Source organism: Sander vitreus, chromosome 8 (assembly GCF_031162955.1).
Source record: "Sander vitreus isolate 19-12246 chromosome 8, sanVit1, whole genome shotgun sequence".
NCBI lineage: Eukaryota > Metazoa > Chordata > Actinopteri > Perciformes > Percidae > Sander > Sander vitreus.
This window is the reverse complement of record NC_135862.1, coordinates 21,625,293-21,686,240: the sequence shown is the minus strand read 5'-3', so window position 1 is coordinate 21,686,240 and position 60,948 is coordinate 21,625,293. Positions and strand designations below refer to the sequence as shown.

Below are 60,948 nucleotides of genomic sequence, written 5' to 3'. Positions count from 1 at the left end.
CACACATATATATGCTGTATGGTATACTGTATATGAGGTAAAGTCTTTGTCTAGTCTTCTACTGCATACAGTATGGTACAAAAAAAACAACCCTCTCAGCAGTGAAGTACAAGCACAGGAATGACAGACCGGGGCTTTGAAGTGCAAATCTCATCAGCAAAGACGAAAAAGAAGTTAAGGAAAGTATTCAGACTATCTACAAGCAAAACAAGCGAACAGAAGGTAAACAGTCATCTGAAATGAATAACGATCCCATTGTTGGCATAGTGACCGACATGGGACTCTTGGACTCGGACATACGATAGCTTAAAGAGCCGCAGCTTGGGTCTCCTCGTGAGCTGAGATGAAGAGACCACACATTCTCTTTGCTGCATTCGAGTCTGTCGAATGAATTATAATTTGACTGACAATTACAAAAACAAATCGCTGTGATGCATCTTCTTCATTGCATACATAAAAATTTGAAACCCATACACCAAATAAAGCTTTGTAAATTGCACTCTGATGTGGCAAATGTCCCAGCCCCCCCACCCCCGTTCCCGTCATTTGGGATATTTACATTCAGTAGTTCAGTTCAGGATGGAGCAAAGATAGAAAAAGACACAAGTTCTTACAAAGCAGAACTTAATGAGATTTCATTTTCGATTACAGAGACAAACAGACGCCGGGTTGTATCTGATGAGCGATTCTGGCAGTCTCTTGTTTTTGAAACAGCTGCAAGTTCACCCGGGTTTGGCTGCTCTGGGAGACATCCAGAGTAACAGCTATCTCCTGCCCCCTGCTGTGCAGTCGCTCCGGTTACAGTGGAACATTTCCTATCCGAGCTGTAGTGTTTGTGGTTCTGCTTGACAAAACAGAGTACCAGACCCCCCCACCCCCCCGCTGTCGCCAGGCGTGGGCCTGGTTCTTGGTCCAAGTTCAGTTTTTATTGCGTCTTTTTAGTCTGGACGGCTCTTAGCGCAGTTTGAGCTTGAAGGCGGAGACCTCCATGGGATCCAGGCTGATGGAGGAGTCGTTGGCGAGGGGGGCGCTGGAGTGCATCAAGGTCAGGGACATGGGCTGGAGTAGCTGCAGGTCCAGGTTCTTGAACAGTCCTGACACGCTCAGCTGCAGAGAGAGAGAGGAGGCCAGAGAGGCCCAGGGCGTTAGAAACTAAACAAGCTGGTGCAAGTGGGATAAGGAAACTTCCAGTTTAGATTATAGCAGGTAGAAAACAAATGTGGAACAAGAATTCAGATCATTTACATAAGCAATAACATACTTTAAAATACACTTTAAAATACTCCATTACAAGGACAAATCCTGCATTCAAAATTTTACTTGAGTAAAAGTGCAGAAACATTAGCAACAAAATGCCCTAAAGTAATTCAGTAATAGTACTCATAATGAAGAATGGCCACTGGCAGTGTTATACTATTACATTATTGGATTATTAATATTGGTGCATTTATATTAAAGCCACACTTTAAATTTTCAAGGTAGAGCTAACTGCTTTATATACTGTTAGTTTAACCAGGAAAAAGGCATCATCTTTTTTAAACTGATCATGTGTTTTGTATGTGAAATATTACTCTAAAAAATGTAATGGCCTCAGCTGTCAGATAAACGTAGTGGATTAGAAGTATATAAAGTAGGATAGAACAGTATCCAAGTTGAGTACTTAGTTACCATTTCACAAGCAAACAAATCTCTGCTCATGCCAAAAGGATTAAGAGCTGAGTGGAAAATACAGCACACTGGTTTCTTCTGTTTTTTTTATTTATTTTTGTTTTAGTGTGAGCGTATGTGTGTTTCTACCCTGACCTGTCCTTGTGTGGTGGTGCAGTTGAAGCCCAGGTTCTGAGCCTCCAGGCCACAGTCCAGCGCCAGACGGTGAAGAATCATGGCTGTGTACGGAGACGGAGAGTTGGGGTCCTGCTGCTCACACGGGGGAGGGGAAGGAGGTAAATTTCAAAGTCAATACAACAAAAATACCCAAATGATTTTGTGGTTGTTTTTTTTTTTTTGTCATGTCACCTGGCTCTGGATGCTGCGCAGGTTCAGCAGGTGGAAGTCGCAGGGGAGGATGGACTTGAGAGGGGCGAAGGTTTGCAGAGGAGGGATGCCGCGTCTTTTAGGCAGGACGGGCAGCGCCAAGACCTCGTGGTTCAGGAAGGTGTTGGTCATGTGACTGAGTATAGACGGGAAGCTGGTTGTTGCACTGTCCATCATCTGCAGGAGGGGAGGAGACAGATTTGAGCCACAGGGGTTAAGTGACAGCGTAACGATTACAACATCAATGACTCACCTCTAGAGTTGTCGGTTTGCCATTACTGCTCTATGGAGGAATAGGCCTCATCTACTTTGTCGGAGTACGAGATATATTTCTAATTCTGGTCCAGACAGACACAGTAGTAATCGATCTATATTAGGTTTGTTACACTGTGGTGTCATTTTTAATTAAGAGCATTACAGTGTTTCAAACGATGAGGTTTAATGTTTCAGGAAAAGCCAGAGCAACTTTGTCCCAAATAGCATCAGGATCAGAATGAGATTTAAGTAAGTTTTCACTTGTATGGAATTTGCCTTGGTGTGTTTGGTGCATACAATAAACATATGTACATTGAATAAGCAATGAACAATAGAGCAAACTACTGCAACAGTTAAGAACATAAATATAGGATAGAAATATTACAATAAAAAATATGTAAAAGACACTATAACAAATATGCACAATATAATAATACAACTGTTTGAAGGCAGCAGTTTTGCCAGAGAGCTGGATGATAAAACTGCTACCAGTGCTTTCCATTCTCTGCCAATGTGTAGTCATTTACTTGATAAATTAGTTCATTTGTTACTTTCAATGGCACCGTCGTAAAGACGGACCGGTTTGGCTACGAGGTGGACGGGGAAAAAGCAAAAAAAAAAAAAAAATAGGAACTGGAGCTACAGCAAAGACAATGATGTGGGCTAACAAGCATCCTCACTGTTACCAAGGCAACATTACCTCTTGAACTCCATCACTCGAGATTTGGGAGAGGAAAGAATGAAACAAGGACGAGAATTTGGCAAAGAAGCCATCATGCTGAAGGTAATGGAGCGGGAAAAACAAAGGAAAACAAAGGAAAACAAAGGAAAACAAAGTTAGAGAGTGGAGAGGAAAACAAAAAGACAGACGGGGTGGTAATGAGTACTGACTAGGGATGCACCGATCCGACTTTTTCGGTCCCGATACCGATACCTGGGCTTTGTGCATCTGTCGATACCCGATACCATTGTTGAATTAATAATACACTGTATACCTCCCACCTTATACCTTCCTTCCACCATGTGGAAGAGACTAAAGGCACCAGACTTTCCTAACTAAACATTACTTTCCTAACTAAGACAAAATAACAGATGTAATGTATTGAATTCTTATTTATTTGTACACTCAACTCTTCCAGCATGCGACACACGTGCGACAGAGGGGGAAAAAAACTAACAAAACTGGATCGGCCCGTGGACCTGTTATTTTTTTCGGGACCGATATCCGATCTTAATATCAGATCGGTGCACCCCTAGTACTAACAAAAGGTGTTAATGAACATACACTCTTATATTGCACAGAGCTTATTGAGAGTCATTCAGCAGCCCAGAGTCATATGTGGTCTGCTGGAATTTCAAGAGCGCTCACCCAGCTGCAATAAGCGCCCTTCGCTGTCATCTTACTGACCTTGTTGCCCATGGATCTCCTCTCCAGCAGCAGTCGGAAGCGGTTGGTCGTCTTCTTGTTGTCCTTCAGGCCCTGACCCAGCCCACGGTTATCATCCTGCATCAGCCGCCGGTCCATGATCACTTCAAGCTGGCCTGAGGGAGGAGGAGCATGGACGCCATCGTTTACACACAGCCTGTGTACTGAACCTTCAGGATGCACATAATATTCCGGTTTTTGTCCTTCTTCCGAAAAAGACTATATTCCGACTTAGCTGTTTACATGGCTAATGAAAGTTAATATTCCACTAATATTACCGTTTATATTTAACGTTAGCTGTGCAAAATATGATTTTTCTAAAGTTTGCCAGCGGCGGCGGACTGGTTGGACCGTGCGAACACAGCGTCTCTCTTTCATTCCTTCAACCAGCTTCTTGAAAAGGTTGGCGTAGCGATGTGTGCGCATATCCAAAAACCTGTTGATATCCAAGTCTTTGATCCTGTTTTTCTCCTTCTTATCGGGTCTGCACCCTTGCAAACTGTTGGCTGGTTGGTTTGTGTACAGAAATCATAGCAACGCACAGCCGTAAACAGGCAAGAGGCCGTAAACTGCGGTAAAAACCCTGACTGAGAAGCATATTCCGAATGCGCTGTATACACATGTCCAAAGAATGCCTCTAAAACCCTAATAATACCGGAATAACCCACGTCTTAATCGGAAAATGCTACAGCATATTCGGAAAAAAGCCTCATTCAGAATATCTAACCGGAATATGCTGTTTACATGACTTGTATCAAATTCGGAATTTTGTCATATTAAGAATAATAGTGGAAAAATGAGTGTGCATGTAAACGTACTCAATGAAGACAAACACTTTGAGCTATTCGTCATTTACAAACGTCCCCATTATACACAACTATTCACATAACGATGACAAAAGGATTAGCTCGTCACATTAACGTGAGAGTATGTACTGTTTTGTTGTCTGAAAACCTCTCGAGGGACAAGAGGGAAAGAGAAGTGCTTTGATGCTATTCCATACAGGGCTAGAGGCGGTAAACAAAGACAGAGAACAGTGCACTTCAGAGATAACTTTCATTAGAGATGAAATGTGAAAAAATGACACATTACATCAAATGTAATCAAATACAGACCACTCTCCAGGCTGGTGACACCCAGGGACTGAGCCGTGTGCAGCGTGAGGCGGTGATGGCTGTCCTGGATGTACGCCTGGCTGGGCATGGGATAAAAGTTGGCCTGCAGGGGAAGCTTTAGGTGGTGGTGGCGAGGCTGCATCTACAAGAAGAGGTCAAACACAGGAGGACTCAATATGTCAAACTTACAGCGCTAGGAAAGATGTCAAGTTTTCAGGTCAGGGATAGTTCTCCTGAGAGGAATAAAATGCCACTACACTCAGTTTCAAGAAGGTTATCAACTAATACACACATATACATATTGTTATATTCTGACAGTGTACAAAGAATTACAGGTTATTCCTCTCTAATGCCGAGGGCGGGACTGACCTGGAAGCCGTTGAGATCTGTGTAGAAGACGTCTCCACTCTGGATGTCAGTGACCAGTCGCATTGCCAGCTCCTTATTGGTCTGATCTCTGATGTCCACCATCGTAGTGATGTCTATAGATAACCCATCCACCCCTGAGAATACAAAACCATAGAGAACCAAAGATCAGGCCGCAGAAGAAAGTGAACGGAAAAATGTGATCTAAAAATGACAAAAACATATGACAAAAGCTACTTCCAAATAGTATTTTGCATTTATTTTTGCAAAGTCAAAAATAGATAGCTTACAGGAAAGATGTACCTAATTGAATTCTAAATTGTCAAACATATTGGCCCTTGTTGTATTACACCATCTGGAGCATTTTAAATAAGGATAAAAAAGCTTTTGCAAAGGCCATTTGAATGGATTCCGTTGTGCAGTTATGTTTCATTTATACCTGGCACATTGTGTATGCGAATGGTCTGCTGAAAATGCTGGTAGTGTGCCACCACCTCCGAGAACAGAGGCCCCTCCACGACGCGCACAACGGGTGGCTCTTTCTGGTTGTAGGGCTGCAAGCAGGAAGCGACAGAGTGGAATCATGAACAGAATTTGTGCTAAAAACGGGAGAGGAAGAACGACGGAGAGAGAAGTTGAAGGAGAAAAAGTGAGTAAATACAGTATGGCGGCTTAGCGCTTGCACTCTGTTGTCTTTAAGAAGAAGTCTGCCTGCCTTCCCGCCCCGAGCACCCCAGCATGATACAAAGACACAATACACAAGGGGGACTCTACCAAAGCCTTCAAAGAGGCAAGGGAACATCTGAAACACAACAACTGAGAGAATACCTTTGCTTTTCCATCAGGCAGGAAGAGGTAAGCTCCACTTTTGTCTTTCGAGGGACGGGTGCCGTAGACCACGAACTGCATCTGTACCTTCACTTCCTGAGGATCATCCTTGTGCTTGATACTCTGCAGATGAAAAAGCCATAAAGAATCGTTTTTTAGAACTAGAAGAGATGAAAAGATGTTTGTGTAGCAACGAGACATGCTATGTTCACTTTGATCAACCAGCCAGGGTTTGTTGAGAAATCAAGCTCATGGTTGTTTTCTGCAAAATGATCAAAGTTAAAAACAGATGAGCAAATCCTTATATAAAGTCAACTGATGCAAGAGCCGATAAAAACACAAACCTCCAGCAGGCCGGTGGTTCCAGAGAAGCCCAGAGTGAGAGACTGGCTGCTGATGTAGAAGGTCTGTGGGTCAGACTGCTGAGAGCGGACAGGAAGCGGGTCCGCGGCACGAGCGGTGACGCCCCGATCAGACAGCCGGAGCAGGGTGTCAGAGCGGAGAGTCATGGGCGAGTCAGGAGAGTCGTAAAGATGGAACACAGCCAGGCCCAGTGGCGGCAGACGGACCATGAATGTTGCCTGGATGGAGGGTGGAACAACAGTTGGATGTAATTAGGGTTGGGCATCTTTATGATTTTAACGATTCTGATTCCAATTCCGATTCTTCCTTTCGATTCCGGTTCTTTAAGAGGTGGAGTTGAAACGGGTCACATGCCTATTTCCACAAACAAGAGGAAAGTTTTATTTTGAGTCAATGTTGGTTTGCAGTTTTACCGGGCTTTTTCAACGTAAAATAAAGCCCCACTAGAGCGCTGCTTACTGGGCTCCATGGCTGCAACACAACAAGCGCCTGGCCGCTACGGAAACCAAAACTTGCACATATTAAATTGGGAAGTGATGATTGGATATCAAACCAAATCCTCTAAAATGATTCCAATAAAGAAACGATTCCGATGGAATCGTAATTTTTGAACCGATTCCAAGTAGGAATCGGTTCTCGATGCCCAACCCTAGATGTAATAATAAATGAAGCATTCATACACACAAAAAGGTTGTTTTAAGAGTGCTGGCTTCATTTCCCTTGTTAATCTGAACGGGGAGTGTTGACCACAAGCCATTCATTAAAACTTAATAGCATTTCGACATTAAAATGTGATGAGAGGTGGTGTTCATGAGACTTCTCTGCTACATTTAAATGCATTGCTTTCTGTGGGTGGGGAGAATTATGTTTGGGTACAATTAATCTAGAGAGACGTGGTGAAGCAAATGGGATGCTTTATTTTACTAATGCAGAGTCAATATACACAATATGAGCCGATTAAATGGGTGTGAGAACTGAAAGAAGACATAGTGCTAGCATTCAGGTAGAAGCTACACATTCATAAGTCGGAGGCTTTTTTTATTCAAAAATCTACTCTGTTTTGAATACTTTGAATTTTATTTCTATATCATGTTCACATTCTCAAATGCCAGAGTCCAGATACAAAGACACAAATATTAAAGGGCTTCACAATAGAAAACAGTGGGCCTACTCACTCACACTCTCTCTCAAAGTAAGATACAAAAATAGTACATAGAGAAAGTTAAAAGAATACTCTGATTTAGCACTGCACTCCTAGAAGCAGAACCAAAGATATCTTTTTTCATTAATGCATTCTTCTTCCTTGTCAAAACCTGGTGCCTACATTACACACAATGTAACGCGGCTGCCGACAGTTGGCGCTTTACACATGTAACTGTGTCTGACTGCAACGTTTATTTTCTTCCAACTTAAGCACAAAACTATAACAGATCCAGTGTGGACAATGATGGAGAATTGTGCGGACACTGCTGCTGCGCTCGTGCCGAATGAATTTGTCTCGTGTCTTACCTCAAACACCTCTGCACTCATTTGACTGGCAGAGCCCCACTGAGCACTCAGCTGCACAGGGAGGGTCTGTCCATCCTCAGTGAGCACCCGCACCCTGACGGTGTTGACCAACACAGTCACCACACACAGACGCTCCTGCTCGATGGGGTTAAACAGAACCAGGTACCTGGTAGAGAGAAGGAAAAAGCAATCAGAAGCACAGTATGGGTGAGGAGAGGGTGAGGTATGAGGCAGAGGAGATGAAAGACGCCAGGGGATGCAGATAATACCTCGGTCCTGCTGGGTCCAGCTCGATTAAAGTGCGCTGAGGCAGAGAGTCTTGAGTGGCACGCCTGTCATCCTACAAAAGGAAGTATATAACGCGGGAAACACACTGAGAAACCTTTTTTTGTTCCTTGTGTAAGTAATCAAATGTATCAAATGTAAGTTTATAATACAGTGGTGGAAGTGTCCCTCCATGTTTCCTCTTACTGTCTCCAGGAAGGGCTCCGTCTGGTAAAAGCGATAAACGTCCTTGTTTTTCATCACCAGGAAATGAGCAGCATTGATGATTACTCTCTTCAGACCGATGAGTGAACGCAGTAATCTAGGGAGGAGGAGGACGAATCAATGGCTGACTGCAGCAGTCACAGCAGATGGGTTGTTATTTTGCTATAAAGTACTGAACGGTCTAAGTTTAAAACAGCCGGAGAGAAAGCGGATTACTAAAGAGGAGGCACAGATTTTAAAAGAAATGAAAGAAAGAATTTTAATCTATGCATTCTATACTGTCAATTCTTTCAAAACCCTCAGATCCTTACCTGGTGCCGTAGTCAACGACAACATTCTCCTTTGCAGTGCCAGTGATGGCATCATGATGTTGGAAGAGGCCAACAGACCGTCTTGCATCGACTAGCAGGGCATAATCTGAGAGCGGGTAGCGCCCTTCCATGCCTGCATGTCTAGCATTCGCAACAGCCAGGCTGTAGAGGATCTCTGCCCCCCTGATGGACATTGACAAACAGTTAGCATTGAAAAACCCCTAAATTTAAGACTGCGGAGCATTTTTATTTAACTTAAAGAAAGATTACATATAATTTGAACCACTGAAATCTAATTCTGGAATTCATGCAACCAGAGGCACTTTAGAATGTTGCTGTTTTTAATCTCTTCATTTTGATTGTTCACAATAGAGAAGAACAGGAGAGAAGGCCCAATCAATAAATTGTACGACCATATGAACTAAAGGTATGTTCACGCATCTAACTAAAAGGTTTGACACACACTATATATATATATATATATATATATGAAAAAAAAAAAAACATTTTATAACAGGCCTGTTTTACGGATAGGTTTGGGGAAAAAAAAAACTACAGATATGAAAATCTTACTGGATTTAGGTGTGGTTTAGTGTCAGTTCATGTATAAAAAGGCTATGCATTTGGGAGTGATACCAGGTTCGAATCCTGTGTCTGGATTTGGATTGCGCCTTTAATTTGTATACAGGATCTTGCAGATACATGTATGCTCTTTCACCTAGTATGCCACAGCTACATATTGTTTGCAATGCAAAAAAGAAACAAAGTGCCTGTTGTAGAACATCTACAGTACAGCATCATTAATACACAGCAGGTTGTGGGTGTTAGGTGTGACTAAATCCATCCCACCTGAGATGTGACTCTATCACACGGTCCAGGCTCTTGTAAAAGGGCCGAGAGGTGTAATAGCCAGTCCAGTAGTGGTCTTCCCGGTCTGCATAAGCAAAGAAATCTCCACTAAGCACTGGGTAGTCTGGGGGTCTGGACCCCTGGGTCACTCCGTGTGCTTTGTATACAGCGTTGAAGTAGTCTGTGAGAGTCCCAAACTGAGCCTGGAGGAGCAGCCAGACAGATGACACATTGTTAAAAAAGATATATATGCACGTTACTCAAAAGACAGCTGTACGGGTAAAAAAAAAAAAAAAATCTCATTAGAATGCAAGCGCCTTTCATCTTACATGGCATCTTCTGAACCAAACATCGAGTCGTGACAGATTCTTTGTTCTGTCAGCAAGTTAAGATACCACTGCATGATTCATTATCACAAGAATGGTTGTACAGTGAGATACTTGCTACAGCGCACGCCGAGAAGCACAAAAACAATGAAAAAGACGCACCCAAAAAAAGATTTGGCAACACTGTTTTTGACAGCTGACAAGTCATTTTCTCACTTGTACGTGCATCTCTGGGTGAGAATTCATGTAGTCAAACAGCTTCTGGTAATTGGTATACTGCTGATCCCACTCCAGCGCCTTGTCGTAGCGGAAGTCATCTCCCAGCGGGACAAGAAGCACCTTGCTGCGGAAGAGTTTGGACTTTTTACGGTACTGATCCAGGAGCAGGTGAGCCCTGATTGAGAAAGAGGGAGAGAGAGAGAGTGGGGGGGGGGAAGGAAAAACTGAGGGGACACATTTCTTGGCATCCAAACTGCCCTGCTTCGCATGCGCCAGTTTTGTAGGAAATCACTATGGAAAGTGGAGGATCAAATTAGCCCTGAGGGTATTTTCCATTAGCCTACAGAAACATGTCCTCTGGAAAGGTTTTGAGGTCCTCTAAAAGCTGCAAGACTATCTGCAGTCCATGTCTGTCGCCCCCCCCCCCCGTTCATTCACCCTCTCTGGCTGTTATTGGCTTAAGTTCAAGTTTAGTTTATTTGTAAGGGACTAGCAAAGATAATATTGAGAGTTTTGCAACAGTGTGTGTGTGTGTAAAGTAAGAAATGTTTAGTATGTAGACATCATAGCCCGACTAATGCTTGACATTGGAGGCTGATACCTTTTTTTATGTTTTACATGCACATGTAGCAAACAAACATTTTTGACTAGGCACCCCTAACTTTGGTTATTTAATAACAGACCAAGATACAGCCTTAGCAGGACATTTTTAAGTTGAAAAATGACTTTGTCAGTGCTCTTTAGTGGACAAACAATGTAATGGAAACCCCGTTTCTAAATTATAAAGATTAAACATGTTATGTTTTGCATTTCTGTATTGACTGAATTGGTCAATTAGTCTTTAAAATCTCAACTAAAGCCCAACCTGACGTCTTCAAATGTCATTATACTATTCCATAAGACAAAGAAAACCAGCAATTTCCTACCTTTAAGGAACCAGAACTACAGAATATTTGGCTTTTTTGCTTTCATTACTCAATTATCAAAATACCTGCAAATCAATTTTCTGACAATCGACATGTCAACTAATCAGCTCTACTTTCAGCTCAAATATACACCAATAACAATATATCTGCAATAATCAAATTACAGCAGATACATCAGCCCAGCCGATACATCAGTCTAGCTCGAATTATGGTCTGGCTACACCGCTCATCTATTCTGGGACAGGTGAAAAAACACTCTGGCTTGTTTGTATTTTTTTTTTTTTTTCAACGATCACAACCGTCCTGGGCGGCACTAAGCCCTAAACGCAGCAAATGGATAGAAAAGTAGGTGCCGGATGTCAGGCTTTATCCCAGCACTGTACATCCATTGAACCAGAATAAGCTCTAATAGGTATCCTTAAGTTTGTTCTCTGAGACAAAATCAGGATAAACCTACTTAATGTACCCAAAGTGAGAGACTTAACCCCCACATGTCTCACCTCTCTGCTACATTGGCCTCCACCACTACTTTTGGTGGCACTTTCCAGGGACAGTTTATCCGACCACCTGGTAACCTCTTGAAATCGAACTGGCAGCAGATCTTGGGGTCGGGCCCGCATGTGTGAGGCACGTCGTAGCTGTAGAACGGCATCATGTGGCAAAAGATATCTGTGTTCGATCCAGTGTCTGTCAAAGCAGTAAAGTAAAAATCAAACCACCAGCTTGAGAGACATCCATTGTTGACAGCAGCCTCAAAAGACCAGAATGAAATACACTTATAAGGCATGTTCTTCTCTGAGTAAAGGTGGTATTTGTGGTTCACAGACACACCAGTGCTCATAAACTTGTTGGCAATTATTTGTTCCCACCACCTACAGCGTTCTCTGGGGACTGTCAAAAGTCATTCTGGATAAAGCAGCAAAAAGTGAATGACATCCCCCAAAAGAACTGAGTACCACAAATTGAGAATATCTAACAGTGTAATATCAGAGGATCTTTCCATTAGGTACAAACCGACAGTAAATTGTCAGCAGATGTCCAATTCACTGAGAAATAATAGCAAAGACAGCGCTTCTGAGGCTTTTAGGCACTGGTTCTTCTTCCACAAAGTCCCTCAAAAGCCATGACAATTGGCATGACTCATTCTGCAATGAGCTTAGCAAAGATAAGCACATGAATCAGATGACATCGCTGGCTCTGGTCCACTCACCCCAGGCCTGCCTCCACATAAACTCCAGGCTGCGGGTGGAGGCAAAGTGTTTTTTGATGGAGTAGTGGACCCTCTGGATGAGCATGCTGGTCAGGTTGGCCCTCTTCAGTAGATAGGACATGGTAGCACTGTGACCGAAAGGGTCTACCGCCCACCCGCTGCGAGGAGTTATACCTGTGACAGCGAGCAGAAAGAAAGTCGCTCAGGTTTATGCTCAGATAAAGGAAGGAATGCATCTTTTAGAAAATCATTCCCCTCAGCAGGGAGCAGTAAGAGTAGCACATAGTATTTTTTTTTTTTTCAAAGATTTTTTTGGGGCATTTCAGCCTTTAATGGAAAGAACAGATAGATATGAAAGGGGAGAGAGAGGGGTGACATGCAGGAAATTGTCTCAATTGGGGTGATGACAAAAGGCCTAACATTTCACAGAGAGAAGAAGAGCATCTTAAACTTTTAAGCATAATTCGTCTAAATATAACCAAAGAGGCAAAGAGTAAGGAATCATTTCTGATGGTGTACCTAGATTTCTCTCCAGCCACTGATGTCCTTCAATGAGCTGGTCTATCATGGCAAAGTAGTGGGCGTTGGCTTCATCCGTCATAACCCAACCTCCTGTGACAATCTCTAGCTGCCCCCCAAGGATCAGTCTGTTGAACAGAGAGGATTAAGAAAGCAAGGTCACAATAATCGGACCCTTAAGGAGAGTCACATTAACCAGACAACAAGCTATTTTTAGAGCAACCACAATCTGCCAGCAGATACTATGGTGGTGGTGATGGCGCAGTGGATATAACACATGCCGTTGAGGTGGGAGATCTGGGTTCGATTCCCACTGCGATACATCAACCAATGTGTCCCTGAGCCCATAGTTGCTCCAGAGGCGTGCAGCCTCTGACATATATAGCAGTTGTAAGTCGCTTTGGATAAAAGCGTAAATGTAATGTATCCATTGTGTAAAATACTGTACTCAGGAAATCTCCACTAATTGTCAATAGTTAGGTGGTTAAATAAACGGCAAAACTGTGTGCTTCTCTAAGCTGTGACTCACTTTCGCATAGCCTCCTGCTTGTGTAGGTCTGCGGTCTCCCACCACTTGGAGAAGAATGAAATCTCAGACCAGATGAACTTCCTGCGAGGATCCTCCGCCAGCTTCACCACCAGGTTGTTCAAAATATGTTGTGTCTGGTCTGTGAAGTACTTGTCAAAAGTCTTGATCCAACCTAACAAGAAAAGAAGATAAATATGAGCAAACAGATGGTTGCTACAAATAGAACTATCCATCCCTTTATGTAGCTGGCTTATATAAAGGCAAGAAGACAGGGCAGGTAAGAGACTCAAAAATAAAACTCATATTTTATTTAAGTTGAGCTGTTCCCCTTAGAAAGATATTTAGCAGAGGGGTTTCAAAGAAAGTGACTAAAAAGCACTTTCTATGCACCTTAGTGTGTAACAGTGTAGAATGCCACAGTCTCCTGTGAAAAATCCTGTGAAATATTTATCTCAAATATTGTAGTCGAATGTATTTTATACAGATCAAAGTTCCACATTCTGATGCTGCAGTTATGCAGAATCATAAGCAATGCCACAAAAATGGCGATAGTTAAGTGCTCATAGTCAATTGGGAGGGACAGGACTATTTACTGCAGTCTTAGTGTAAGGGTTACTCATTGTTTGAGCTGCTAACGTGCAGTTGACTAAAGCTCTTAAAAACCCTTCTTTGCATTTAGTGAATTAAGCCTATTACCAGTAAACCTGCTTTCCCCTGCTTTCAGGGTGAGCTGACAATGTGCTGGACACTGAATGCTGCATACAAAGACACTAAAGAAAACTGCAGCAGAGTATAATCAAATGCAGCTCCAAATGACGGCGATTCCCATTGTAGGCTGTCAACATATCAATAACTCTCATGTTAGCAAGCATGTGACAGGCTGGTAAACAAGTTTAATGGAAATGTCATTCTGAAATAAAATATCAGCCAATCCAAACTATACAGTATATAGCTTTCCAATGCCAATATCCTTCTAATTCCATTGTTTGTGGCTAAACCGTCAATCATGTCAGCATTATGCTAATTATAATGAGAATGAATGAATCAAGTTTTGAATGATTTCTGCATCCTTATCATGAGCATCCCACTCACGTAAGGCCTCACAGTAGCTGAGCTTGTCTTTTGCTCTCAACTCACCTGGATCATTGTGGGAGTGGGGCACCACAAACACTTGCAGCGGTTCATTGTCCCACTCATCAGGTTCATAAGTAATGTCAAAGCCCTGTTTCCATACGCCGCCATCAGGGTTGTCAAACTTGAGAATGGAGTACACATCCAGCATCTAAAATGAAATACAAACTCATTGTTTGCTCACCAGACATAATCCAAAAATAAGTAATGATGCAATAACATCTCAAATATAGCAGTGATAAAAACGTTTAGGCCAATTAGCTGCTCAGCATTTAATCTACGGGGGGCAAAACTAGTAGTATAACAAGCTCACCTGAACGTCTGCTTGACCATGGCTGCCTAAAGCAGCTTGGCAATCCTGGGGCTTGACAGCAAGGAAAGTGGGACGGCCGTCGAAGGGTAGGACCCAGGAACCATTGGCACTTCTGAATGGCAGGTGGCCGCTGGGAGACACAGCTCCTGTGTCTGTGAGCTCCATCACAGAGTCCTTTATGTGGCTGATGATTTGGTGGTTTTCCTCCAGGAGCTGCTCCAACTGCTCTATCCGGTTTTGCAGAACTGAGATTTGGCTCTACAATACACACACAAATCATCGATCACACATCTGTATAACATCATAAAACATCTTTTAACCAAACCCACGTTCTTCTTCCCTGTTACAGTGAACAAACTTCAGTTTTAAGACTAGAAATTAGATGATCTGGAATGAAAAATCTAGGAAGGTAACACATAGCAGTATGAGATTAATCAGCTCTAAAGATATCTACACAACAATAGGTACACAACATCAACATTTGAATATTTTTTCAAAGAATACATATTGCGCCTCGTCTTACAGGATAGGGAAGTGTAGAATAATATATTTATGTTTATTTCTGCTTTTATCTAACTTCTGGTGTATCACAACAAATCATGCAAAAATAAGTGTAACAGAAATAACTGCAGAAAGTGGTTTTCACACATGATATGATGCACCACCATTACAGTAATTATTCTTACCCGTGGAAAATTCCCGCCATTCTGTCGCCTTGCAGGGTCATGTTGGACTCGATCCAACATCAGATACAGTGAGAATACAGCCACACAGAATATGGCCCCTCCACACACTGTCACCTGTTTCCTCAACTTCATCCTCCTCTGGAGCGGTCGTCTTTCCGGGTTTTGAATTCAAAAAATTACCGTGACTGGGTTTTTTCCAGCACAGAGAAAAAAGTCCTTAACAACTGGAATGCAATCTTTCAGAGTGCAGAAAAATAGGAAAATAACCAGCTACACCAGCATCAATGGTTCAGTTCCACTCCTGTGATGCCTCCAGCCTCCACTCACCATACTGAAGACCACAACCAAGGGGGCTACAGCAAGTGGCAGCAGTGGACAAGGGTACTAAATCAGCAATAGCTGGCAAGCAGTCTGTCAGCTTTGGCTAAACCACAGCCACCGGTGGGCTCCTTCAAAGTAGCCCTTGTGCTCAACCATCCAAACTGATGAGACTGCAGGAAAAGAAAAAAAACAAATGCCACACAGAAGGGGCTCAAACAGGGATCCTAGTGTTCCTGCATGATGTGTGTAACTGTGGGCCTGGTTTCCTGGTCCAGTCCCTACTCCCACAGCACAGTCTGATCCTCCAGTACAACCAGAGTCCCCTTTTGCTCAGTTGGCCTCTGGTGCCATAACCGTTTGCACTCTAGGCTGCGGCAGTGCAATGAAGTAGGCTGAGAAAAAGACCAACTTGGCTTAGAGCAGCAACTTTTTAATTAAGCCTCAACTCTGCCGGAGGCAGCTCCAGGAATTAAAATGAGACAAATGTCATTCTTCTCTCAGTAGCATAGTGACAGCATATCTACTGTGGCAGCATGGGCAGTGTGTCTGTCCTCGATCACAAGCACCAAGTTGAAATAACATCAAAGGGTCTTCTTCAGCTGTTAGGAAAATTTTAGATTAATGGAGCATGCAAAAAAATATATGTATTCAGCCTTCCAGAGAGGAACTGTCACTGACAAAAAGCACAAGTGAAAGGAACTGTGTGGGAGAGTGAGAGATACTTTTTTTGATCCGACAAGTAAAGTCAACGGGGGAGGGGGAAATCAAGCTGAGCACAGTGGCCTTCGTTTCCTCACAGCACTAATAGATGTTTACTTCTGAGTGCAAATCCAACACAATCATAATCCGCTCACTTTTCAGGCTGGGACTATCTAAGATTTACCACAAGGAGTGGGGATAATAACCTGGCACATTTGCTAATCTGACTGAAAAATAGCTACACTGTCAGAAGGAAGACAAATATGTATTACATCATATGTGCCACATATATCTAACAAGAAAGGCTTTGTAAACTGGGGTGCCTGACAGAAGACTACCAGCTCTACATGTATATGACAACATGTAAATGAACCAGATCTCAAGCTGCTCAAATGATGGCATAGTAGCATCAAGGGAAATATTCATCAATATTCATATTCCCCTGTGTAAACTATGAAATATCCCTTAACAGTATTCTTTGGGTTATTGACTCAATGGATGGCACCTCTGTTAATGGTTCACTTGGATGACTTTTAGTCAGCTATCGCTGGGCAGCTAGCCAGCAACATTGCGGTGCTTTAAACTTACGAGCACTTAAAATACCTGAATTTGGACATTATCTAGCTAGTAATACATGCAGCTTGTTAACCCTTTAGCCACATTAACGTGCTCTGCCAAACTTTAATAACCCCTTTAACATTAACTAACGTTAGATATCACGAATATGCAGCTAAACAAGCTAGCGCTTTAGCCACTAGATGTTCGTTCAAGTTACCACTACCACATCAGCTAGACTGGTTTACGAGCTAGCTTTAAGAGTCGGACAACGTCAATATAAGGGCTGTAATTTAATGATAAATCTAGGTGAACAGCAGTCACAGCTGTCCTTTGACATCCGTGAGAAGCCTGTGCTGCACGGCATTTATCGTTAACGTTACAGACGGCTGCAAGTATTGGCTAGATACTATTAAGATAATACGTGGCTGATATTTCCTGGCTAACCATTGACTGTCCATCTCAACCTCGACTAACACTCATGTTACGTTACGACCTTGGGACCCTGTCTCTTTGTAAACAAAATACAAAAATCTGACGTTACCTTTCAAAAGAGTGTAATCCGGAAGAGTGTAGAGCCCAGCAGTGTGTGTGCTTTTAGCTCCAGGCTGACAGATCACCAACTGAACCAGTTAGCCTAGCAGCTAGCACCATTGAGCTGCTGCAAAGGCTTCTGGGAAGAGAGGAGCAGCGCCTAGTCGGTGATTGGCCAATAGTTGATTGTAAAATAAATGCACCAACCTTTCATTTTATTTTGAGTATGAGGGTCTGCAATGCAACATAGGTTTATAAATTACTGAATTATTATTATTATTATATGAATATATTGACAACGCCCAGGGTGATTGTGCGATGTGTTGAAGCGTGAATTAGATGACAGCATAATGACAAAAACACTTAGGCTAAATATAAAAATAGTTTGTACCACAGTAGATATACCAGGAGTGGACACAACATTTGTAAAGCTCCGTGTTCAACCTATTTACAAGACTTTATGACCCAGTTATATATAATAGTAGGCTAATTGCTAATTATTGTAGTTAAGTTTAGAACAATCAACCACTCAGCAGTTCAGAGACAGAATAGAGTGATGATATATTAATGCTACTGTAATACAAGGACTATGAATCTACAAAAGAACTGTTTACAGTGAGCTCTCAACCTGAATAACTGGTAAGTTGTGTCTGGAAAGACACGCTAAAAACTTTCATCACTAATTAAAAAATTGCATGTGGATGGTTGTTTCCAGTAGGCCTACAGAATTATCAGTCTATCGGCGTGAAGAATCACATAGCCCATTACTGTGTGGGCTGTACCTGTGAAAATAGGCTACAACTGCATCTGGTTGTATCACTGCTCTGACACACGGGACAGAGTCCAAAATACAGAAGTGCAAAAATAAGATAACTTGGGATATGACAAAACGTGTCCTATAAACAATATACTCTTCTTTTTCTTGTTACTAGGCTAAAAGCAAAAACGTGTGTGTGTGTGTGTGTGTGTGTGTGTGTGTGTGTGTGTGTGTGTGTGTGTGTGTGTGTGTGTGTGTGTGTGTGTGTGTGTGTGTGTGTGTGTGTGTGTGTGTGTGTGTGTGTGTGTGTGTGTGTGTGTGTACACCCTAAAAACATCAATCTTGCTTACTACTCTTACTCTAAATATTGAAATAAAGAAGTTTCATATTCATGTTTTCATGTTTGGAGTGTGTAGGAAACTGAAGAATCCAGAAAATAATACACTGACACTCAGCGGGCGATTGCAGATGACAACTTGTGCCCTTATGGATGGTATACTGAAGATGTCCAGTAGTCAAAGATGAGTAAGATAATAACTTGTTTGAACCATGATGGACTTCCTTTCGATTCTTTAATGTTTGGTATGCTACAGCTTTTTATGAATTGGGAGTAGAGGGGGCTTTTTACGTTAATGTAAAGTTGTACAGCATGCGGCTTTGTAACGTTATTGGAGAGGGACAATGTAACCCCTAAAGTGGCTACTTCCCTGCCTGACACACTTGCCTTGCGACAGAGGGGCTCAAGCAGTGGTGCCTATTTTGTCACTATATCACCAAAGCTAAGACCAGCCTGACTGCTGCAGAGAAGTCAACACCACTGTGCAGGTAAACAACACCTGAGAAGCTCAGTGTGGAAAATATAATGATCCTTTGCATGCAGTCACAACTGCAACAGCTCTTATGTGTTTATGGAAACAGGAGCTTAGCTGACACTTAAATAAATAATAAGCAGATTGTGTGGGACATGAGGAACATATGGTATTGTTTTGGTTTTGCTTTAGTTATAAGAGACCGATAACTTGTTATGGGGTCTACAAAACTATTCAAAATTCTGTTTGTGATTGAGCTGTATTAAGAGTGTTATTTCCAGACTTAAAAAAGGGGTTTGGTATCGCAAAGTTCACCAGAATCCTGTTCTGAAAGCATAATCTCTCACAAAACAAAGTTGTTATTAAAAACAAATGTTTCCACAGCTGGTTTGGATTTTGATCTCAGATTGATACTCTTCTCTTTAGGTCCCTGGTGCTGTCGCTGCGCCTCATGGATATCCTGTGGATAATGTCTCACAACAAGCCGAGCCCTTAGGAAATATATACCAACTGCCCTTGCTGGATATTCTTCTAAAGTCACAAAGCTGCCATGGTAATATGAGAGTCTTAACAGGTCTATCTGAACACAAAGCCCAAAAGGAACCACCTTGTCTCCATAGCAATAGAGGAAACACAACAATGGTGCCTGGCTGTTCTGGTAAGTGAGAATCCCTCAGGTGAAGAAAATATCATACCAGGACATTTTCTTTGTGGTTTTGACCTAAAGGGAGACACTGTTGTGAATGCACTGTACACAAACTCAGGAGCAGCACAACTCATTTCACACACGTAAAGAAGGTTCAGGAGACTTTGATGACTTCCATAAGAGCATTTATTGAATTCCTAATTGAGGAGAGAATTAAGCAGGCAGTACAGTTTAACCACAATGTGTTATCATGGCCTGCCGTCCCAACTTTCTGAAATCCCTGTCTTCCTGAAGGTGTATGTAAAGTCATGCTGGCGTTAAATTTAGCTGAACCTTCAAAGTCAACAAAGATATTGTGGGCACCCAAATATCTCAGAACAGACTAAATGTGTTTGGATTCACTATGGCCTTGTCAGGCTGAGCAGCACTGTCTTATCATAAAGCTGTTACGTCTCCCGTCTTCCATGGAGGCACACAAGTGCTCCTCTGCTTGGAAAGATTATGAGGTTGTGTTGGACACAGACCTGAATAAGACCTGGGGTACCACTGTCTCAACTTACATAGCATGAGTTCGTAAGCTGGAAATTCCACCACAAATATGTCATTTTTACTTTCACTCAAAAAAGTGACAGAAATGATTTTCTTAGTGGTCACCGACCATAAAAAATAAATATATCCAGCCCACTAGAAACAAACTGAAGTGTACATTAGTGTGATTTTGATGTACATTTATTTAATTTGAGTGTTTCCATTTTGTGCGACTGTACATCCACTATATCAGACAGTTAGATAATAGTTAACTTATTGTATAAAGTTAAACAATGTGTAAGATGTGCCATATCTGTCCCATTGGTTTGTATTAAACGTATTTGGAATGGTGGATTTGTGTTTTGTTGTATTGGCATTGTATGTTTGTAGTACTGTATGGCTGTACATTTTATCCAGTGTAATGTAGTCTTCTGTAGCCTATGTGTATCTAGTCTTTTTGGTTTCTTAATTAAACTATCAATTTAAACAGACATTGTCATGGTGTCATGCTCTTACATGAGGGATATAGGGCTTTATTAATGGTTAGTAAATCATTTATAATGTTGTATAGATCTGTTATAAACCATTGATTAGAACAACTTTTGGCAGGTTGTGAAAAAAATCTTTCTGACCAGTGTTTATTCTCTCTGTTTGTTAACAGTGCAGATATAAATGTTGATAATCCAGATGTTCATACATTTCTCACATTCTAATCAGCCATCACGTCTGCAGCTATAAATTGAAATAACTGTTTTAAATCCATCAAGTCTGAAGTTGTAAATGTTAAATAGGTTGTTTATGAATGGATTTGGCCAACCAGCCAAAGCGATATTTCACAATCTGGCAAGCAAAAACGTGTTAGCTTAGTCAGCTGCTGATCTGCAAATCTTTACTTAATTATTTATTAACTGTTAATAAAGCAATTAGCCACACATTGTAAACCCTTTCACGAAGCATGGCTTATTAGAAAATATTACCAAAAACATTAATAAAATATGCTCGTAATTTTCGTAAAATATCATGCATGGCTGAGGTTTAACCATCTATCAATATAAGCATTTAGACCACTAACAACAATAAAATACTTCCTACAGCTGAATGCACCAAAACCTTGAATTGCTGGCTTTCGTCTTTTATCATAAGGAGCTTGTTAAAGTCGTCTGTGTCTGTGTGGGCTAAAGCAAAGAGCCTCTGACTGAAGAAAGCCACAGAACGAAAATGTAACCAAATGAGGCAGAGATGGAGACCTTTTATGGTAATAGTGCGTGAGGGGAGGGGCGAGGCTATTACCTAAACGTCATCAACGTGCTCCGAACACCCGGAAGCGTAGCAAAGATGTGAAATGTTATTCTGAAGTTAGTAGTGTTTGGGACCAATTAGAGTTTTAAAAAAAAACTACATATTCTCCACATTTAGCAACGCTGTATTGTGTATTGCATCTTGAAGATGAGTGTGAGTGAAGAAAAAAAGGTACGGCAGTTAGCTACGTAGGCTTTTTGCTTAGATTTCATCCAGATAACATTTACTCGAAGCATTTCTGTCATCTTTTTCTCTTTAACCCAGGACCCCACAGCCCTGAAGGAGGAGGGGAACACACTTTTCAAGGCAGGAGACATGCACGGCGCTGTCTGCTGCTACACCAAAGCATTAAAGCTGAGTGACAGCAAAGCAGAGAGTGCTGTTCTGTACCGCAACCGCTCTGCCTGCTACCTGAAACAGGAGGAGTACAGCAAGGCAGAGGCTGATGCCTCCAAAGGTGAGCTAAATTACAGCCAAGGATGCTGTAGAGTTCATAGATCAGTACAAAGACACGTTTTCATCTTAGTTTAAATTAAGAGACACTTCACTACGAGACACTTCACCTGAATACACTGTTGATTTGTGTCTATCCTACTGTCTACTTTATTCCTTTTATAATGCCCATATTTAATATTTATAATTTTTTAAAACTTTATCCTTGCACTGCTATATAGTTTTTATATTACTATGTCTACATTATTCTCTTATGTTGTCCATATTTAATGCTGGTCTCTAGACTTTATCCTTGCACTATTGGACTTATTTGCATGACACACACTCTCATAGAGCACCTTACCATGCATACTGAATCACTGAGTCACTGCAAGCATCTCATGCTTATACATCCTTTAGTACATTCATGTGGATTTTTTTCATTTAGTATCCTTTCTTTTATTGTCCATATTATTCATGTGGATTTGTTATTTTATCACCCTGTTTATGATGTATGTGTATGTTGTGTGTGATGTCTTTAAGCTACTGGGACCTTGGGGATCAATAAAGTATCTATCTAGCTATAAATACAACCAAACACGAGATCCTCGACAATGCGGTTTGGGGTGCTTAACGTGACAAAATATTACATTTGAAAAGCTCAACAGCAGTTCTTTTTAAATGACAGAGATACTCATGATGATATAGGTATATATATATATATAGACCCTTGGGTGAAGATTTTAATTGAGAATAACTTTCAACACACACCTTCACCAGTCTTATCTTTGGTAGAAGAAACTACTTACAGCTACTAAGTACACTAAGTGTGTATAGTTCACATTTCAGGTAAAAGTAAATATGATTGACTGTACTGTTGCATGAACTGTCACTCACAAGTTATATTGAATGTCATGTCGGTCATTCTTTTCAGCTCTCGATACTGACCCAGGTGATGTGAAAGCCAGGTTCCGGAGAGCTCAGGCTTTCCAGAAACTCTGTCGGCTTGATCAGGCGTTTCTGGATGCTCAGAGGTGTGCCCAGCTGGAGCCCAAAAACAAAGCCTTCCAGGATCTGCTCAGACAGCTTGGAGCACAGATCCAGCAGAAGGTGATGTGTTTTTTTTTTTAATCAAGTGGATAAAGGGTCAGGGAGGTTTGTCTTGTATTTTAAACAGTACCCTGAAGAAACTGTTGCTAATTAGGCTTTTTTCTCCTAACCGTGTAGTCGGTGCAACTAAACTCCACAGATGCTCGTGTGCAGCAAATGTTCTCCCTCCTCTTAGATGCATCCGCAAAAGACTCGGATCGACAAAAGGTAAGGGCAACTCATAAGGCAGGAACATAACAAACTGCTGTAATTCACTGTGCGTTTGACTTTTATTCATTGTATCTTGATCTGTCTGTAAAGTTGTAATGCACCAAAATAATGTGATCCATTATTCAATTTCAGGCTGCTCAGAATCTTGTGGTATTATCTCGAGAAGACGCAGGAGCTGAGCAGATCTTCCGTAACGATGGGGTGAAGCTGATTCAGAAACTTCTTCAGTCAAAGCAGGAGGATGTTGTCCTTTCTGCCCTGAGGACCCTGGTTGGGTTATGCACAGGGCATCAGTCCAGAGTAAGTGTGACAATACCCTCTAAAGTTATTCATTACACCATCTTTAAAGTCCCTCTTTTTTTTAACAGGCTACAAACTTATTTTCTTTATTGGAAAACATAGATACAACAGGAAGTGTTGGCCCTCTTATTTGTATTTTGTTTAATTTTAATTCCATTCATTGTTAAGTCTGCTGTAGCACACTTTATCAGTAGATGTTGCAATATATCAACACCCATGTTTGTCAGAGACTATATTTAACATGCTAGTAACACTTGTGAATTGCTTTACCGCTTTTAACTGCTGACATCCACTGTTTTGTTCCCAGACTATGGCTATAGTGAATGAGTTGGGAATGGAGCAGCTGTGTGCAGTAATGGGATCAGTAGCCTCCACTGTGTCTCTGGCTGCCTGCCACCTGCTGCAGGTGATGTTTGAGGCTTTGACGGAGGGCATGAAAAAAGAGATCAGAGGGAAAGATGAAGCCATACTTCCTGGTGAGTTTGGCCTCTGATCATGTTTATATTTGGAGTTGGCCACACATGAAAGTTAACCACTAACAAATCTTTTATTTATTATTTATTTTTTCAAACACGGCACGTAACAGTGTGTATCAGCTTTCTGTCCTGTTCTTTTAACGGTAACTGACTCTGTGAATTTACCACAGAACCCTCCAAGGAGCTACGCTCAATGTTACGCCACCTCTTGGAAATGATGCCAGCATCTAAGGTGTCAGGGCCGGGCAGAGACAGCGCCATCAACCTCCTGGTCAAACAAGTTCCCCGCAAGTCCTTGAAAAACCCAGATAACTCACTCACGTTATGGGTGATAGACCAGGGTATGAAACAAACCTGCACATCATGTAGAATTGGTCACATTTTTATGCTATGATGGATACAAGACAGACATAAATCTTCAGCCAAACATACCCATTTCAGTATTTCCAGTACAGTTCCACTACCATGGGAAGGGGGAAGGAAGTGTTCACTTTATGTTTTCAAATGTCAAATGAAATGTTCCTATGGCCTCCGATATCCCAAGCCCATTTAAGATATTCTGTCACAAGTTTTATTTGGCATCGCTCTAGCCAAATTAATGAACTCCTTGTTCTCCTGCAGGACTGAAGAAAATCCTGGAGGTGGCCGGGACAGTGCCTGAGCTCTCAGAAGGACCACCTCTTACAGACAACTCCCACATGAGCTGCTCTGTCTTGCTTAGCAAACTCTACGATGACCTAAAGTGCGACACAGAGAGGGAGACCTTCAACAAACTATGTGAAGAATATGTACAGTGAGTTGACCACCAAAACTTGTGTTACCAATTTCCAATGCTTAGTAGTGAAATGACTTATGAACATGAAAAAACCCTTATTACAAGCCATAAGCCCCAAAGTGGTATTTTCCTTCTTAATCTGATGTTTTTCTGGGTAGGCAACATTTTAGCCGACATGGCATAACCGGCAAGCTGCGAGCCATCCAGACGGTGTCGGTGCTCCTCCAAGGGCCGAGCGACGTGGGTAACAGAACTCTGGAGATGTCAGGAATGATGGATGCAGTGATCTCTCTGTGTGCTTCCGAAGATGTAACTCACCAGCAGGTAGCGGTGGAGACTCTTATCCACGCGGCAGGCAAGGCAAAGAGAGCCTCCTTCATCACAGCCAACGGCGTGGCACTCCTGAAGGACCTCTACAAGAAGAGTGAGAATGACCGGATACGTGTGAGAGCCCTGGTGGTAAGTGTTGCAGCAAAGCAAGAACAGTATAACTATTTCAGACAGTTAAAGGAAATAACCTCTCTAAATAAATGATCCATGGTGCTCTGGTGGTTATTCTACAGGGTTTGTGCAAGCTTGGATCAGCAGGGGGGACGGACTTCAGCATGAAGCAGTTTGCAGAGGGATCCACGCTAAAGCTCGCCAAGCAGTGCAGGAAGTATGTTTGCCCATGTTGAATCGTGAACCTGAGAATTGTGTTGCGGCTCATCCACTTTGATGCATAACCTGATTTTAAAAACAACAGATAATGAGTGGTTCCTTGGATTTCAAATACATTTTAGGTGGCTGTGTAATGAGTCTCTGCCCCCGACCTCCCGCCGGTGGTCTGTGGAAGGCCTCGCCTACCTCACTTTTGATGCTGACGTGAAGGAGGACTTAGTTGAAGACAAGAACGCTCTCGTGGCCATGTTTGAGCTAGCAAAGGTTTGACTGATGATCGTAATTGGAGGTTTTAATGACACATGGAAAGTACTGGGCTATTATGTAGTCAGATTCCTCTCAGAAGAGCATCTTAGTGATGTTTTTGTTATTTATTTTGTGTACTATTTGAAACCACCACTGTAAGAATACACACCAACATTTCTATAGTGTTGACTAGTATCGCCTTCACAGCCTAGTTTTTCTTTGTGTTCCTGCAGTCTGAGGATAAGACGGTGCTCTTTGCTGTGGGCTCCACATTAGTGAACTGCACCAACAGCTATGAAGTGGAGAAGCCAGACCCTCAGATGGTGGAGTTAGCCAAGTATGCAAAGCAGCATGTGCCCGAGGAGCACCCCAAGGTACCATTTTAAATTTTTCATGTAGAGCTACATTTACTGCACACAATATTACTTTAATATTGCACAGCAACTCTACTGCTCTTCTGCTTCTTTAGGTGTTCTTCGAAATAATTTGACATGCACATTTTTTTCTTGAGAGATTTATTTACATCTATTTCCATGTGTCAGGATGCACCTTCCTATGTGGAGAAAAGACTGATGAAGCTGCTGGAGGCTGGTGTGGTGTCCGCGTTGGTGTGTATGGTCAAACAGGAGAGTCCTGCCCTCACTGACGCTTGTCGGGACTGTATCGCCAGGTAGGAAAATGGCAGCAAGTCTTTTTCACTCACTGTTCTCTCTGTAGATTCTGTTAATACCATTTCTCACGGCAGGGTCTTCTTGGCTTTGGTGGAACGACAGGAAGACAGAGGCACAGTCGTGGCACAGGGTGGAGGAAAGGTAGCGCGCCCTGATAAATATACTTAGTTTAGCCTGCACACTAATCTAAACACCTTGCTTTAGGGGCGTTTACATGATTTATGTTGACTGTTTTTCTCCATAGGCTTTGATCCCACTGGCATCTGACAACACAGATGGAGGTAAAATCAAAGCAGCACAAGCCCTGGCAAAAATAACCATCACATCTAACCCAGAGATTGCCTTCCCAGGAGAAAGGGTGAGAATTGAATGCTGTAAAAAGCCTCTTTAGTTAAAAAAAAAAAAAAAAAACCTAAAGAACTTATCCTAATTAACCTTGTCTTGCTTTCTGTTGTCAGATCTATGAGATGGTGCGCCCCCTCGTCAGTCTTCTGAGTCTTGAATGCACCCTGCTGCAGAACTTCGAGGCACTCATGGCTCTCACCAACCTGGCCGGCATCAGTGAAAGACTCAGGTTGGCCACTAGGGGGAGTCTCTCCTAAGAATACATGTACAAAACGCAGACATGACCTACATACAAGTATGCAGAAACCAATATTTCCAAGTTTAATTCTGTAGTTTTACTTTTTTTACACATGGCAAATCTACTTTCCTTATAGAAGGGAACATAAATGTAGTTACAGATGAATGTGTCATGTTTATAGTTAAACATGCAGGATCCTTGTTTGCGTCCTAAAAATGTGTTTTACTAGAGCTTGTTTTAGGACTTTGGGGGCAAGTCCAAGTCATTTTGCAGTCTCTGAATGCTGAACACCCTAAAGCTGTGTACACAGTTTGACAGTGTTAATACAGAGCTACAAAGCTGAGGCCATGTCTTTTTCATTTTCAGTGTATAGACATATGTACCCATTAGGATGTACAACCATGCCTGCCTGCTGCTGTCTTTATTGTTCTTAAATTTTCTCAGGTCATAGATAAACAATTGAATAGTTTGGCGTTCAAGTCTTTGAGTTTTTACTTCCTTTAATAATATATATTTTTTATTATGACAGTATAGTTTTGTATCGGTGTTTAGAGTATCTGCTTGTATGTGTGTTGTTTTACAGACAAAAGATTATAAAGGAGAAGGCAGTCCCAAAAATTGAAGGCTACATGTTTGAGGAGCACGACCTGGTCCGAGCTTCTGCCACAGAGTGCATGTGTAATCTGGTTTTAAGCACAGAGGTAAGACATATATTCATAGATGATTGTAGTTTAGTTTAGTTAATTTGTTTCACAGAACTTAAAAAACAAATTACATTGAAGAAATACAAAAATACATAGGGTGTAAACCTATAATGCCTTATATAAAACCTCAACCAAAGTACATACACAAATGTAGACAGACAAAATCAAAAATACATTTGAAGTGTTAGTGTGCAAAAAAAAAAATACACAAAAATGTGATTAAAAAGAAATACATGTAGATGAACAGAAATAATTGCCATATTTACAGTAAAAACAACAGTTTCTAAGAGTTATCTGTTTTCCCCCAAATCACACAGTAGACAACAGGTCATTTCTAAGTCTATTTTTATACATAGAAAATGACATAAATACATAGAAAATAACATAATGACACATTGTATGGCACACATGTTGAAAAGTACAAGAAAAAGTGGGTGTTTGGTGTGTCCTCAGGTGCAAAAGTTGTACCTGGCCACAGGGAACGATCGTCTGAAGCTGCTCGTGCTCTACAGCGGAGAGGAGGACGAGAGGCTGCGGAAAGCTGCTGCAGGAACTCTGGCCATGCTGACCGCTGAGCAGCCGGAGCTCTGCACCCGCATCCCAGTTACAGTAAGCAGAGCACTGCAGCACTTCACTGTCCCCACACATCCATCAACTTAGCACTGTGGCATAATACAATGATTCATTATTCAATTTTAGCTTACATTACTTCCTGTTGTCCTCTCTTCGCAGACGACCCACTGGCTAGAGATTATACAGTCGCTTTTGCTCTGTGAAATATCTGACCTGCGCCACCGGGGAGTGGTCATAGTTCAGAACATGATGCAGGCGGAGAGGAGTCTGGCCGAGACGCTCATGGAGAGTGAAGCTCTGGAGATTCTTTCTGTGTTGGCGAAGGGAGGAGAGGGCACGCCGGAGCCTGTTTCAAAGATAGCTCAAAACTGTCTGGACAAGGCCGTGGAGTACAACATCATCATGAACAGGGAAGGGAGGGAAAAGGGCAAAGGAACTGAACCCTGAAAACACAGCTGCAGCGTGTGAATGTGCCTTCTGGTAATGTTAAATGCTTTGAGTATTATGTTGGACCAGTGAAGTAATTTCACTTTTGCAGGAAATCAGTTTTGATCTGGATGGGTACAAGCCGATCGTGAAATGTGTCTTAACTAAAAACTGTGCAAGGCAGTAAAAACTAAAGAAAAGGAAGGTAGTACATGAAAGCCAGCAGATACTCACAGAAGTGGTTTGCTGTTTCACGTTGCTTTTGCGCTCATTGTATTTATCTTTATAATTATAATGTATGTTCATGGACCACCACCAAAAGTGTATGTGTATGTCCAATCAGGCTACTTTATATATCTCTTACTAAAGATTGCCATTCATTGATATTTGCAAATGTTTTTATTTTTGTCTATCATTCTCCAAAATGCATTGTCTTTAGTTTCCATTACTTACTTCCACTACTATATTTAGTGTGAATTCTGATTCAGCAGCTTTTAGCATTACAAGCCTGCTCTAGTCCTTTTTATAAAATGTTGCTCTAAACAGGCCAAAACCAGTACATTCACAGCATTGTGTGCTTTTCGGTTTGTCACTATTATTATTATCACTCCACTACATTCCCAGTGTCTTAATTGTACGTTGGTTGTTTTCTAGTTTTGACTGAACACATGGGCAAAGAAATAAACCCTCTGTACCCGCACTATTGTCACGTCTCTGCTGAGTTCACCCATCTTCACTGTCAAGTAATGTTGCGACTATACTGCAGCGCATGCGCAGTACCTCCTGGCGCTACAGTGTTGGAGCTAATGCTAGCTACTTTCATTGGAAAAGCTTTGGCAACACTGGTTCAAACTGTTTATGGTTCAAACTCATCGGCATTTTCACGTTAAACCAAACAGAGGTAAAAGCGTTACCGATGCGGTGGTTCGGGTTTGGCTTTAATGCATTTGGACAGATCTATGTCCGCGATAAATTAATTAAAGGAGTGCGTAGCGACGCTGTAAATGAAGTCAAAGTGAGTAGTCCGACAGAGCTTGATAATCAGGTAGACAGAAGTGACTGCTGCTTGACGACTGATTATCAAATTAGAGCAAGTTGGAGTAGAAGAGCATCATTGCATTTAGGTGGTAAGTCTAACTAAGATAAATTATCTTATTGTAACATAAATAGAAGGCGTCTATAATATCACACTATATGAATGTTACTCATGTATTCACCTTGCTCTGTCTGTTATTAGGTGACAGCTTTGCGTGCCTTGCAGGTTTCGTCTCCAATGAGTCCTGTGGCAAGCTTATGAAAGAGAGCCGTGGCTGTAAAGATGCCATCATCAGTGAATCGTACTTGACCCTCGCTTTCTCAGACAGACTTGAGTCCTGGGATCTGCAGAAGAAAGATAAGACTCCATCATGGAGCATGAAAATAAACCCACACCCAGAGAGCTCTGGTAATGTATATCTTTATCTGCTTTGACAGCTACAACAAGTATAATGTAAGTATATAATAATTGGCTAAACAGTACACTTGTTGCTGCTTTCTAGGACCCCCTGTGAATCTCCCATTAGTCCATGGGGGTTACATAGCCACGAAACCGCCCCTCTACCGCTCCTTATCACCACACCTGAGAGCCAAGAGTCTGGCACTGAGTGCCGAGCATGTCATCCTTCTCACTGCCTCCGGAGCTGTGTACACCTGGGGACTGGGCAGGTAGACCTACTACTCACACATCTGTCTTCATTGGTAATCTGAGCATTAACATCCTCCTGCATATCTTGACTGTGTGTGTGTGTGTGTGTGCTGTCTGTCTGTCTTTCTTCGGTCACAGCCATGGTCAGCTAGGACACGGAGGCCTCTCCTCTGAGGAGGAGCCCAGGGCAGTGGAGGCACTCTGGGGGATGCCCATGAGCTGTATAGCTACAGGAGGCTGGCACTCTGTCTGTATTAGTGGTAAGTGCCATACAAGATGTTGGCAGTGAATAAAAATAGATTGGCAGTTATGCCCTCAATCAGGTGTAAATTACATGACCTTAAATAACCCTTTTCTTCAGATGGGGGAGACCTTTATGTATGGGGCTGGAATAACAGTGGCCAGCTCGGACTTCCATCACAAGGTCTGAGGAAAACACTGCAGCAGCAAAGTAGCCAACAAGCAGGTAAGGGAAATTGAATCTACAAACACAATCATACTCCTATTTCTTAGGAGCTTAGGTGCACCTCACCCCAACACACTGCACTCAACTGCATTGTTTTTTGGTGTGGCATGTATGATAGTTACAATACTCCACGCTTCAATATGAGCATTTCCATGGCATCTATAAAGGATGCCAAGTGATTAACTCTGAACACGGAAAAAAATGTTCACCATTAGGTCTGGGGATTCCCTGTCAATGTATTTTTTCAAATGTATTTCGGCACTTTAAGCACCATAAACTAAAGGCCATCAAGCTCCATTTTACTTGGTGAGCTACAGTTAATATCTTAAAATGCAAATTCACAAACAATTTAAAGGTCCAGTGTGTAACGTGTTTAGTTGTTCATTATCAAAATCTGTGTTGCACAAACTTGTCCTTTTTCATGAATATTTACCACCACCATCAATTCCAAGCATTCCTTTTGGCTTGAAATTTTACGTTTGCATTCGCATGAACTCATGGATGTATTAAGAGAACTGGGGTAGACGCTCCATATTCATGCGCCATCTTGAAATACATTACGGTAAGGGACATACTGCTCCGCCTTTCGCGTTTTCGCTGTCACATGATAAACTCGCAGGTGCTGCTAATGCTGCTAATGGGTATTGTCGCTTCCCGACCCCTGCAAGTTTGAAGAAGGAAACATGGAGGACCACACGTATTCAAAATCCAAATTTCAGTAACAGGAGTCGTCTTCTTCGCCCAGAAAAAGGATATTGAAAAGAGCAAGAGACCGGCTTTTTGAAGCGTGAAGGCTACCGTAGCTGTAATACGTACTTTGAACTGCGTGGCGCAAGAAAGTTGATTGCGATGTATGATCTCAACGCTAGATGGGAGAAATTCCCACACATTGGACCTTTAAATATATAGCACTTGAAGTGTGGGAAATGCTCTATATTGGACTTCAATGAACCACCCCCTTAACTGTAAGTAGCAAGTACTGCAACATTAACTGTACTGAACAGGCGCACCATGCCAAGATGCCAACACATCTCCCACTGAAGAGCCAAAGGAGGAAGAACATGAAGAGGTATTCATATCGATCCAGGCATTCCCAGCTCTGCTGGATATCACGCCATCATGTGAAATCAGGACAGTCAGCTGTGGCTGCCGCCACACAGCTGCCGTAACAAGTAAGGAACAGCACTTGACAATAGGTGTATTGATGCACATTTTCTTGGCAAATCTATCCTCTATCATATTTTCTCATTTCAGCCACAGGTGACCTCTACACTTGGGGCTGGGGTAAGTTTAAATTTGGAGATAAACTGATTTTGAATCTGTTGCAAATGTGTTACATTTTTGTAGCATGTTCCCAGTACCAATTTAATTAATCAGTGTGCTTAGAGCACACCTTATACATTGTACGTGATGTTGAACTTACCCTGTCCATCATTTCTTCTATTACCTGAATTTCAGGTGACTATGGCCAACTTGGACACCAGACTTTTATCAGTTCAGATGAGCCACAGCTCGTGGAGTTCTTCAGGGAGCAGCAGATGCGTGTGGTTGATGTAGTGTGCGGGGCATGGAACACTTTTGCTGCTGGCGTCAAGGAGGAAGTAGCTTAGTCTTAAAAATACTATGGAATCCCCTTGATAAATGTGGATACTGGACTTTGGACAACTTACCAGGAAGTGTAAATTATAACAACAAATACAAGACTTTAAATTGAATGTATTTTGTAATATACAAGTTATTTTAATTTGTCTGTGTAACAAAAAGGAACTTTCTAAATCAGCAGTTTTTGGAAATATTTTTTAATTTTCTTAATAGAAATTTAAAAAATCACAGCTTTTATATTTCACAAACAATGCATAAAATAGTTAAGGCAGTAAAATCCACAGGTTAATATAATTTAAGGCAAATATCTAAAATTATTTTAATTGAAAATTAAACAACATAAGAGAGTTAAAGGGTGATGCATGCAACAGCCTGGTAGAGGTCTTCACAGCACAATCTTGAAAGAACTGGAGAAATCAAAGTATAGAGGAAGCAGTTAGAAGTGAACAAAACCGTGATGAGTAAAGTGCTTATCGGTGATAATTAGATTTTTAGTCACCTGACAAAATCTGGGGACCTTGAAATGACATGCTGAAACTCTGAGAGGTTCACGGTTCCATCCTTGTCAATGTCTGACTCTTCAAGAATCTGAAAAACATACAAAGGAAACAACTGTTACACTGACACATCTGTGTACCAAGCTGTTTTAACCATCTAGTGTAAATCTTCAGAGGGCAGAAGCCTACGTGAACTCACATTGTTGATGAGCTGTCTCATTTCTTCGGTGGTTAGTCTTGTCTCATCTGTCTCACCGGTCAGGCAGTTTACCAGCTTCTCCAAATCACCACAATCAAGAGTTCCATCATCGTCAAAGTCTGAAAATACCAATATGCTTATTACACAGATTGATAGCCTTCCCTTTATTATCAATAACAAGCTCACTTTTTTCACTAACAACTTATTTACCAAATATACGGAAAGCATAGTGGGATTTGATTTCCAGAGTAGCAGAGTCGCTGAAGGCACTCAAGAGATCCAGAAAGTCCTCAAATGTGAGGCTTCCATCTTTTTGTTCAGATGTTGAGAATACATGGCATATTCTTTTCCTGAAAGGGTTGGACTGTGACAGTAACAAGTACAAGGGTCAGTACAGTTTTGCACCGGACAATCCTAGTCATGCTATGAGAACGGCTCCTAAGCAGTCCACATAACACCACTGTTTTACTATTAAATCTTTTTTACCTTGAGCTCTGGCAGAGTGAGAATCCTCTCTGCGGGTACTCTGGTATTTGGAAGGTCTTTCTCATCCTTTGTGAGCAGTTCAGTGAATCTCTTGTGAGCACTAAACATACAAAAAAAGCTTAACGTTAATTAACGGCAGCAGTTTTACCGGTAACACATTTGTAATGTGACATACATCTGATCACTTACAGAAGAATTTCTTGTTTTGTCAAGAATGTCAGCTCCTAAAAGTAAAAGTGAGCATTGTTAGAATGACAAGTCACCGATTAACATGGAAGTTGCTTTTTTTCTGACTTCCTATAACGTTAATACATCTAGCTATGGTCTGACAAGTGATATTAGCAATTCCGTTAGCTTTCACCATATTTATTAGCGCGATGACGTGTTTACAGTTTACTATAGCTGCCATTAGCGGTGTGTTTAGTTAACCTACGTTGTAGGAAATGCTACAACTAACGTTACAGACCGTAAGTTAATTATACTGTACTGATGACATGGCTCTAATAGTTTTTTTGTGCCTTAAAACTTTTGGCTGCGTTAGCTCCCTTACGTTATGCTTGGTTACTGACGCCACCCAGTTAACATTAACACCCATTACGAAATATTTGCTTTTGGATACTTTGCTTTGGGCACTTACTTGATATTCTGAGAGCAAGTCCTTGCCAAGTTGACTTGCCGTAGTTCCCATTTTGAAAATGTCGACTCGAAAATGTACTTTTGTTGTTGTAAGAGTTACACACCGAACTATTTGACAACAAGTGGTTGGTTTTACATGGCTTACTTCCGGTTCCTTCTCTTTCCTGTATTAGCCTAGCTACGAAACGGTTTCCATAGTGACGCACTTGCAAACGTCTCATATCATGACAAAAGGGCGACGACAGGTGACATCAAGCATCAATGGACATCAAGGACTAACCTGTGTATGCCTGGGCCTTTTGACAGTTCCAAAAAATAAAAATAAAGTCCTTACGACGACTCCTTACTTTAGTTTTTGTTTCCAGTTTTAGTGCCACTGATGACATTATTTAACTACTTTTTAAAAGTATTTTGGGCCCTTTATTTAACAGAGAGGTGACAGAAAACAAGGAGAGATATTCAGGAGGAATGACCAAAAGTGCCACCACCCCTTCCTATAACTACCATAGTATAGCAACAATATAAAAAGGTTTCATAAACGATTTCCTTAAAAGATTACTAAAAGTAAAACTTATAATGGGCATTAAAATGTAAAAAAGAAAAAAATTAAATATCGGAAGTAGGCCTACCCCTTCATAGTGTTAAATTAAGAACTCTATTCCAGGAGGGTTCTTTTGCTGGATATCCAGGTAGTGTGTAACACTTAGGTTATCGCTAAACACACAGTAATGATGTCACTTGGCTTGTAGGCCTATCAGCTATACAAAATGGGAATAAGTGAAGTTCCAGTCATCTCCCTCAAATTTTACAGTAGCCTACAATAGTAAATATTTCTATATCTGCTTTACTGTTTTTATATTTTCCTATTCTTTTGTAAAGTCTTCATGTTGTCCAGTGTTAGGATACCCTTTATTACGGTGGCCCTGAAGTGCAAATCACAACAGCAAATGGAAAAACGCAACAGCAAATCATAAAACACAACAGCAAATAGGAAAACACAACGGCAAATAGGAAAACACAACGGCAAATAGGAAAACACGACAGCAAATAGGAAAATACAACAGCAAATATGAAAACACTTCAACAAATCATAAAACACAACGGCAAATAGGAAAACACGACAGCAAATAGGAAAACACGACAGCAAACATGAAAACACGACAGCAAACAGGAAAACACGACAGCAAATATGAAAACACTTCAACAAATATGAAAACACAACAGCATTAACTTCTACCGGAAAAGGTAGGGCCTATCTAGCAGAGGATGGACCCTCCTGATTGGACAGACGGACTGTCTGTCTTTTCACAGGAAGGAGAGGTGAAAAACATGGAAAAGCGCCTACTTTTAACAGAGAGACAGTCCGTCTGTCCTTTCAGGAGGCTCCGTCCTCTGCTAGATAGGCCCTACCTTTTCCGGTAGAAGTTAATGCCGTTTTGTTTTCATATTTGCTGTCGTGTTTTCCTATTTGCTGTCGTGTTTTCATATTTGTCCGTCGTGTTTTCTTATTTGCCGTCGTGTTTTCATATTTGCCGTCGTGTTTTCATATTTGTCCGTCGTGTTTTCCTATTTGTCCGTCGTGTTTTCCTATTTGCCGTCGTGTTTTCCTATTTGCCGTCGTGTTTTCCTATTTGCCATCGTGTTTTCATATTTGCCGTCGTGTTTTCATATTTGTCCGTCGTGTTTTCCTATTTGTCCGTCGTGTTTTCCTATTTGCCGTCGTGTTTTCCTATTTGCCGTCGTGTTTTCCTATTTGCCATTGTGTTTTCATATTTTCCGTTGTGTTTTATGATTTGCTGTTGCGTTTTTCTATTTGCTGTTGTGATTTGCACTTCAGGGCCACCGTATTTTATCTTCCCATAACAAATCCAAATTAAGACTATAATAACTGTTCCAAACATCCTTATTTTATTATAGAATTGCAAAACACAGCATATATTTTTTTTTGTGGTTCATGGTTTTTTTTAACCACAAAAAACAAAATCAGGAAATTTATGTATTTCTTTCTATAAAATCCATAGATATAGAACATAACATGTTCTATATCTATGCTAAAATCTATCATTAATATGGCTTATTAGTAAACAAACCTGATACAAACATTTTAAAAAGATTCTGTATGTGATATATCTACAAAACTGCAACTTCTTGTAATGCATTAAGTCATAGAGCATTCACTAACTATTTTTTTCTGAACATTGGTTGAATGTGAGAAATAGACAAGGATCTTGACAGATGATCAGGAGATGGCTACTTCGACCCTGGTAAGGAGACAAGCTAAGCTTCTGGATTTGTCTCCCAATCGGTTGTATCTGAAAAAAAGTCAAATAAAAGAATAACTCTTCATGCAGGAATTAGTTAATGTACGAAAAATGAAAGAGCCTTATAACTGCTTAATATATCTAACTGCTCTCTAAATTCATTTACATATTAGGCTCTAATCCCATCACAATAATAGGCCTACAGCTTTTTATACTAAATATAACAACTCTCATCTTACTGCATTTGTTTAGTCTTTACAGATTGTACCTGTCATTTTCGTTCCCTCCTTGGTCTCAGCTGGAACACCGATCCCGTACTCGTTTTCACCGGTGACTCGGAAGAAGTAGATTCCTCCCTCCTCCAGGTCAGACACCTTGTAGGACAGTCGGCGACATTTGTCTGTGAGTTTTGTCCAACCTTTCCTGCTGATGTCCCTTATATCTACAAGGTAGTTCTTGACAGGGGCTCCTCCTTCATTCTCAGGGATGTCCCAGGTAACAGTGGCAGAGTTTTTGGTCACATCTTTAACTGCTACATGAGTTGGCTGACCAGGTGAATCCAAAACCCTCACATTCAGCGTCAATGAGGCAGATCCAGCAACGTTTTGCAGTTTGACTATGTATTTGCCTGAGTCATCGCGTGTTGCTCCTTCCACTGTGATAGAGGTGACAGAGCTGCTGGTGTTGATCAATCCTCTGACTCTCAGATCTACATCTGCTTTGTCCCATGTTACGCTAGGAACAGGCTTGCCTGTGAAAGGCACAGTCAAAGTGAAGGAGCTGCCATCTTTAACAAGCAGGGTCTTCCTAATATCTGTGCTAATATCAAACCTGGGCTCCTCCTCTCTCTCCATGGCCACTTCAGGATCTGTTTCAGGACTGGGCTCGCTGATGCCAATCTTGTTTATGGATCTGACAATAAAAACATACAATGTCCCTGATGTGAGTCCAGTTACCGTAAACTCTGTTTTATCTGTGTTATGAACACCAACAGTCCAGTCTTCTTCTGCTGATTTTCTGAATTCAACATTGTACCCTGTTACTGGTGCTCCACCATCAAACAGCGGCTTGTTCCATGACAGAGTGATGGAGGACCTGGATGAATCGATTATGATGGGTTTTGCAGGAGGGCAAGGGAGAAACTTTGGATCCTCTGCCAGTGTGAGTGGGCAAGGGAGACTGGGTTCACTTAGTCCAGCAGCATTCTCAGCAAAGACCCTGAATTCATACTCACATCCCTCGTGTAGCCCAGAGGCTTTGACTCGTAGGTCATAGACAGGCTTCTTGTTAAAACGAACCCAACGGACACCTTGCTTCTCTCTCTTCTCAATGATGTAACCGCTGATGCGGCTACCGCCATCAGAGGCAGGTCTCTTCCAGCAGATAGTCATAGCCTCGCTGGTTGCACTGGTGACCTCAACATCAGTCGGAGCAGATGGGATAGTAAAGGGCTCCATGGCCGTGATGGGCTCACTTTCCAAAGTCTCACCTTCCCCGTATTTGTTCACTGCTCTCACCCTAAACAGGTATTCATTCCCTTTGAGTAGCTTGGTTATTTTGCAGGTAGTTGGCATCATGTCATCGTACACCAGGGTCCAGGCTACACGGCTGGTTTCACACTTTTCTACAATGTAGTGCATAATCTCAGCACCACCAGTCTCATTAGGGGGTCCCCATGACAGGGTGCATTTCTCTGCTGAGAGTCCAGACACTGCTAGAGGTCCAGCAGGTGGGCCAGGCCTGTCCAGGACCTTGCAGGTGATAGCCTTAGATGTGGAACCACCTGCACTCTGTAGGGTCAGAATATACTGTCCAGAGTCTTTCCTAACACATTCTCTGATAAGTAGAGAGGTATGCATCTTTGTTGCAGTTATCTCAACCCGTCCCTTTGTGCCGATATTTCTACCATTCTTCAACCAAAACACTGTAGGGTTGGGGCGGCCAGAGATGTCAGCATCTATTTTTAGGAGGTCTCCTGCTTTGACAACCACCACCTGTCTAAATTTGTCCTCCAAGATAATTTTGGGTGGTTCCACATCATGCTTTACTGTAACGGGTCCAGTGGTTTCAGAGGGCGCACTGAAGAGCTCAGCTGCATTCTTTGCAATCGCGCGAAATTCATACTGTTCACCCTCTGTTAGGCCAGTCACTTCCAAGAAGGTGTCCAGTAAGTTGGTGAAGTTGCACTTAAGCCAGCAACTATTTGGCAGCTCTTTACGCTCAACAATGTACCCTGTTATTTTAGCCCCACCATCATATTCTGGTTTGTCCCAGGAGAGGGAAACTGAGCTGTTAGTTATATTGGTGACTGTGAGGTTGTATGGGGGATCGCACTGGTCTCTTGCTGCTACAGGCTCAGATGCCTTACTGCATGGTCCAACACCAGCCATGTTCTCAGCACAGACCCGGAACTCATACATCAGACCTTCTTCAACACTTGTTACCTTGAATTGGATGTCAGTCACTGGATTTCTGTTTAACTTTGTCCACAAAATACTGCTTTGATCTTTGCATTCAATATGATAACCAATAATAGGGCTGCCACCGTCACTGTCTGGCTTGCTCCATGCAACCACCATGACAGACTTTGAGGCACTAACAACACAGAGATTGGTTGGTGGACCAGGGGGCTTAAAGGGATACTGTGCAACAACAGATTCAGACTCAACAAAGTGGCTTTTGCCGTAGCGATTCTCTGCAGCAATACGAAACTGATATTCAGCGCCCTGTGTCAGACGGGAAATCTTGATAGATGTTCTGGCAACTGTCGCTGACACATTCTGCCATATTGTGCTGCCTGTATCTCTCTTCTCAACAACATAATTACTGATTTGACATCCGCCAGTATAATGTGGGGGCTGCCACAACAAAGACATAAAGTCAGCACTCACTTCAGCCACCCTGAGGTCACTTGGTGGTCCAGGTCTTTCAAAAACATTAACAAAGATTTCAGCAGATGTGGTTCCAGTCAAGTTGGTCAGGGTCACCTCATAAACGCCAACATCTATTCTGCTTGCATCTTTGATAATGATCTGAGACGATGCGTCAGATGTGTGCACATTGACCCTGCTTGTTTCTTTCAGCAAGTTGCCATCTTTCTTCCATGCTACTGTTGGTGGTGGTACACCCTTGAATGGAACGTCAATCTTTAAATCATTTCCTGCCTTCACACTGAATGCATTGGAAAGCAAGTTGATAATGGGCTCAACACTAGTATCCTTTACTGTAACAGGTGCCAAAAGAAACTTTGGCTCACTTTTCCCCTTTTCATTCACAGCACTCACTCTAAAGAAATACTCCTTTCCCTTTGCCAGCCCGTTAATAGTTACTTCCAGTGCTTTACTCTCTGAACACATTGTCCATGTGTCATCTCCGTTAGCCTGCATTTCTATGATATAACGTGTGATTTTGCTTCCTCCATCATTGTCAGGCTTCTCCCAAGAGAGTCTTGCACTATTGCAAGTAACATCACTGAGTGTGATTTTGCCAGGAGGTAGAGGAACCTCCGACACTTTAACAGCCTCAGTGGTCTCTACTGGTAGTCCAGTGCCAAACTCGTTCACAGCCAGAACACGGAAATAATAGAAGCTCCCTTCCTGGAGATTGTCAATCTTGTATGAGTTTCTCACACAGTTGCTGCAGACACTTGTGAATGCTTTCCTGGCCTCCTCTCGCTTTTCTATGATGTAATGCAAAATCTTTGCTCCTCCGTCAATGAGAGGTGCCTCCCAGGAGAGGGACACAGAGTTCCTTTTTGCATCATTTACCACTAAGTTGGTTGGTGCACTGGGAGAGTCCAATACTCTGACATTAATAAATGCTGATTTAGAGCCATTGCAGTTCTCGGCCATCAACACATACTTTCCTGTGTCATTTCTGTTGACATTCTCAATCAATAACTCTGTGTAGGAGCTTGTGGCCTCAATTAGAGCACGCTCACTGACAGTGCCACCTTCCTTTGACCATTTAACCTCAGGCTCTGGCTTTCCTGTGATGGTGACACGGAGACGTAATGTGGAACAAGCTCGAACACTGACAATCTTCCTCAAAGTAGAGTCCAACTCAATCTCAGGGGCCTCCAGTTTTTCAGCAGCTACCACAGACCCAGGTAGATCCACTTGATCTCCAACTCCAGCGGCATTCATCGCACGTATACGAAAATTGTACTGTGCATTTTCTCTCAGTCTCTTCACAGTGTAGTTTGTACCCTCTACACCTGTGCTTGGTGTACATGTGATCCACTCATCTTCTGCTGCTTCCTTCATCTCAATTACAAATCCACTGATGTCTGCTCCACCATCATAGATGGGCTTTGACCAGGTCAGAGACACAGTACTGCTGGAAAAGTCTGTCACTTTAGGGTTGGTTGGTGGACCAGGTGGGTAAGTTGCTTCACATACTTTTATATACTCACTTGGTTCACTGGGTGGACCCACACCAGCAGCATTCTCTGCTAATACTCTAAACTGATAGCAATGTCCCTCAGTGAGCCCTGTGCATCTGAAACGCAAGTCATTTAGTCTTCTCTTGTTGCATTTAGTCCACCTGATGCCCTCTTTGTCACATTTCTCCAGGATGTAGCCATCGATCTCTGAGCCTCCATCAGTCTCTGGCCTTTCCCATGATAGCACTATACAGTCACCAGTCACAGCGCTGGCTGTAGGGGTAGAAGGTGCACTAGGTGTTGTAAAAGGGTTTTGTGCAATGAAGGGGTCTGATTCCAGAAATTCACCCACACCAAATTTATTTACAGCAGCAATTCTAAATATATACTCTTTACCAGGCACCAGTTTTGTCACTTTGTAACTGACAGCTTCAACCTGAGGGTCAACCCCTGTCCATGTAACACGGCTAGTCTCCCTTTTTTCAATGATGTAGTGGGATACACTGGCACCACCATCATTTAAAGGTGGGTTCCAGTGAAGATTACACTTCTCTGCACTGACAACTTTCACCTTCAGAGGTCCACCTGGAGGACCAGGTCTGTCAAGGACCTTCACATGAACTGGGATAGATGTAGTTCCACCAATATTACTGAGGCTCAAGACAAAGTGTCCCCCATCTACTCGTGCACAGTCCCTGACGGTCAGAGTTGTGTGAGTGAGGGTGTTTTTTACCTCCATTCTCTGTGTAGCTTTGTCAATTTCTTTTCCATCCTTCAGCCACGTTACTGCAGGGAGGGGCTTCCCAAAGTAATCAGCATCAATAACAAATGTCTCACCAGCCTGAACAACAGTAGTACTCTTGTACTTAGGATCAATGAAAGCTGTGGGTCCTTCAATAACATCCTGAGCGATGATGGTTAGACTTTCTGAAGGTGTGCTCCAAACTCCAGCACCATTCTTAGCAGTTACTCTAAACTCATAATTTTGGCCTCCTGTCAGACCTGTGATTGTGAACTGATTCTCAATAACATTGGTGAAGTTTGCCTTCATCCATCTGCCATCTGGAAGCTCCCTCTTTTCAACAACGTAGCCTGTAATGGTGCTTCCTCCATCATACCTGGGTTTTTCCCACTGAAGTGTGATGTTCTCTCGAGTAATGACAACAGCTTCAGGTTTACCAGGTGGACCACAGGGGTCTCTTGCCACATAGCATTCAGATATCCTGCTAGATGGGCTGAGTCCAGCAATATTCTCAGCAAAGACTCTGAATTCATACTCAATGCCTTCCTCCAATCCACTTGTTTTGAAGCGAGCATCAGGTATAATAAGTTTGTTCAGCTTGGTCCATAAAATGCTGTTCTTCTCTTTGCGTTCAAGGTGATAGCCGATAATAGGGCTGCCTCCATCTTTGGCTGGAGGCTCCCATTCAACCACCATGCTGTACTTTGTCACTGTGGACACAAAGGGGGCGCCAGGAGCAGTGGGCACACTAAAAGGATATTGTGCAATTACAATAGGAGAGGTGATTGCAGTACTCTTTCCATACCTATTTTCTGCAAATACTCTGAATTGGTATTCGCTTCCCGTCTTCAGTTTGGTGACTTTAATAGTGGTTCTTACTGTCGTCGCTGACACAGTCTGCCAATCTGTACTTAGAGTTTCCCGTTTCTCCACTACGTAGTTGTCTAGCTGGCAGCCTCCTGTGTATTCTGGCGGCTCCCAGGAAATGGTAACGTAGTCAGAACTAATCTCATCAATCCTCACCGGCCCTGTTGGTGGGTCTGGCTTTTCAAGAACAACCACAGTGATTTCTCCTGTATATTTTCCAGCACTGTTGCTTGCTGTGATGGAGTATTGACCAGAGTGCTCCTTGGCAGCATGTCTGATATGAAGAACTGTTAATGATGATGTATTTGAGACCTCCAGCCTTGATGTCTCTTTGACTGCATGACCATCTTTTTTCCATTCAATCTTTGGTGCTGGGTGCCCAACCACTGGGATCTCTACTTTCAGATTTTCACCGTTCTTGACAGTAAATGTGCCAAAAGTTATCTGGAGTTTTGGTTTAATAGCATTTTCCTTATCTGTGACAGTGCCAGATTGGTCCTCACGGTTGTGTCCTCTGTTCTCTGCAGAAGTGGGAGGCTGACCTGATGTAAGGGGAGAAAGCATCAAATATTTAGAACACCATCTGTGATCTGGGATCACTGTGCAAAGTCAGACTAATTATACAAAATCCATATGTCGTGATATGACAACTTAATCTATGTTACTTTTTAAATACATTTGAGTTATTAATACACAATCTGTTGAGTGAGCCCATGTTTAAATATGAATAACTTTTTTCAGGACTTCCAACTGTATCTCACAATAATAACACCATCAGGAGAGGTTTAAAGCCTCAAAAAAGTAAAAAGTATTAGTCGTATACTAGGTAGGTATGTTTATTGCATCTAACTGTAATTGTTATTCATTTAAACATGATTTAAAACCATTAAAATCATTTTAAAATGTTAAGGAAAGTATTAATATCTAGACAACACAGTGATCAGATGAATACATGACATACCTTGGACAATGACTGTGAGGTGTGACTTGGAATCCTTTGCTGTTAGCTCTGCATTAGTATCTGCTTTCATATTTATATTTAGAGTGTGAGCTTTATCTTCTGCTTTCTTTCCCGCCTACAGAAGAGAATAGTGCAAAACTGTCAGAGAAGATGAAATTAAAGAGTAGCTAAAACAACTAGGGCAACATGTTTCCTTTTTTCTAAGACTGTTATGTCTTTTAGAGGCATGTTTTTATACTGGTTTCTATTTTTATTTTATTTTTATTCTATTGTCTGTTAATTCTGACCTGACCCAAAATGAACTTACCTTTGTGGACAATAAAGAATATAGTCTATCTTAGTAAGAGTGAAGTGTTGGTAACAGAAACAGTTGATGGTGTTAAAAATAACTAGAGGCATGGCAGACCAAACTACCATCTGTTCTACCAAACAGATACAACTCTATTATTAACTAGTAAAGCTAGTAAAGGTTGAAACCATTTCACTTCAGTAAGAAACAAAAAGGAAATCATTCATCAAATAGTTCTTAGATGCCCCCTACTCTTTCTTTATATTTCAATAACTTAACATATCATTGTTTACAATAGTATTACATTTTCAAACACAACTCTACTTACTTCATTGTTGGTGCCTTCCATCGTTTCTCTCACTTGATGAAAAATAATTCAGCTATTTCAGTTAACCAGTTGGTAAAGATGTATCAACTGCGATGAGCCCCCAAACTCTGTGGCAGACATTCACAACTCTGCCAATCACTGCCTTCTTTATCGCCAAAAGTATGCAGAGACTAAAATAACCGTGATGTCTGATTGGTCAGCTGCTCATTTCTTTCAAAGTTAGTTGAGCCTCCATGGATCAGCTAGGAAAAACTGGAAAGTTGCCTCACAGTCAAATATTGCACGCATACTATTCCAGTTACAGGGGGATTTACCATGGCTTTACCATTTAGATATTCTAGCTATGTGTGCCTGTTCATGGGGGGTTGGTTGGGTTATATGTGAACACTTAAGAACAAGAGCTTTCCTAAACAAATGATCAGCAACAGTGGTGGAACGTAACTTCATTTACTAATTTACACATGCACACATTTACTTGAGTATTTTTTTCATTTTATGCTCAAAGGCAACTATTGTACTCTACTAGCCTACATGTATCTGATTCATAGCTATAGTTACTGGTTACTTTTCAAATCAAAATTTTACAAATGAAACTTGATAGGCTATATAAAAAATGATGCTGTATTATATATTTATTAATTTAAAATTAGCTCTACCCCAGCTATAACATTAAAGTAGGCTACTGTTTACATGTTAATACACCAATAATAATAGTCCAGTAATACTAATAATACATCACTGACAGGGCTCATTCTGACAAGCAAATATGTCTACTTTTTTACTCTTTGATACATTTTGAAGACAATACTTTTCTACTTTTAATTATGCAGGACTTTTACTTGTAATTGAGTAGCCTATGTCTATAGTGTGGTAGGCCTATCACTACTTTCACTTAAAAGTTACTTGTTTGAATACTTCTTCCACTACTGGGTGAAGGTTACAAAACACTCAGCAATATGTAAGCTAAAGGATGAAACATTGTCTTTTTCAATTGATTATGTATTTTTGTAAGGAATACTTTGCCTGCTATCTCTAATACTGCTATCATTACCAACCTATTATAATATTCATATGTAAACGTGAAATATTAAACATTTAATTACACTGATGTTAACATAAATGTAAGCATTTTTTCATGTGGAAACTCTGAGATTATGCAAATAAACATTTATTTTGAAAAAATGAACTGGAAATACACCAATAAACGGCCAGATCGTGGTGCCTATCGAGTCGCGGGCACTGTGCTGTGGGTGGCTCTCGCGGCTGAGCTGAGAAGGGCTGGTTTTAATTGTTTGTGTGTTTTCGTAAGTGTTTTTCTTTTCCGTTGATATCATAGTCTGTTAATGGTTGATATCCAGGATGATTACGGATTTTGAATGTTGGGATTTTGGTAGTCAAGTGAGGAGTGGAAAGGGGCAGGTTTGGCCGACGGCCTATATAGAACAGATTGACAATATTTTTTTCACATAACAAAATGTGTTGACTGAGCAGAGATAACAATAAACGACATGAATTGATCTGCAGGAGAGATAGGCGAAAAGAAATACAGAAGCAAAGTGGGTGTCCTGAGTTAGGGGGGGCAGTCACATTTCGGCAGGCTCCTATGCACCCATGCCAAAAAACTAAACTAACACTCTGTATGGAATCCCCTGCCTTACAAATGTAACACATCCCCCCCCTCCACCATCTTCCCTATCTCTTCTAACTGATACATATCCGAATATAATGAAATCTAAATTAGGCTTTAGCCATTACTCTAGGATACAGATAACATCTGGTTTCTCTTTCCTACTGCCTATGAACTGCTTGAAGTCTTGTCCATTTGCTAAGAGGCTTCTTGGATTCCACTGAAGGAGTAAAATCAGTAGTAGTATTAACCCATACATGCTGTCTCTTGACTTGACTGCACTCTAAGTTCATCATTCACTTCTTCCGACTTTAATCCTTTCATATCAAAATGATGTTCTGCAGCTTTTGCAATGACCTGAATCCTTTCTGTTTCAGATTTTATCCCGTATGTTGCATTCATTACTCCTGCTATAAAAGTAACCCGTTTCTTCTTTTCTATCCACTCTTTCTTTTTATATTGTTTACAATTTTATAAATGTTTAAATTTTATATTATATATTTTCCACTACTGCCAACTGTTCTTTATTATATTCAGCTTCCTTCCTTTGGTTTTTCATCTGTACCAACTTTACTGCATCGGCATATGAACGTTTTTCCTTCCCCTTCATCTTCTGCACTTCCACTTCTTTTTTCAATACCTCACTTCCCCAGTAGGCTACACTGTGATTGCCTCCACAATTACAGCACTTTGGTCTCACTCCCTCACCGCACTTTCTGTATTCATGCTCACCCCCACACCTCGCACATCTTTTCTTGCCACATTTTGGCAATATGTCCAAATTCCTGGCAAATATAGCATCTCATTGGTTTAGGCATAAACTCCCTTACACTGTATTTCATGACTCAAAGATTATCTCCTCTGGAAGTTCCTTTGTGTCAAACTCTGTCAAAATGGTCTCCCTGTCTCTTTTCTCAGCTCCCCTTTTCATTCTTTTTGCACTCTTTACTGACCTATTCCGCACCCTCATGTTCTTCACCAGACTGCATGCTAACTGTTATAGGTACTGCTACTCCACTTATTACCCCTGTGCACCCAACAGACCTCTGCTCAGTCATTCTCACCACTTTGGAAATTTTAACGTTTCCAATATCAATCATTTTCTTTGCCCTACCCATCTGCTCCTGACTGCTACAACCTATAAGAAGATTTCCCTCTACTAGAACTTTGGCATAGGCTACTTCACTTCTCCAATATGCCCTCTAATGACTTTTGTTAACTTTAGAGGATCCATTTTGTTTACTCTCCCTCAAATCTCACTACAACATTCACAATTTCTACTCTTGAATCTTTCTCTTTATCTTCTCTCCCCTCACTCTCCGTTCTATGGAATTCCGTTTCATTCAATATTAAATAAATTACTAAATAAATGAATAAATACATAAATACATGAATAAATAAATAAATATGACTTTGAAATACATCATGAAATACATAAATGAGGCAATAAATAATTAAATAAATGTAAATATTAATATACAAATGAATTAATTAGTTAAATATACTAAAAGGTTTTACTTTTACTTATTTCATGGTACTTTTATTTCATAAGTCCACGTTTATTTATTTTAAGAGACATTTATTTATTTCCGTGGACTTTTATTTCCTAATGCCACATTTATTGATTCCCATCTCTATTTATTTCCAGTTCTTATATGCAAATCAGGGTGCGTGGCTATCTCTCACATTCAGAACTGAGCCGTGGGCAAAAAAAAAGGCTGTCGAAGTGAGAGTGCGGACATAATGGAAGACATCGGTGGGCTCCGAGATAGCACGCTATCATTAGCAGATCAAATTGATCAACATGGTTTATCAGCAGATACTATTTTGGCACATATTGAAGAATTTTTGGAAATACTAGGGCGGATAACTGCTCCTTAAGAAATATACATATAGACGACAAAGTTTTAAATAGTTTAAGACTGATTGAGCACCGTGTTTCGTGTGGAAGATGTCCAAGTCCAAGAAGTCAACGTTACCGCTGGTACTACATCTAGATATTCCAGGCGACATGCTGGCTAACTTTGTGTAGTCCGGTCCTTTTAATATATTTATTTAACTTATTGATTCATTTATATATGAATATTTACATTTATTTAATTATTTATGTATGTATTGCCTCATTTATTTATTTCATGATGTATTTCAAAGGCATATTTATTTATGTATTCATGTATTTATTCATTTATTTAATATTGAATAAAACGGCATTCCATAGAAAAGAGCATCGTGTGGAAGGAAATAAAAAGTGGCATCAGCACTGGGAACAACAACTAAAGGGAAGACATTTATACATATACAGAAATTAAACATCCAAAATAGTGTTGGTAATGTAAGGAGAGGAGGAGGAAAGAGGAGACAGTCATCACCAGACTGAGAATTGGGCATACTTATTTAAATAGTAGCCTACGCCTTTCATCATGGGGAAACATCCAACAGGGTTGTGTAATAGATGTCAAAAACCAGAAACTGTGCAACATGTTTTAATTAAATGTAGGAAATACAGTAGAGCGAAGGATCATGATGGAGGTGAAATGTGACACCAGTAGTTGGCGGTAGTGCAACGCAATGGATGCAAACTACCGTTAAAATACAAAGAAGAAGACACCAATAAACACCGACCAAGAAGAACACATGTAACTGAGGAAACTAGCAAACCGGTGCTAACGGGTGCTAATCGTTCTCGTAATACATTCATGGTGCCAAAGATTCTTTATCTCTGATGGTGCTAATACACGCATGTGGAAAACGTATAAAAAAACAAATTATGCGAATGTTAATAATGTAGTTGTTCCTTTTAAAAGATGTGTTAAATCTGTTTTGACGTCTTTGTTTCAAGACGCTGACTTCGGCACGGTGACATGCTGTCAAAATAAAACCAAGGTGAGTAATGTTACACTCGTAACTCGTGTTTGTGTTATGGGCAAACAAACGGTGAAACAAGCAGCTTAGACTACTTGCTTGTTTTGTATTATGTAACGTTACAGTTGACTTACGCTATTAGTTTCTGTCACAACTATTTGTCAGTATCAGCGGTGAACGTTAAGTAACGTTAGCTACATCTACTGAAGTAGGATACTGTACCTAAGTAATTTGAAGTTACCGGTGCTTAAGTATTTTCACTTAACTTGTACTCTTCTACAGTGGAGGGAGAAATGTTATACTTTTTACTCCACTACATTAGTTTTACAGCTATAGTTACTAGTTACTTTGCATAAAATATATTGAAACACAGTCTATATCCAGCCAGAGCTTTGGGACATTTTATTGACTATATAATTGATTTATTAATAAAATCATGGGTGGACTGAACATTAAGTCAATGATCGTTATTTGCAGCCATATCCACAGATTACTCAGGCTTACGTGCAGTTTAGTGTCACAAATTATTTTCCAAAAACTGAGTGTCCCAAATGATGAGGGTCTTATTTGAGACTGGTAAGGGTAGCACAGGTGGTTTAGCAGGTTCATAATTAATTAAGGACATTGTATGGGGAATTTGAGACACTAAACTGCACGTATACCGACTACTCGTGTGACCCGGCTTTCTGTCTGATGATTCAGCAGAATGACGCCTAAAAGACCTACTATAGTGAACCCTATTGTCGAATCTCATGCCTTTCTGCCTCACTGTTCAACTGCAGATCCAACCATGCCGCTCCAGTTTGTGTATAGCACCCGGGACTTTGTCAGAGATGTGCATCGGAGCAGTGGAAACAGACCTGGGATTGCATCACTGCCAGCAAAGTTTGATACAACCATCCATGCCGGCTGGACAGACAGAATGAACAGGGGACTCTTCCGCTACCATCTGGGTGATTTACAAACGTGTATCCTGTCGGGCCCGCATGGCTATGTGGCCCAGCTGAATATTCAAAGAGGAATAGAGAGAAGAAAGCCTCAGGAGATACTTAGCATTCAGCAGGAGTTCAATGCCAAGCAGTTTAATTTTAACAAAATCAATCCAGAAGAAATCATTTTTGAGATGATAAAGGACGTTGAGGGAGGCAAAGAAAAGGGACAGCTGCATGAACCCTGCAGGATGGTTGTGCTGGTCAACGTCAGCCCTTTGGAGTTCGGACATTGTCTCTTTGTTCCAGATCCTTCACGCTGTTTGCCACAGGTCCTGACAAGCTTCACCATTCAGGTCGGTATTGAATCTGTGCTCCTTAGCTCCAATCCTGGCTTCCGTGTGGGGTTCAATAGTCTTGGAGCATTTGCGTCCGTCAATCATTTACACCTACATGGGTATTACCTGGATCATGAGCTCAAGATAGAATCTATGCCAGTGAAGCCTCTGGTTCCTGAAAAGGGGTTTTATCGCTTGTTGGACTTTCCTGCAGGCTTTTTGTTTTACACAGAATCAGAGCGGGTGGAGAAAGTTGCCAGAGCCATCTGTCAAGTCACAGACTTTCTTGTGGACGCTAATATTGCTCACAACCTGTTCTTGACTAGAGGATGTCCGCCCTGTGATCGCACACAGAACCAAAAGGATCACTGTTCAAGAAAAGGTGTTCGTATTGCTGTATGGCCCAGAACATCATGCTTCGGTGCCAAGGAGGAATCTGCCTTCAATGTTGCTCTCTGTGAGCTGGCTGGACATTTACCATTTAAGAACAAGGAGGACTATGAGCTCACAACTGAGAAAAATGTAATAGATGTCATCCAGAGGTATCTTCTGCCTGATGCACAGTTTCAAATGTTGGAACAGCAGCTTACTCGTCATTTGATGGCTGTATAATGTATGGACATTAAAGTCTTTTTACATACTGTGCTGGAATTCAAATGAACTAGGTCAGAAGCTTCAGAATCTGTCCTTAATATAACATTGGATGTGCACAATACCTTCATATATATATATATATATATATATATATATATATATATAATGGATGTGCTGTATTAAAACTGATTTCAAATAAAATGCCATAAGCATTTTATCTAAATATATTGTTTTTGTGATTTATTTAATAAGTAGTGTATATGAAGTCAAGTCATTCCAACACAGTTTGGCTTGTAAAAGCAGGTGTGATCAATAACATAATTAATGGCTGCATTCCGGTGTTCCACCTTTTTAAGGAGTTTGGCTGTTCATGCTGGCTTGCTGGTGTCGTTAATGTTATTCGTTACACCTGTGCTTTCCCTGTTTTACATTTGTCCGAGGATAACCCCGTTGACTTGGAGTTGAGTCTCAGGCCACGTCCACACATACCAAAATAATCTTTTTTTTTTCCCCGTCTTCCCTGGAACTGTTTATATAAAAAAAATAAAGTGCGTCCACACGGATCCATTTGTAAGACTCAACATGCTACTTCATATTCCAGGCCTATAGGTGGCGCTGTTTCTGCTACAGAAATGCACCAAAAAGGGAGAAAAGCATAGTCTTCAGTCACTTGCACTTCGGTTCATAACATGACTAGACTTTATAACTTTCACCACTGCTCATTTTATAAAGGCCGCCGCAAGAAAGCGTGTCTTCGTTTACATTGTATAATGTGCTGTTGGATTGCTTTTTATTTTGCAATTCTGTCTGCCATCGGACATGATTGCAGCGCTAATGATATGACATGACATGATAGCAGAGCTAACGTTAGCGCGCTAACGTTAGCTCTGCTAGCTAACATCGGCAGTCAAACAAATGATCCAATGTCTTTTTGATAATCTACACGTTTTTCTTGCGGTAGCCTTTCTACAATAAGCCGTGCTAAAAGTTACTATAATCTGTTCAAGGAGTTGATAAGCAGACAGATTAGCTAGCTAGTTGATAAATTGTCTACTTCCACTTTTATAAACAGCCCTAAAATAAAATATAAAATATACATATAAATCTGAGTTTGCTACTCAGTTTGCTAATCACTTCCTAGACAAAGCAGTTAGACAAAGCTTAGATTTTGACATATACAGTATTTGTCACACAAGTTTTAATGAAATGTTTGGTCTAGGTTTTTATTTTGTAGTCATTCCATGCTAAAGCCTTAAACATGCTTTTGAAAGTCACCTTCTCTCACAGTAATCTTCCATGTCAGAGGTTTAAAGGTGGATAATTTGCTTCTTAGAACATGAAACATGAGGTGGTCAGATGTAATTAAGTAGATGAACAGCCTGTATGTGTTTTGTATAATTATTTTATGTATGTCTTATTAGATTGTGTATATATACAAAACCATTTTTGTGTTTTTTTTCTGCACTTTTGCCTAAACTCTAAGTTGATCCCATCCTCTTTCAGTCACTGTTTTCTGATTTGTACTTGTCTGGAGACAGTAACTTTTAAATAAAAATTAATGCATAAAAAAAAAGAAAATTGATTATTAACTTATCAGAATCGAGCATCGAATCGTTCTAGAGAGAATCGCGATGCATCTAAGAATCGATTATTTTTCCCACCCCTAGTAATCAGCTGCATGAGTTTCTGATTTAGAAAGTTTGTGATCTGTATCAAGATTATTAATGCTTAAGCTATATCTCGCAAACACAATTTCTTCCATGCATTCACAGTTAATGTTGGAAATAAAGAAATCACACATACAACTATCTAGTAAAAAAAAAGTGACATTAGTTATATTAGCCTACATGTTTCAGTAAAATATCAAGCAATGAGGAAACTAAAACGTCAATGTATTTATTCATATTCTTTGGTGGTCTGGAACAGGAGTTTTAGCGATTGTACATGACTGCAACCTAACTGGATGTATTTTCTTGCACCGAATGCATAACTGCAATGCATTGTGGGTGATATCCACCCCTTAGTGCCCATTGTTGTTCACTCGCTCCCTCAGCCCTCCGAGGGTCGATCTCACCAAGTTCACTTCAGTTTTACAGACAATTGGAACGACACTTAAGATGGCGGCGGGGATTCCCCAGATGGCAAGTTGTTAGGGGAAGTGAAGAAGGGGGTGTTAAAATGCTAATGAAACGCAGCCTAAATCAGTGGTAGTTTAAGGACATCACCATGAACAGCATGAGGTTGAGGTAAAAGTTTTTTATATATAAATAAAAGTATGTATGGTAAAACAGAATTTGTTGCTTTCAGGTTGTTCTCTTGTTCCATAGGTCAAACCGTCGCAGAAGTGTGATCATTCAACGAAAGAGTCATGTTGCATTTAGGTTGTTCTTTTGTTGCATAGGTGAAACCGCCACAGGAGTGTGAACATTCAACAAAAGAGTCATGTTCCCTTTAGGTTGTTCTCGTATTACATAAGGGAAACCATCACAGGAGTGTGATCATTCAACAAAAGAGTTGTGTAAACTGTAAATCACTGATGATGCTGACAATAGTGTGTCTCCTTGGTGTGAAAAGAAGAAGAAAAAATCAAGGTATTTGCTCTAGTGTCCAAGATCACTTCCAATTTGTGCACTTCTTTTTTTTTTTTTAAATTTCCACCTTTTTATTTGTCAGAATTCTCAGTCCATTGCATGTGTGCTACTTTTTGCTAACAAAATCCCACAAGTCATGCGACACAAAAGCTGTCAATCAAGCACACAGTCCTCAGTAGAGGTTTAGTAGCTACAATAATTGAAAACACCTGTGTGGGTTAGTGCACTATGGTTGAGTCAAGCAAGACGTTCTAGAAGTTCGTTAGAGCTGCATTACAGATCTCTCATGGGAAACATTTTTGACATTTTACAGTAGGAAAAGCACAGGTGTTAATAATAAAATGAATACTGCTAATACTAATAGACTGCTGATTTCCATTTAACTGTTTCAAGATCCTAGTATTGTGCATGTTGACTCACACACTGTTATGACTTGCTGAGATTAGTACAAACACCTGCGCTTTTCCTTCTTTGACGAATGAAAATGACTGTTGTGAAAAAGGCCTATAAACCAGGGGTGTTTACACTAAGTACATTACCTCAATCACTGGATGCATATTACGGGAATTCACTGGTAGTTCCTGTTGGGATGTGTTAAGTGTAGTCCACACATTTCTTAACTAACTCTACAGTATGTCTATTGTGTGGTGGCCCAGAGGTTAGAGAAGTGGACCTGTGATTGGAAGGTCGTGGATGATCATCACCGGACCTGAAGGGTAAATCTGAGAGAGGACGTTACACCCGCCCTTCCCTCATTACCACCAGCGAGTCACCCTTGAGCAAGGCCCTTATCCCCAACTGTCTGAGTGGAGCTGCTCAGGGGTCAGCTGGGCAGCTTCCAGGTGTCAATCTGTGCTAAAGCTCTCAGTGAAACTTCACTAAATAAAGATAAAAAAATGTTTTATTGGTTTAACACAACTTTGTGGCAAAAATGTGTCTTTTCCTTTTTTATTCTTAAGAAAATACAAGATAGCTGCTTTAATAAGCCTAAGAGCGGTGCTCAGATCAAGGGGGATTAATGCTACATATCATCCCCTAAGAGCACATCATCTGCCAGAATTACATCACCAAGGTAGCAGTGCTAAGCCGAGCAGTAAGATCAATGAGCATACTGCTCACTCATTTTAATGAGGTTCCACATTGTTGAGCGCACAACCAGTGCTTTGATCTGTTTAGCTGCTAACATGCTTTTTTTTTTTTTTTTACAGGTGAGATAATGATTCAGCAAGACATTTTCTTTTGCAGTTATTTTGTACTGCCTCGCCAAAGAAAATTTTACGATCTGTGCCATGTCCAGGATATTTGAATGACAGAGCACAAAAATGCATACTATGATAAGCATTACTTGTAGCACTCAAATCATTTTGCACAAATGTTGCAGCAATAAAAGCTAAAACTGTCTATAGGACTTTGTATATGCAAGTTTGTACCCAATACCTATTTAGTCACTTTGGTCATGTATCTTTTTACTCACCTGCTCTGTTTGGAAGTAGGGCTGAACGATTAATTGCATTTGCGATAATATCGCGATATGTTAAGACACGATTTCCTAATCGCAAAGGCTGCGATTTGGTCGCGTGACTCGCAAGAGCAAATCAGTCTGCACCCGCAGAGAAAGCATCAGCTTAGCACGCTAACGCTACGCCATACCTTGAGCAGATTTCTGTCATTCAAACAACTCTGAGTTGTAGTTTAAAACTTTTACAGCCATTTTAATAAAATGAAGAGTTTTATTTGGGCTCGAGTCCATACGTGCAGTTAATGGATACAGGCACGCAGAACTGAAGGCTCGGTTAGCAACGATTAGCTCTGATTAGCGGTTAGCTCCAGTTAGCTAGCTCCATTATAAAGATATGGAGTGGAGGAGACTGCCACGGGGAGGGGTAACAACCAGACTCTGATAAATGACGTTCGGGAAGCTTTCACAGCAGCGTGGCTGGGTCGTTTCAACGGTTTATTAGTACAGTTAATCCCACGGCAAGACCAGCAGCAGCATGCTACTGCTAACGTAACGATAGCCTCTGTGTCTCTGAGTGTGAGTGCAATGTTGACGCTGTCATGCACACAGCACGCAACTTCATGAGGGGAAGGAGGGGCTGGAGGCAGCTCCTCTGTGTGCGCTGTAAATAAAATACACCGTTGTATATGCTGTATATACTATATTTTTATTTATTTAACTGTCTAGTAAAGTTCAAAGACAGTGTTTAAAAAGTGCAATCCACATGTTTACATATGTTTATTACAGTAAATGATAATTAAATGTAAATACTACGTAAATACTAAGTGTGGTAAAGCCACATATTTGTTTTTATATTTCTGCAATCTGCACTTTAGTTTGTGTGATGTGTTTCTGACTTTCATATGAATGTTTACACCAGGCAAGTAGATAAATAAAAAATGTCATTCATATAAATTCATGCATCACCTAATTTCATCATCACATACTGGCCTGGCCTCCAGGAAAGAGTTTGTTTAATCTATCTAATCTTGTATTGTTCATACTATACAATGATTTATTGCTTGTCTTTGTTGAATAATACAGAAGACAAAGAGCTTAAAAAATAATCGCATATTGAATCGCATCGCAATATTTTTGAAAAAAATCGCAATTAGATTATTTTCAAAAATCGTTCAGCCCTATTTGGAAGTAGTTTTGAATCCGTTTCTTGGATTAGAGGTTTTCAGTTTAAAAAAAGAAAGAAAAGAAAACACTGGCTAGCTTGTTGGTGTCACTTTAATAGGGGTAAGTCAGAATATCTGTTATAATAGTGGTTATATGTCCAAAAGGGTATCAAAGTTCATATTATTCAGAGCCTATGCAGCTTTGCAGATCTGTTTTGGCCAATGATTATATACATTTCTTCATTTGATTTAAATAAGACAATTATACGTTACAAATCACAATTGTCTATTCTTGATGTATCAATTGTATTTACTGTGGACTACCTAAGCTATACAATAAACATTTTCTTTTATTGGTTAAAGGCAGTTTTCTTATCAGTTTCATTTAGAAGATATAGGAGAACACACGTGACACTATTATTTCAAGATCAAAGTACTTGACCTTCCTTACATAACATGCAAGTACAGGACAGGTCAAGATCATATTTACTATTTACATTTGGCTGTCCATGTGAATACTTCACCCTTCTCCCACTGTGAATGTTACGTATAGTGCAAACTGAAATGTGAAGTTTACTCTAGCTATTACATCGCCATATTACAGATTGCTAAATGACAGTGGTCACAACTGAAGCCACATGTGCAAAACTCTAACTACAGTTTGCATTACCGACAGTCACCTGAGCTAAACAGTTCACATCACCTGCAAAACTCATGTCTCAAAACAGGCTCAGTGCAGCAAAACACTTTCAACAATCCTGATTGAGACAACACACACTGTCACTCAGAACACACTGAGAGTAAACACACTAGCATCAAACACCAATACAGAAATTAGAAACTTTTCATCTTTACAGTTTGAATAATTTGTGACTTCACACTAATCAATATTTTCTTTAAAGAAAAGTGAAATTCTTTCACAGATTTTTTTTATTTTATAACATACCAGTTTTTTTGTATGTAAACAAGAAGGAATCAAAATCAGCAGTTTGATTCAATAGATAAATGTTTTTATTTTGTCTGTAGTAATTTATAAAATTACTGGGGTAAAAAAGTAAAGGTACATAATAGTAACAAAGAATTGTGGGGCTAATGCTGCCTCTCTCCAGCATCATGCGACAAATTCTCATCATTACATTGGATGTCCTCTCTTGCCATGCACCTGTATCATCTATAAATGCAAATGAACGTGGTGTTTGTATTGCTTCCACCTCCATTACTTTCTGAAAAACAGTAAGTGTGCAGTTTTACAGTGGTAAAGGTAGTGTTTTTCACTTTTTTTTTTCATAGCTGTGACATCTTACCTGGACATATTGGTATCTTTGTTCTTTTACCTGTTCACTTTTTCTCTTGAACATTACGGTGTATAACTGTTTAATTCTTACTTGGTGGTTCTTTATTTAAAAAACAGTCTTTCTGAGCTTTCCACACATACAGTAATATATATATATATATATATATATATATATATATATATATATATATATATATATATATTACTGTATGTGATCACTAACAAGTCTAAAACAAGACACCTGCTTAGGCTTTCAGCTAAAATTGCAATCAGTGGTGTTTGAAATGCACCAGACTGAAATCCATTATGTTTTGTATGTGTGGTTAACAGTTTTGACAGCAGTGTGTTAGCATTTGAACAACATGCTGTAAATTCAGTGTTGTGCAGGTTGTGGTTAAAGCCATGCGATAAATGTGTAGAGTTTTGAAAACTGTGTTCAAGCAATGAAAAACAGTGAGTTTGCTCTACATGAACTGCTGCTATGCAGACTGTAGTTAGAGTTTTGCACATGTGGCTCCAGTTGTGCCCATTGTCGTTTAGCAATCGATAAAAACTGTAAGACTGAGAAAGTGACAAAGCATCGGTTTTGGCCAGTAAGGCAGGAACTGCTGAGAAGATGTATAGCAGCCAATAGGCTATATGAACGAATAGATTATTTACACTGAAGCATGGCAGCAGAATTCTGAATCAGTTATATATATATATGACTCCTAAGTTTCTGGAAGAATGTTTGGTATAGGGAGCTAAAGAACCCAGCTGGGCTTTGAGCATTTGAGTCGCACAGTGTGGACCGATCAATAAAACCTCTGTTTTGGTATTAGGGCTGTAGGTAATTTTGAAGCATCCACTTTTTGATTTGGTTTAGCCAATTATGCAGAGAAATGAGGCTATTTGGGTCATAAGGAATAATGGGGATACAGCTGAGTGCCATCTACATAACAGTGATAGGACACATTGTTTTTGCATTATGTGACCCAATGAAGTAAAGTGAGAAAGAGGACTGGATCCAGAATAGAACCTTGTGGCACTCCCCATTCCCAAGTGATGTGAGTCAAGGAGAATGAGGGGCTGCTTAGCAGTACTGAGAAGGTTGTCAGACAAATAAGATTTGAAGCAGTTAAAAGCAGGACCTGAGATACCAACCCAACCCCTTAGACAGTTTAAAATGTAATGATCAATTGTATCAAAGGCCGCACTGATATCAAGAAGAACTAAAATAGAACAGAGCCCTGCATCGGCATTCAAAAGGTCATTAGTCACTTGAAGGAGAGCTGTCTCTCTACTGTGTAAAATATAAGACTGATTAAAATGTGTCTAAGTTTCTTTTATCATTATTATTATTAAAAAGGAATGTAACTAATTGAAAACAGTTTTTTCTAAAATGACAATTTAGAGATAGTTCTATAGTTGGCTGGATTAACAGGATCAAGGTTAGATCAGTTGTATAAGACGGCATGTTTATAACTTGACCGAAAGTTTCCGCTGAGCTATTTATAATAGAAACATTGGAGGTACCCACAGTAGCAATGACCTCTTTGAAAAGATGTGTTCGGATTGTATCTAGAGCACAAGTAATTTCACGCCTCTGTTTTTTTCCCCCTCGTACTGTTGATCTCAATCCTTTCATTTAACTGTCTATGAAACGCAGAGGTTTGCATGATTATATCCAGCTTAGCATCTCAATCTGCCTAATCACATAGTTACGTTCAAAATACTGAATCTGTTGAGTTGAAGTTACAACACATTTACAGCAAGGCCCTCAACAACTTCCATTCATAATGTAAATACTTTACAGTCTATGGTAAATACTTAAGGGAGAGTGTATTTTCATATTTTTGATTAACCATACAGGTTGAATTACTCCGGTTTAATTGTTCCAGTTGTTAATACTTAATACTTTTTTATTTTACGCAAATGTCATGTTTTGTCAATTCTTTGAGCACACAAACTAAAGAAAAGGCTTACATGTCAGAGTAAAATTGATCATTTTACATAATTTACCTGTACAACAGTGCAGAAACAACTAGGCTTTAGTGAATAAAAAAAATGGAACCCTCATCTTTGAACCCTGTATCCGGATGGTTGACTGAGTGCATCTTTCTAATGGGGCCCAGCATGGATACACATATTTACAGTCAATGCTTCACAGGATCAGCCCTGTACAGAGGAGATGAGAACGTCCCCACCTTCTGACTAGTAATAAGAAAAGGAACATTGTATGTGCTGTAGAAGCCTTTGCTATAGATATAAGCTTCACATGTACAACAATTACTGGTTATCTTTCTCTGGCATGCAAAGCATGTTTGTGTTAGGTAGGTGGTTCCAACAAATTGTCAAAACTATGTTATCCCTATATCTGTTGCCTGGATTACAACCTTTTATAAGGCATTTAGATGCATCTCAAACTTAACCCTTCTGTTGTCCTCTGATCAAATGTAACCATTTGTAAAGTTTCTATATCAGAAATATGTTTTTTTCTTCTTCTTTTTAACAATGTCTTTATTGATATTTCATTGCACTCACAAGTATTACTATTAGCCCACAACAAAATGTCTCTCAACATCTGTTGTACTAAGAGCTAAAAAGCAAATGATGACATATGTACAGAACAATTGTACCTCTAGCAAAGTTATGATATGCATAAATACAAAAATAAATAAGAATTGCACCTTTGCTATCATGCTCCAAGACATGCCTCAGTCCTTTCCACTTCTGGGGTTCACCACTTTCCCTCTCTAAAAGCTCCCCTATGTCTCCTCGTTAAATTGCTTCCATATTTTACACCATACGTACACCCCCAATTAATGCATTTAATATATATGTTAATCTCTCTGTGCCATATCCTTGATCCAAGCACCAATTGTAGGTGCCTCCATTTTCTTCTAGATGAGAGCTATAGTCCTTTTTGCCTGTAGTATAGCTAAATCTATATTCTTGGGGTTTCAGATTTAGATTAGTTGGATACAGGTGCAGCAATATCATCTTAGGGTCAAGTGGAAAGTTCACAGACAAGATAAACAGAAAGATATTGATCACCTCCCTCCAAAATTGTAGAATAGAGCCATACTATTCAGTGACCCTCCGCCCACTTTCATGGCACAGATCTATTCATTCTCATCTGACTTAATTCACTCCTAATCATGGTCCATACTCACCTGACTTCACTCACTCCTAATCATGGCCTACTCTATTTTGTTATCATGCAGTCAGGTCGGCGGTACTATGTGCCAATACAGAAAACTAACCTCTATGCCATCTCTTTCATCGACTGCTAAATGAACAACATACAAGACTGTTAAATGAAAACACATAACTATAACAAAACTGGTTCTTGCACTCTGCTGCTCTGTTCCGTCACTGCCAAGGGTGTGTGTGTGTGTGTGTGTGTGTGTGTGTGTGTGTGTGTGTGTGTGTGTGTGTGTGTGTGTGTGGGTGGGTGGGTGGGTGTGGGTGTGTGTAATGATTGGGTCATGTGTAAATGTGTGGATGTTACGGGAGAGAGAGAGAAGCATCTGTATACAGGGGGATGTATGACTGCTGCAGCACTATTTATTGTTTATTTTAATTTATTATTTTATAACGTTACATTATATACATTGCATGCTAATCCACTTTTTAATGCACTTTTTAAGTTTAACCCTTAATGGATGGGTTGGCTGTAAAACTGAATTGCCCCCTTGGGGACTAATAAAGTTATCTGAATCTGAATCTAGAAGTCCCACCCGTTAGTGCTGGCAGCAACATGAAGCAGCATGTCAGGGCCCTCTGTCCCCACGATTCATAAACAAAAAGCTATGGTTGTGCGTGATAAAGTGAGTTTACTGCTTTCTTCATGTGTTGTCTTACTTTAATCGTTATTTGTAAATTGGATGTGATTAAATTCTTGACCAGTATATTGGTAAATGCTATTATTGTCGTCTTGCCTGTTTGCCTTGAGGCTACAGAAATAATAATGTGTAAGTGTGCAGTGC

General features: G+C 40.6%; 6 protein-coding genes across 9 annotated transcripts; 3 read left to right on the top strand and 3 right to left on the bottom strand.

Annotated features, from left to right (window-relative positions):
* Positions 1-359: 359 nt before the first annotated feature.
* man2a2 (mannosidase, alpha, class 2A, member 2) lies at positions 360-15,670 on the bottom strand. Of its 2 annotated transcripts, none has more exons than XM_078257477.1 (22): positions 15,405-15,670; positions 14,719-14,976; positions 14,412-14,556; positions 13,275-13,446; positions 12,746-12,873; positions 12,227-12,400; positions 11,517-11,703; positions 10,088-10,265; positions 9,546-9,748; positions 8,697-8,879; positions 8,368-8,482; positions 8,166-8,236; positions 7,897-8,062; positions 6,369-6,605; positions 6,025-6,147; positions 5,636-5,750; positions 5,200-5,333; positions 4,831-4,972; positions 3,698-3,831; positions 2,017-2,211; positions 1,804-1,917; positions 360-1,107 (listed from the first exon to the last, which is right to left on the bottom strand). In XM_078257477.1, exons 1-22 carry the CDS (start codon positions 15,534-15,536, stop codon positions 955-957), a joined length of 3,459 nt encoding a protein of 1,152 aa, XP_078113603.1. In that variant the 5' UTR covers positions 15,537-15,670; the 3' UTR covers positions 360-954. The 2 variants fall into 2 exon arrangements, with proteins under 2 accessions (XP_078113603.1, XP_078113604.1); XM_078257478.1 differs by having other exon boundaries at positions 10,088-10,214.
* Positions 15,671-21,561: 5,891 nt separating this feature from the next.
* On the top strand, positions 21,562-29,418 carry unc45a (unc-45 myosin chaperone A). The gene is made up of 19 exons (XM_078257472.1): positions 21,562-21,723; positions 21,817-22,009; positions 22,919-23,094; positions 23,212-23,301; positions 23,437-23,604; positions 23,912-24,080; positions 24,251-24,421; positions 24,702-24,873; positions 25,014-25,314; positions 25,419-25,513; positions 25,638-25,779; positions 25,995-26,135; positions 26,304-26,431; positions 26,507-26,573; positions 26,677-26,790; positions 26,891-27,006; positions 27,599-27,716; positions 28,173-28,328; positions 28,452-29,418. The coding sequence occupies exons 1-19, from the start codon at positions 21,700-21,702 to the stop codon at positions 28,737-28,739; spliced, it is 2,829 nt and encodes a 942-aa protein (XP_078113598.1). The 5' UTR covers positions 21,562-21,699; the 3' UTR covers positions 28,740-29,418.
* An 83-nt stretch (positions 29,419-29,501) lies between these two features.
* Positions 29,502-32,880, top strand: rccd1 (RCC1 domain containing 1). 3 transcript variants are annotated; one of them, XM_078257474.1, is made up of 8 exons: positions 29,502-29,845; positions 29,980-30,162; positions 30,257-30,422; positions 30,541-30,662; positions 30,764-30,868; positions 31,873-32,040; positions 32,123-32,152; positions 32,327-32,880. In XM_078257474.1, exons 1-8 carry the CDS (start codon positions 29,635-29,637, stop codon positions 32,476-32,478), a joined length of 1,137 nt encoding a protein of 378 aa, XP_078113600.1. In that variant the 5' UTR covers positions 29,502-29,634; the 3' UTR covers positions 32,479-32,880. The 3 variants fall into 3 exon arrangements, with proteins under 3 accessions (XP_078113600.1, XP_078113599.1, XP_078113601.1); XM_078257473.1 differs by having other exon boundaries at positions 29,956-30,162; XM_078257475.1 differs by lacking the exon at positions 32,123-32,152 and having other exon boundaries at positions 29,956-30,162.
* Positions 32,652-34,465, bottom strand: cib1 (calcium and integrin binding 1 (calmyrin)). Its single transcript, XM_078257476.1, has 7 exons — positions 34,290-34,465; positions 33,842-33,876; positions 33,653-33,752; positions 33,377-33,530; positions 33,167-33,285; positions 32,970-33,058; positions 32,652-32,877 (listed from the first exon to the last, which is right to left on the bottom strand). The coding sequence occupies exons 1-7, from the start codon at positions 34,338-34,340 to the stop codon at positions 32,856-32,858; spliced, it is 570 nt and encodes a 189-aa protein (XP_078113602.1). The 5' UTR covers positions 34,341-34,465; the 3' UTR covers positions 32,652-32,855.
* A 1,677-nt stretch (positions 34,466-36,142) lies between these two features.
* On the bottom strand, positions 36,143-44,238 carry LOC144522418 (titin-like). The gene is made up of 4 exons (XM_078257470.1): positions 44,121-44,238; positions 43,504-43,618; positions 36,818-43,084; positions 36,143-36,600 (listed from the first exon to the last, which is right to left on the bottom strand). Exons 1-4 carry the CDS (start codon positions 44,139-44,141, stop codon positions 36,566-36,568), a joined length of 6,438 nt encoding a protein of 2,145 aa, XP_078113596.1. The 5' UTR covers positions 44,142-44,238; the 3' UTR covers positions 36,143-36,565.
* Positions 44,239-48,357: 4,119 nt separating this feature from the next.
* gdpgp1 (GDP-D-glucose phosphorylase 1) lies at positions 48,358-50,610 on the top strand. Its single transcript, XM_078257469.1, has 3 exons — positions 48,358-48,446; positions 48,587-48,630; positions 49,392-50,610. The coding sequence occupies exon 3, from the start codon at positions 49,400-49,402 to the stop codon at positions 50,486-50,488; it is 1,089 nt and encodes a 362-aa protein (XP_078113595.1). The 5' UTR covers positions 48,358-48,446; positions 48,587-48,630; positions 49,392-49,399; the 3' UTR covers positions 50,489-50,610.
* Positions 50,611-60,948: the final 10,338 nt, after the last annotated feature.

Excerpts from the sequence above, each read along its gene's own strand:
- man2a2 (XM_078257477.1), bottom strand. The coding sequence starts at position 15,536 with ATGAAGTTGAGGAAACAGGTGACAGTGTGTGGAGGGGCCATATTCTGT. Across the intron at positions 14,977-15,404 it reads ATGGCGGGAATTTTCCACGG|AGCCAAATCTCAGTTCTGCA; the intron begins GTAAGAATAATT and ends TGTGTATTGTAG. Across the intron at positions 5,751-6,024 it reads TGCCTGATGGAAAAGCAAAG|CCCTACAACCAGAAAGAGCC; the intron begins GTATTCTCTCAG and ends TCCTGCTTGCAG.
- unc45a (XM_078257472.1), top strand. The coding sequence starts at position 21,700 with ATGAGTGTGAGTGAAGAAAAAAAG. Across the intron at positions 25,315-25,418 it reads TACGTGTGAGAGCCCTGGTG|GGTTTGTGCAAGCTTGGATC; the intron begins GTAAGTGTTGCA and ends GTTATTCTACAG. Across the intron at positions 26,432-26,506 it reads TGTCGGGACTGTATCGCCAG|GGTCTTCTTGGCTTTGGTGG; the intron begins GTAGGAAAATGG and ends TTCTCACGGCAG.
- rccd1 (XM_078257473.1), top strand. The coding sequence starts at position 29,635 with ATGCGGTGGTTCGGGTTTGGCTTTAATGCATTTGGACAGATCTATGTC. Across the intron at positions 30,663-30,763 it reads GCACTCTGTCTGTATTAGTG|ATGGGGGAGACCTTTATGTA; the intron begins GTAAGTGCCATA and ends CCTTTTCTTCAG. Across the intron at positions 32,041-32,122 it reads CCACACAGCTGCCGTAACAA|CCACAGGTGACCTCTACACT; the intron begins GTAAGGAACAGC and ends TTCTCATTTCAG.
- cib1 (XM_078257476.1), bottom strand. The coding sequence starts at position 34,340 with ATGGGAACTACGGCAAGTCAACTTGGCAAGGACTTGCTCTCAGAATAT. Across the intron at positions 33,877-34,289 it reads ACTTGCTCTCAGAATATCAA|GAGCTGACATTCTTGACAAA; the intron begins GTAAGTGCCCAA and ends TTTTACTTTTAG. Across the intron at positions 32,878-32,969 it reads AGGTCCCCAGATTTTGTCAG|TTCTTTCAAGATTGTGCTGT; the intron begins GTGACTAAAAAT and ends TGATTTCTCCAG.
- LOC144522418 (XM_078257470.1), bottom strand. The coding sequence starts at position 44,141 with ATGGAAGGCACCAACAATGAA. Across the intron at positions 43,085-43,503 it reads CCTCACAGTCATTGTCCAAG|GTCAGCCTCCCACTTCTGCA; the intron begins GTATGTCATGTA and ends CCCTTACATCAG. Across the intron at positions 36,601-36,817 it reads GGAGGGAACGAAAATGACAG|ATACAACCGATTGGGAGACA; the intron begins GTACAATCTGTA and ends ACTTTTTTTCAG.
- gdpgp1 (XM_078257469.1), top strand. The coding sequence starts at position 49,400 with ATGCCGCTCCAGTTTGTGTATAGCACCCGGGACTTTGTCAGAGATGTG.